The sequence below is a fragment of the Archocentrus centrarchus genome, chromosome 24 (genome assembly GCF_007364275.1).
Source record: "Archocentrus centrarchus isolate MPI-CPG fArcCen1 chromosome 24, fArcCen1, whole genome shotgun sequence".
Lineage (NCBI taxonomy): Eukaryota > Metazoa > Chordata > Actinopteri > Cichliformes > Cichlidae > Archocentrus > Archocentrus centrarchus.
In genome coordinates, this window is record NC_044369.1 from 10,903,466 (window position 1) to 10,965,600 (window position 62,135).

At 38.8% G+C, this 62,135-nt stretch overlaps 1 protein-coding gene across 1 annotated transcript; it reads left to right on the top strand.

Moving 5' to 3' along the window:
- The first annotated feature begins 22,043 nt into the window (after window positions 1–22,043).
- Window positions 22,044–56,468, top strand: slc24a4b (solute carrier family 24 member 4b). The gene is given in 18 exon segments (XM_030721473.1): window positions 22,044–22,838; window positions 29,435–29,542; window positions 39,138–39,214; window positions 40,545–40,619; window positions 40,708–40,792; window positions 40,885–40,988; window positions 41,318–41,392; window positions 41,486–41,511; window positions 42,266–42,319; window positions 43,571–43,607; window positions 43,610–43,661; window positions 46,876–47,045; window positions 47,275–47,416; window positions 48,227–48,393; window positions 52,094–52,208; window positions 55,163–55,275; window positions 55,387–55,452; window positions 56,319–56,468. Coding segments are annotated over 18 exon segments (1,779 nt in total). The 5' UTR covers window positions 22,044–22,675.
- The last annotated feature ends 5,667 nt before the right edge of the window (window positions 56,469–62,135 follow it).

Here is a 62,135-nt window from a genome sequence, read left to right on the forward strand (position 1 = left end):
GCTCAGATCCTCTTTTTGGGCTCAGGCTGCAAAAACAGAAAATCTTACAGTTCCCACAATTAAACCGTATCCTTTATTAAAGCCCACCCAAATCCTGAGTCTCTCCATACCCAAGTTTGTAAGTCAAGCATTTTCTTACAAATATGACAGAATAAACTACAAATGTTTGCAAGCTGACAAAAATAGGATGAAGTCCGAAAGCTATGGAGTGCTCCTTTAAATGTGCTTTTTTCATCAAAAAGCATATTCTGCTTCTCGTGCCTGCTTATGAATAATAAAACTTTGACATTAACAACTCCTACACATTGTCCTCCTACACGGTGCCTATAACTTTTTTGTCCAATATGGAGGTGTGGAAGGTGATGAAATTACACAGCAGGGAAATCTACTGGCTCATTGACTTTATTGCACGCGTCCTCCACCCCCAGCTCCAAGTGAATGAAGTAAATGAACTCACCCTCACTTGTCCTCTGTTTCAGGAATGCTTCCTGCATTAATATAGGTGTTTTACTCTGTGTCTGCAACTCTGATGCTATCTCCCCAGAATGAATGAGCTGCTTGCTTCAGCTGGCATAACCTCTGTGGTCAGCGTGAATGGTAATCTCCACTCTTCTTGGCAAGGGGAAAAGGTTGCTCTTTGCGTGCCTACCCACAGACAGAAAAGAATAATGTTATTTATGTGCAGCTCATTATAAAAGGTTAAGTCTCTCTCCGATATAGCCAACCTTTTCCTTCTAGCCACTGTCTGCAGAACTGTAGTGCCTTGATCCAATTTCATGCAGCCCTGCTCCTTAAAAGAATCAAACTTTTCCAAAAAGTTGAGGAGAGGATGAAGAGATGAGGCTGTTTTGAGGTAAACTGTAGATTGCATAAAGTAAAGACTGTATAAACTAAAAGGAGCATAAAAGCCATGAGTGACACATTGACCTAATGTGTAATAATATAGTTATAAGAGAAGGGCCACTGCCGTTAGTGGTCGAACAACCTGAACATCTTGCAGTAAAAGTATCCTAGTGCAACAGCTCAAGTTTCAGCATCAACCCTTTGACAGCGCGCGATCGCCGCCGATACAACTGTTACCTGCCCTTACTTGCTGTGAACAGCTGGTTAATGCCGAGCGTATCTCCGCTGAAACGTCTGATCAAACACACTCTTAATTACCGTAATTACGCGACCGTTGTTCCTACCGGAAAAATTTGAACGGTTTCTGAAAGCTGAGAAATTGCGCTTCACAACCAACATAGGCTTATTCAGGGGCGTAGGAATGAGTTTCATATTGATAGATCCATAAATACTCTAAGCAAAGCATAAAAAAAATGCTATATGATCTTTTACTTTCTTCTTTTTCAAACGTTTCTTGGAAAAATAGTGTTGTGTACACCTATATTATTGCATGTATAATTTACATATGTATATGTTTTATAATCATAGGACGTGGGCAAACTGGCTTGAGCACAGATAAATGTTACCAATGCATAGATAATTGTTACCAGTGCATAGCTACCAATGCACAGATAAATGTTACCAATGCACAGATAAATGTTACCAGTTCACAGATAAATGTTACCAATTCACAGATAAATGTTACCAGTTCACAGATAAATGTTACTAATGCACAGATAAATGTTACCAGTGCACAGATAAATGTTACCAATTCACAGATAAATGTTACCAGTGCACAGATAAATGTTACCAATTCACAGATAAATGTTACCAGTGCACAGATAAATGTTACCAATTCACAGATAAATGTTACCAGTGCACAGATAAATGTTACCAGTGGACAGATAAATGTTACTAATGCACAGATAAATGTTACCAGTTCACAGATAAATGTTACTAATGCACAGATAAATGTTACCAGTGCATAGACAAATGTTACCAATTCACAGATAAATGTTACCAGTGCACAGATAAATGTTACCAGTGGACAGATAAATGTTACCAGTGCACAGATAAATGTTACCAGTGCACAGATAAATGTTACCAGTGCACAGATAAATGTTACCAGTGCACGGATAAATGTTACCAGTGCACAGATAAATGTTACCAGTTCACAGATAAATGTTACTAATGCACAGATAAATGTTACCAGTGCATAGACAAATGTTACCAATTCACAGATAAATGTTACCAGTGCACAGATAAATGTTACCAGTGCACAGATAAATGTTACCAGTTCACAGATAAATGTTACTAATGCACAGATAAATGTTACCAGTGCACAGATAAATGTTACCAGTTCACAGATAAATGTTACTAATGCACAGATAAATGATACCAGTGCACAGATAAATGTTACTAATGCACAGATAAATGTTACCAGTGCACAGATAAATGTTACCAATTCACAGATAAATGTTACCAGTGCACAGATAAATGTTACCAGTGCACAGATAATTGTTACTAATGCACAGATAAATGTTACCAGTGCACGGATAAATGTTACCAGTGCACAGATAAATGTTACCAGTTCACAGATAAATGTTACCAATGCACAGATAAATGTTACCAGTGCATAGACAAATGTTACCAATTCACAGATAAATGTTACCAGTGCACAGATAAATGTTACCAGTGCACAGATAAATGTTACTAATGCACAGATAAATGTTACCAGTGCACAGATAAATGTTACCAGTTCACAGATAAATGTTATTAATGCACAGATAAATGATACCAATTCACAGATAAATGTTACCAGTGCACAGATAAATGTTACCAATTCACAGATAAATGTTACCAGTGCACAGATAAATGTTACCAGTGGACAGATAAATGTTACTAATGCACAGATAAATGTTACCAGTTCACAGATAAATGTTACTAATGTAGAGATAAATGTTACCAGTGCATAGACAAATGTTACCAATTCACAGATAAATGTTACCAGTGCACAGATAAATGTTACCAGTGGACAGATAAATGTTACCAGTGCACAGATACATGTTACCAGTGCACAGATAAATGTTACTAATGCACAGATAAATGTTACCAGTGCACGGATAAATGTTACCAGTGCACAGATAAATGTTACCAGTTCACAGATAAATGTTACTAATGCACAGATAAATGTTACCAGTGCATAGACAAATGTTACCAATTCACAGATAAATGTTACCAGTGCACAGATAAATGTTACCAGTGCACAGATAAATGTTACCAGTTCACAGATAAATGTTACTAATGCACAGATAAATGTTACCAGTGCACAGATAAATGTTACCAGTTCACAGATAAATGTTACTAATGCACAGATAAATGATACCAGTGCATAGACAAATGTTACCAGTTCACAGATAAATGTTACTAATGCACAGATAAATGTTACCAGTGCACAGATAAATGTTACCAGTTCACAGATAAATGTTATTAATGCACAGATAAATGATACCAATTCACAGATAAATGTTACCAGTGCACAGATAAATGTTACCAGTTCACAGATAAATGTTACCAGTGCACAGATAAATGTTACCAGTGGACAGATAAATGTTACTAATGCACAGATAAATGTTACCAGTTCACAGATAAATGTTACTAATGTACAGATAAATGTTACCAGTGCATAGACAAATGTTACCAATTCACAGATAAATGTTACCAGTGCACAGATAAATGTTACCAGTGGACAGATAAATGTTACCAGTGCACAGATACATGTTACCAGTGCACAGATAAATGTTACTAATGCACAGATAAATGTTACCAGTGCACGGATAAATGTTACCAGTGCACAGATAAATGTTACCAGTTCACAGATAAATGTTACAAATGCACAGATAAATGTTACCAGTGCATAGACAAATGTTACCAATTCACAGATAAATGTTACCAGTGCACAGATAAATGTTACCAGTGCACAGATAAATGTTACCAGTTCACAGATAAATGTTACTAATGCACAGATAAATGTTACCAATGCACAGATAAATGTTACCAGTTCACAGATAAATGTTACTAATGCACAGATAAATGATACCAGTGCATAGACAAATGTTACCAGTTCACAGATAAATGTTACTAATGCACAGATAAATGTTACCAGTGCACAGATAAATGTTACCAGTTCACAGATAAATGTTACTACTGCACAGATAAATGTTACCAGTGCACAGATAAATGTTACCAGTTCACAGATAAATGTTACTAATGCACAGATAAATGATACCAGTGCACAGATAAATGTTACTAATGCACAGATAAATGTTACCAGTGCACAGATAAATGTTACCAGTGCATAGACAAATGTTACCAATTCACAGATAAATGTTACCAGTGCACAGATAAATGTTACCAGTGCACAGATAAATGTTACTAATGCACAGATAAATGTTACCAGTGCACAGATAAATGTTACCAATTCACAGATAAATGTTACCAGTGCACAGATAAATGTTACCAGTGCACAGATAATTGTTACTAATGCACAGATAAATGTTACCAGTGCACAGATAAATGTTACCAGTGCACAGATAAATGTTACTAATGCACAGATAAATGTTACCAGTGCACAGATAAATGTTACTAATGCACAGATAAATGTTACCAGTGCACAGATAAATGTTACCAGTGCGCAGATAATTGTTACTAATGCACAGATAAATGTTACCAGTGCACAGATAAATGTTACCAGTGCACAGATAAATGTTACCAGTTCACAGATAAATGTTACCAATGCACAGATAAATGTTACCAGTGCACAGATAAATGTTACCAGTTCACAGATAAATGTTACTAATGCACAGATAAATGTTACCAGTGCACAGATAAATGTTACCAGTTCACAGATAAATGTTACTAATGCAAAGATAAATGATACCAGTGCACAGATAAATGTTACTATTGCACAGATAAATGTTACCAGTGCACAGATAAATGTTACCAGTGCATAGACAAATGTTACCAATTCACAGATAAATGTTACCAGTGCACAGATAAATGTTACCAGTGCACAGATAAATGTTACTAATGCACAGATAAATGTTACCAGTGCACAGATAAATGTTACCAATTCACAGATAAATGTTACCAGTGCACAGATAAATGTTACCAGTGCACAGATAATTGTTACTAATGCACAGATAAATGTTACCAGTGTACAGATAAATGTTACCAATTCACAGATAAATGTTACCAGTGCACAGATAAATGTTACCAGTGCACAGATAAATGTTACTAATGCACAGATAAATGTTACCAGTGCACAGATAAATGTTACCAATTCACAGATAAATGTTACCAGTGCACAGATAAATGTTACTAATGCACAGATAAATGTTACCAGTGTACAGATAAATGTTACCAGTGCACAGATAAATGTTACCAGTGCACAGATAATTGTTACTAATGCACAGATAAATGTTACCAGTGTACAGATAAATGTTACCAATTCACAGATAAATGTTACCAGTGCACAGATAAATGTTACTAATGCACAGATAAATGTTACCAGTGCACAGATAAATGTTACCAATTCACAGATAAATGTTACCAATTCACACATAAATGTTACCAGTGCACAGTTAAATGTTACCAATTCACAGATAAATGTTACCAGTGCACAGATAAATGTTACCAATTCACAGATAAATGTTACCAGTGCACAGATAAATGTTACCAGTGGACAGATAAATGTTACCAATTCACAGATAAATGTTACCAGTTCACAGATAAATGTTACTAATGCACAGATAAATGTTACCAGTTCACAGATAAATGTTACTAATGCACAGATAAATGTTACCAGTGCATAGACAAATGTTACCAATTCACAGATAAATGTTACCAGTGCACAGATAAATGTTACCAGTGCACAGATAAATGTTACTAATGCACAGATAAATGTTACCAGTGCACGGATAAATGTTACCAGTGCACAGATAAATGTTACCAGTTCACAGATAAATGTTACTAATGCACAGATAAATGTTACCAGTGCATAGACAAATGTTACCAATTCACAGATAAATGTTACCAGTGCACAGATAAATGTTACCAGTGCACAGATAAATGTTACCAGTTCACAGATAAATGTTACTAATGCACAGATAAATGTTACCAGTGCACAGATAAATGTTACCAGTTCACAGATAAATGTTACTAATGCACAGATAAATGATACCAGTGCATAGACAAATGTTACCAGTTCACAGATAAATGTTACTAATGCACAGATAAATGTTACCAGTGCATAGACAAATGTTACCAATTCACAGATAAATGTTACCAGTGCACAGATAAATGTTACCAGTGCACAGATAATTGTTACTAATGCACAGATAAATGTTACCAGTGCACAGATAAATGTTACCAGTTCACAGATAAATGTTACCAGTTCACAGATAAATGTTACTAATGCACAGATAAATGTTACCAGTGCAAAGAAAAATGTTACAAGTTCACAGATAAATGTTACCAGTGCACAGATAAATGTTACCAGTGCACAGATAAATGTTACAAGTTCACAGATAAATGTTACAAATGCACAGATAAATGTTACCAGTGCACAGATAAATGTTACCAGTTCACAGATAAATGTTACTAATGCACAGATAAATGATACCAGTGCATAGACAAATGTTACCAGTTCACAGATAAATGTTACTAATGCACAGATAAATGTTACCAGTGCACAGATAAATGTTACCAGTTCACAGATAAATGTTACTAATGAACAGATAAATGTTACCAGTGCACAGATAAATGTTACCAGTTCACAGATAAATGTTACTAATGCACAGATAAATGATACCAGTGCACAGATAAATGTTACTAATGCACAGATAAATGTTACCAGTGCACAGATAAATGTTACCAGTGCATAGACAAATGTTACCAATTCACAGATAAATGTTACCAGTGCACAGATAAATGTTACCAGTGCACAGATAAATGTTACTAATGCACAGATAAATGTTACCAGTGCACAGATAAATGTTACCAATTCACAGATAAATGTTACCAGTGCACAGATAATTGTTACTAATGCACAGATAAATGTTACCAGTGCACAGATAAATGTTACCAGTGCACAGATAAATGTTACTAATGCACAGATAAATGTTACCAGTGCACAGATAAATGTTACCAATTCACAGATAAATGTTACCAGTGCACAGATAAATGTTACCAGTGCACAGATAAATGTTACTAATGCACAGATAAATGTTACCAGTGCACAGATAAATGTTACCAGTGCTCAGATAATTGTTACTAATGCACAGATAAATGTTACCAGTGCACGGATAAATGTTACCAGTGCACAGATAAATGTTACCAGTTCACAGATAAATGTTACCAATGCACAGATAAATGTTACCAGTGCACAGATAAATGTTACCAGTTCACAGATAAATGTTACTAATGCACAGATAAATGTTACCAGTGCACAGATAAATGTTACCAGTTCACAGATAAATGTTACTAATGCACAGATAAATGATACCAGTGCACAGATAAATGTTACTAATGCACAGATAAATGTTACCAGTGCACAGATAAATGTTACCAGTGCATAGACAAATGTTACCAATTCACAGATAAATGTTACCAGTGCACAGATAAATGTTACCAGTGGACAGATAAATGTTACTAATGCACAGATAAATGTTACCAGTGCACAGATAAATGTTACCATTGCACAGATAAATGTTACCAGTGCACAGATAAATGTTACCAGTGCACAGATAATTGTTACTAATGCACAGATAAATCTTACCAGTGTACAGATAAATGTTACCAGTTCACAGATAAATGTTACCAGTGCACAGATAAATGTTACCAGTGCACAGATAAATGTTACTAATGCACAGATAAATGTTACCAGTGCACAGATAAATGTTACCAATTCACAGATAAATGTTACCAGTGCACAGATAAATGTTACTAATGCACAGATAAATGTTACCAGTGTACAGATAAATGTTACCAGTGCACAGATAAATGTTACCAGTGCACAGATAAATGTTACAAATGCACAGATAAATGTTACCAGTGTACAGATAAATGTTACCAATTCACAGATAAATGTTACCAGTGCACAGATAAATGTTACTAATGCACAGATAAATGTTACCAGTGCACAGATAAATGTTACCAATTCACAGATAAATGTTACCAATTCACACATAAATGTTACCAGTGCACAGTTAAATGTTACCAATTCACAGATAAATGTTACCAGTGCACAGATAAATGTTACCAATTCACAGATAAATGTTACCAGTGCACAGATAAATGTTACCAGTGGACAGATAAATGTTACCAATTCACAGATAAATGTTACCAGTTCACAGATAAATGTTACTAATGCACAGATAAATGTTACCAGTGCATAGACAAATGTTGCCAATTTACAGATAAATGTTACCAGTGCACAGATAAATGTTACCAGTGCACAGATACATGTTACCAGTGCACAGATAAATGTTACTAATGCACAGATAAATGTTACCAGTTCACAGATAAATGTTACTAATGCACAGATAAATGATACCAGTGCATAGACAAATGTTACCAGTTCACAGATAAATGTTACAAATGCACAGATAAATGTTACCAGTGCATAGACAAATGTTACCAATTCACAGATAAATGTTACCAGTGCACAGATAAATGTTACCAGTGCACAGATAATTGTTACTAATGCACAGATAAATGTTACCAGTGCACGGATAAATGTTACCAGTGCACAGATAAATGTTACCAGTTCACAGATAAATGTTACTATTTCACAGATAAATGTTACCAGTGCATAGACAAATGTTACCAATTCACAGATAAATGTTACCAGTGCACAGATAAATGTTACCAGTGCACAGATAAATGTTACCAGTTCACAGATAAATGTTACTAATGCACAGATAAATGTTACCAGTGCACAGATAAATGTTACCAGTTCACAGATAAATGTTACTAATGCACAGATAAATGATACCAGTGCATAGACAAATGTTACCATTTCACAGATAAATGTTACTAATGCACAGATAAATGTTACCAGTGCATAGACAAATGTTACCAATGCACAGATAAATGTTACCAGTGCACAGATAAATGTTACCAGTTCACAGATAAATGTTACAAATGCACAGATAAATGATACCAGTGCATAGACAAATGTTACCAGTTCACAGATAAATGTTACTAATGCACAGATAAATGTTACCAGTGCATAGACAAATGTTACCAATTCACAGATAAATGTTACCAGTGCACAGATAAATGTTACCAGTGCACAGATAATTGTTACTAATGCACAGATAAATGTTACCAGTGCACGGATAAATGTTACCATTGCACAGATAAATGTTACCAGTTCACAGATAAATGTTACTAATGCACAGATAAATGTTACCAGTGCATAGACAAATGTTACCAATTCACAGATAAATGTTACCAGTGCACAGATAAATGTTACCAGTGCACAGATAAATGTTACCAGTTCACAGATAAATGTTACTAATGCACAGATAAATGTTACCAGTGCACAGATAAATGTTACCAGTTCACAGATAAATGTTACTAATGCACAGATAAATGTTACCAGTGCACGGATAAATGTTACCAGTGCACAGATAAATGTTACCAGTTCACAGATAAATGTTACTAATGCACAGATAAATGTTACCAGTGCATAGACAAATGTTACCAGTTCACAGATAAATGTTACCAGTGCACAGATAAATGTTACCAGTGCACAGATAAATGTTACCAGTTCACAGATAAATGTTACTAATGCACAGATAAATGTTACCAGTGCACAGATAAATGTTACCAGTTCACAGATAAATGTTACTAATGCACAGATAAATGATACCAGTGCATAGACAAATGTTACCAGTTCACAGATAAATGTTACTAATGCACAGATAAATGTTACCAGTGCATAGACAAATGTTACCAATGCACAGATAAATGTTACCAGTGCACAGATAAATGTTACCAGTTCACAGATAAATGTTACTAATGCACAGATAAATGATACCAGTGCATAGACAAATGTTACCAGTTCACAGATAAATGTTACTAATGCACAGATAAATGTTACCAGTGCATAGATAAATGTTACCAATTCACAGATAAATGTTACCAGTGCACAGATAAATGTTACCAGTGCACAGATAATTGTTACTAATGCACAGATAAATGTTACCAGTGCACGGATAAATGTTACCAGTGCACAGATAAATGTTACCAGTTCACAGATAAATGTTACTAATGCACAGATAAATGTTACCAGTGCATAGACAAATGTTACCAATTCACAGATAAATGTTACCAGTGCACAGATAAATGTTACCAGTGCACAGATAAATGTTACCAGTTCACAGATAAATGTTACTAATGCACAGATAAATGTTACCAGTGCACAGATAAATGTTACCAGTTCACAGATAAATGTTACTAATGCACAGATAAATGATACCAGTGCATAGACAAATGTTACCAGTTCACAGATAAATGTTACTAATGCACAGATAAATGTTACCAGTGCATAGACAAATGTTACCAATTCACAGATAAATGTTACCAGTGCACAGATAAATGTTACCAGTGCACAGATAAATGTTACTAATGCACAGATAAATGTTACCAGTGCACAGATAAATGTTACCAATTCACAGATAAATGTTACCAGTTCACAGATAAATGTTACCAGTGCACAGATAATTGTTACTAATGCACAGATAAATGTTACCAGTGTACAGATAAATGTTACCAATTCACAGATAAATGTTACCAGTGCACAGATAAATGTTACCAGTGCACAGATAAATGTTACTAATGCACAGATAAATGTTACCAGTGCACAGATAAATGTTACCAATTCACAGATAAATGTTACCAATTCACAGATAAATGTTACCAGTGCACAGATAAATGTTACTAATGCACAGATAAATGTTACCAGTGTACAGATAAATGTTACCAGTGCACAGATAAATGTTACCAGTGCACAGATAAATGTTACAAATGCACAGATAAATGTTACCAGTGAACAGATAAATGTTACCAATTCACAGATAATGTTACCAGTGCACAGATAAATGTTACTAATGCACAGATAAATGTTACCAGTGCACAGATAAATGTTACCAATTCACAGATAAATGTTACCAGTGCACAGATAAATGTTACTAATGCACAGATAAATGTTACCAGTGTACAGATAAATGTTACCAATTCACAGATAAATGTTACCAGTGCACAGATAAATGTTACTAATGCACAGATAAATGTTACCAGTGCACAGATAAATGTTACCAGTGCACAGATAAATGTTACCAGTGCACAGATAATTGTTACTAATGCACAGATAAATGTTACCAGTGTACAGATAAATGTTACCAGTGCACAGATAAATGTTACCAGTGCACAGATAAATGTTACCAGTGCACAGATAAATGTTACCAGTCTACAGATAAATGTTACCAATTCACAGATAAATGTTACCAGTGCACAGATAAATGTTACCAGTGCACAGATAAATGTTACCAGTGCACAGATAAATGTTACCAGTGCACAGATAATTGTTACCAGTGCATAGACAAATGTTACCAGTGTACTAGCATATTAAAAAAAAAGTTTCATTACAAATGTATGTGAGTTTGAGCCACATATGTTGCCTATACCTCGGTCCAGCTCTGTTCATGGCAACGATCCCAACAGACCGTTTTACCTCATTCAAGAGTTTCTGACTCCTGTCGCTGTTTCCTGCCTCCCAATCACTCAGAGCCATTCAGAGGGAGGCGGGGGAGCGCATGTTGCGCCTTCAAAATAAAAGCACGCGAGTTAAAGATTTCAAAATCAAATATTTTTCTCCTCCACTGTGTAATTTTTGGGTGGGACAAATGCGCCTGTCTCCAATATTGGGGGGGAGGGAGGGGGAGGGACACGTCCCCTCCGTCCCCTCCGTCCCCCCCGGTTCCTACGCCTATGGGCTTATTACGGTAATTATTGCCGGAAGTCCGCAAAAATTTGTAGTTAAATAAAGGGTTAAACATTTACACTTGATCCTTGACTTGAGTTTTAACTGAAAGGCATCGTATAAGCTGTTCTGCTCGTGAGCAACCACATATTATGAGCCTCATATTATGTATCTGTTCATTCGCCACTGTATTATGTATTGTACAGTACAAGTTACCATGAGATTTTGTTCACCATGTCTACCTGAAATAAAATAGCAAATGTTTAAAAAAGTAGCAAGATTTTGTACAGTAGTATACCATTCTTTGCAAATGCAGCATGGTGAATCAGTGATTAGCGTTGTTGCCTCACTGTAAGAGGGTCGTGGGTTCAAACCTGGGGATGAGCCTGCTGTGTGGAGTTTACATGTTCTGTCAACTCTTGTGTGGGCTTTCTCCAGGAGCTTTGATTTTTTTTTTCCACAATTGAAACACATGCTAAGTTTGTCATGGTCCATTGTTCTTCCTGGGCTGATCCACTTTTTCTTTCTTGTTTCTTCTCTCAGCTCTCCCTCTCTTTCCTGTCTATCATGTGTGTTTTTGTTTCTTAAACTCACCTTGTGTTTCAGGGGCAGGACGAACCTGTGTCCCACCTCCCTGTTTACTCACCTGGTGGCCGTCAGATATTATGGAAACACTATTTATATGAGGAAGAGACCTTTAGTCGATGCCAGGTCGTTGCACCTGCAACAGTTAGTGGACTGCTCTTCTGTAACTTTTACCTGCTCCTGTGTTAGCTTTCCCTCATCAATTGTTCTCTTCTGTGCAGGAAAACCTGAGAGAGCTGTGGAGAGTGCAGAGAAGAAGTGCTTTTCGTTTATGGAGTGGAATTTATTCAGAGCGTGGCACTACCAGCACTTGAGCCTCTACTGGCGGAGCTGGACTTATTTTTGACATTTGCTACCCTTGGTGTAAATAAACTTTTGAACTTTTTCCTTAGTCTGCGCCTGAGTCTCCACCACACCACTAGCTATGACAAGGTTAATGCTGCCTATGCCAGCCCAGGACACTCTTGTAAAGGAGATCCTTAATCTCAAGAGTTTCACTTCCTGGTTATGTTAAATAATAATGTTAAAACGAATGCAGTTGAACACTAAAATATTAACAGCAACCTACTCATTCGGTATAATACAGTATTTTTTCTCTTTAATACTAATAATAATAAATAATAAATTTTATTTATAGGCACCTTTCAAGGCACTCGAGGACACTTTACATGCACTTATGTACCAAAATCACAAAATGTTTAAAATGACATTTAGAAAACACCATAGAATTAAAAGTCAATACATCATAGAATTAAAAAGTCAACTAAAATAAAACCAAATAGAATAAGTAAGGTTAAAAAGATGTGTTGTAAGGCTGGCTTTAAAGATCAATAGTGCAAATGTGGTGTGGGAGAGAGTTCCAAAGATGAGGGGCCACTCGACCGAAAGCTCTAAAGCCCATGCTAGTCAGGTGACCAGGCGGTATAATGAGATTATTGGAGAGGATAGAGGAGGATCTCAGAGTATGGGTAGGACGATATGCAGAAAATTAGAGAGATATGGAGGAGCGAGTTTATGGAGAGGCTTGAAAGTAAGAAGCAGAATCTCAAAATTAATGTGGTATTTTACAGGAAACCAGTGAAGCTGTTGGAGGACACGAGTAATATGATCTATGGAAGGGATTCTGGTACCAGGTGAAGTTTATGGAGAAGTTTGCGTAGTAAACTAGAGAGGATAGAATTGCAATAATCAATAAGAGATGTAACCAGAGAATGTATGAGAATAGCAATATTGTTAGCTTTGAGGGATGCAACTATTATCACATAAATGGAGATATGCGGACCAAGTGATGTTATTGATATGTGTTTCAAGATTTAAGGTGCTGTCAAAAACAACACCTAAATTCTTAACCTGGGAGGAAGGTGAGATTAGAGAATCATCAATATAAAGAGAGAGTTTACAGCATTTATCCAAAACAGTGTTAGTTCCTACAAAAAGAACCTCTGTTTGTCACTGTTTAATTTGAGGAAATTGGCAAACAACCACAATTTAATTACAAGTAAGCAAACAGTGAGAGAAGAACATGGAAGAATAGAAATAGGCTTAGTGGACAGATGGAGTTGGGTGTCATCAACATAAGAATGAAAATGTATGCCAAATTTCCTTAAAATATGACCCAGAGGTAGAAGATAAATAATAAATAGAAGGGGGCCCAAGGTAGAGCCCTGGGGAACACCCCTGACAACTGGGCAGACATGAGTTAAGTCAGACTCAAGTCTCACTATGTTTCAACTCATCTGCATGAAATCCTGTTGCATGAATTTTAACTACCTAAATTAGCAATGTGAAGAAATGACAGTGGCTTGGATTGCATACAGTTCTGTACTAGTGTGCACCAAATCTCATGGGAATGTAAATGTTTACATTTAAATGCTTAATTTAGGAATGCTGTAACTGTTATTTTTTGTTCAGATTCTGATTGTTGTGAATGTATGTTGTGGTTTCCAGTATTTATGTGGCAAATAAGAATGTTATAGCTATCAACAGGCCTCGAGATTAATGACCTGTAACCAGTGATCATCTTCAGGGTGGTTGAATGTTGAATACAGTAACATTATATTTACAGTGAAGTGTGAGGATAAGTAAATAGGGGCATGGTGCAATAAAAGATAAATGGTACTAGAACTTGCAGAACCTTTTCAGCAGGAGGAAATGGGAAATTTTTTAAATAAATATATTGTTTACAATACATTACATCCATAATTTTACAATGTGCTGATTGTAGAGATTACAATAGGAACATTAAAACAACTATATAATGACAACCAAACAGCTAATAGCACTATACTTTAAAGCTCATGTTCTGTAATTTTTTTTTTTTTTACAGTAAGAAACTCTTGTTCTAATGTGGGAAACTGTAAAGTAACAGTTAAAAGCTGGCAAATCTAGCTTCCAGCAATTTACTGCTATTTAACAGGACAAATTGTTACTGTGCAGGTTTCTCCTCTCAAGTCAGAAGCCACCTACTGTAAACCACTTTGACGCCTATTATGTGTTATGTAATAGTTTTCAAGAGAAAACGAAATGAATTTCTCTTGCCAGGCATGAAACACACACAAGTGATCATTTTGCTGTTTTCTAGGTCCTACTGTCCCCCTGTTGCATGTATTTAAATACAGTGTATGAATCGTAATGTTTGTCACCGAAGCTGTCAGTCTGGGGTCGACTGAGCTGACTCATGTTGTCGAAAGCTCTATGGGTGATTTTTCATGTCCTCGAAGGTGAAGAGAGTACAGAAGATGACTGCTGGCTCCAGAAAACACAGATTAGACTCTCTGTTGCTCGTCTCTGGCCTGTCTACTCATCACACCTGAACAGGTATACAAATAAACCCACGCACCGCAGCAACAGAATGCTCAACACTCATGATGAATATTTAATTTTTCCTGCAGCTGGATGAGAAGCTTTTGCATGCAGTAGAACCAGCAGGTCTCCAGAGATATTTCATAACTGTGTGCGTGCACAAACACCAAGCTACTGATAGTACCAGCCGGTGGCTAAAGTGGGCTCGGCAATAATTCAGGTTGAGAGGGAAAAAAGCATTCAGAGCTGGGGATATTTCTCCCTCCATCTGTCTACTGGCTTCAGTTAATTAGTAAAATATTAGTTACAATGCCAACAGTGCATTAATGGAAGTTGTCCAACTTCTTTCTTTGGCTCAGTGTCACCTGGTTATCACGATCCATCACACAGGCACAAATTCACTTCAGTAGAATCAGCTACCAGTTCATAGTGTGCAAACACAGTATTTACACTATACACTATATTCCAACTGCCATTATCTTCCTTGTATATGTGATCAAAGGTGTAATTTGAGATTTATCAGACTTTTCAAAATGTGATTTTATTTAGCCTATGTTAGGAAAACTTATCTGAACAACTTTCTGTTCCTGATAAATTAAAAAAAAAAAAGATGAAATGAAACAAACTAACAAAAAAAAAAAAAAAAAAAGGACAAACTTACTTTTCCTTGTAAGAAGCATTTGCATCTATGGATGCATACACACACAGGACTCTGTGCAGTCTTATGAAAAACACGCTTACTGTTTCCATAATAATTAAGAAGGCAAGTAGCAGCCAGGTGCTGATAATCAAATAACATCGATCAACTGGTTATTAGCAAGTGTGACCACTTCTTTAAAAGCAGACGTTTTGGCAGTTTGTTGGTCTGGAGCATTCAGGTGTGTGTGTTAACACAAGGTGACAATTTTCCCAGCAAATTCACCCCAAGGTCAGACTGTACAGTACTTGGAGAAATTACAAAAAAACCCATGAACTACATCTCAGACTCTACAGGTGTTCTGGACAGTCCTGGGTTTTGTCTTTTCTTATTCCCTCTCTGGCTCTTTCTAAAAGTCTATCTGTAGTCTCAGGTGGAGTTGTGGGCTGCTGTTTCCTCGCTGGCCCACCTGTGGGCAGAGTCTCTCTCACTCAGGCTGCCCTTCCTACACTTGCTCTGAGTTCTCTCTTCAAGCTTCTGATATTTAACAGCTGGATGGTGCTGTAGTTCTCTGCTAGATCATTAATACCACCATAATGTTGCTCATTTAAAGTCCAACCTGCAAACCTGTCTACCACCTCTCTACTTCCCTGAGGAGTTTTGCAAACGCTGCCAATCACTTGAACCTGAGCATCTCTGTCAGTTCCTGTGCTTAGCAGTTATTCACCTGCCTGACTACTCTCCATCGTTTCTCATCCAGCTGCTTTAGATTTCCACCTGTCTGCTGGTTACCCCATCAGAGCTCCTTTTTTAGGGCAATGAAACTTTTCACAATAGTTACAAGACACAATAATTACTAATATTGTCTTTCCTCTCCAACACTTCATACCAACTGTCAAGCATGGTGGTGGAAGGGTGATGATATGGGCATGTTTTCCAGTCACGGGACCTGGGCACCTTGCAGTTATTGAGTTGACTATGAACTCTTCTGCATACCAAAGTATTCTAAAGTGAAGCATGAGGCCATCTGTCCAATGCTTAAAGCTTGGTCAAAATTGGATCATGCAACAGGACAGTGCACAGCACAGCACAAAAGCAAATCTACAACAGAATGGCTGAAAAAGAACAGAATCAAGGTGTTGCAATGGCCCAGTCAAAGACCGCAAGCTGATTGAAATGGTGTGGTGGGACCTTCAGACTGTTGTGCATAAATGAATGCCTGGAAACCTCAATGAACTAAAGCAACGTTGCCTTCTAATATGCGGAATGAGTGTGAGATTTAATAGTTACAGTAATAGTAATAGTTTTCTGAAACCTAACCAGATAGTTTTGTTCACTAAACCTAACCAAACAGTAGCTGAAAATGAAAAGAGTAGGAAAAGGATAACAACAAAAGTCTAAACTTAGCTGTTCTACAGGGATGCAAACTTGAAAGGCCTGATTTATTTATGCTAAAACTTCTGGAATGTTGAATAACAGTGACAAAATGAGAGAAAACTCAGAGAGACAATAAAACTAACTCTATCATGCCAGTCATGCAGCACTAGGTCTGCTAAGTTTGATGGCAATACCTAACATTACCAGGTAAAAGATATTGTTCTTACCTGACTAAGATTGCAGCAGCGCTGCCTGAAAGTGTATTGTAATTGTCCAAAATGTACTTCGTTATTATATTATACAGTATTGCATTATTTCATCTGTCGTATGTTACTTTTGCCTTTGAAGTGCTAAGAAAAAAAAAATAACAAAATAAAAGAATGCTTAATTATAGGATGAGTGGGAAAATTCCTAACTCATGAGGATCACTGTGATCTGATACAGAAAAGCTAAAGATCGTGTGGTGAATTCAACTTTGAGCCTGAAAACCGCTTTTATTTCAAAGATTAACTAGTTCCCACATGCTTGCCTAATTGACCTAATGGGACTAGGATAGTTTAAATTCAGTTCACCTATTACATTTTATTCAGTCCCTTTTGATTTATAAAGCTCCAGTTCACAACAGTCACTTTTTATTGTGAAGTAAAAATCCTACAATGTTAGAGAACAAGAAGCCCAGGAATCCAGTGTTGCAGTTGGGGACTATGGGGAGAAAAACTCTCTTTTTATAGGAAAAAAAATCTCCTTTTTGTCTTTAAATTTTATGCTAAACTTTGTGCCCCCCCCCCTCGCTAATAGTAGAAATTGATAAGCATTCTGACAGCTTTATGAAAAGACTTGCAGTGCACCGGTTAACTGGCACATGTTGATAGTGCTTGATTGAAAGGCCTACACATTAATTAAATATCTTCATATGATGTAAAGTGATTCAGCTGTATTGCCCTTAAAGAGTGAATCTTAATCACTGCATCAAGCCAGTGAATAAACCACATGAATAATCGCAGCAGAAACGGAGTTGGAAGCCTAAATGAGCAACGCTGAGTCAAACTGCAATTGTTGTGCAACACTGTTAACAGACTTGACATCAAGTCATTAGTGATCTGCAGAGCAAGGACATCGCACAAGCCTGGCATTAATATCAAACAACACATTTACATTACTGTGAGTGCTCCTTTTGACATCTGCCCACGTCATACAACAAAGCCAATTTTTCACCATCTCTGTGCAGCTTAAAATGCAGTTCACGCACATTATTATCTCTGCTGCAGATCATGGGGCATTCACCGGGTCCTGCAGAAGGCAAAGGAAGCCATATGTATGTTTCACCAAGGCAGGGAGTGTACAGCAGTGGCTAAATCTCTGTAAGCAGGCCCTGGCGCTGCTCCCCGATTGCCTGCCTGCTGTGTGGGCAGGGGCCTGAAGGGGACTAATCCCTTGGCATGGGCATGAGTTGCACATGTTGATGTGTATGGGTGCACGCAGAAGACCCAAGCTGCAGGATAAAGACAAGACCTGGCAACAGATTCAGAAAGCCCCAACTAATAACCTGCAATGCCTTCCATGCTTAACTAGCACCCTTCACACATCTTGGATGCTTCTTGGAGATGACGGGAAATTGTTCTTGGAGGACGGCCTTGCACTGTACGGACAGGACAGTCCTAGTCTTACATAACCCTGGTCTGCTGGAGATTGTGCCTGACTGTGAGGCCTTTGACCCTTACATGCGGCTCAGTTTTTGCTTAAGTGGGCAGCTGCGGTGATGGTAAAAAGTTGACATGCTGTTTCAGCCCTCTCAACCTGTGCATTTTGATGGCTTTGAGAGTGCAGAAGCTTTCCTGTCTGTTATCTTGGCAGCTAAGGTGACCTGCAGCAGGCCTGGAGGCAGCAGAAGGAGCAGGCTGTGCTTTATAGCCTCACAAGTATTCCAACAAGGGTGTGCTGTTTATAATTGGAGGGCAGGGTTGCACTTGAGTGTTAATGAAACAGTGCTTATTATCTTTCTAGCAAAAAAAGACTGTTAAAAAAAGACTCTTATGCTTGTACAGCAAGTAAAAAGCTCTTGCCACCACAGGTTTAGCTAAGCTTATAGTGTACATATCCTTTTACAATGACTGCATTTAATTAAAGAAATAACCTTTTATTTACTATGTACTGAACTTAGGTTGCCGTGTCCCACTGCTTTCAGGCTTTACGTTAAGCTAAGCTCATCATCCCGACAAATGTTATCAGTTAACTATGTGCCAAAGTGTGCGGCAGTCTATTTAAATGCACATGTACATGAAAACATCATGAGCAAAGTAAATTAAACATTTAGCTGTGGGAAGCAACTCAATTATTCTAGGAGTAGTCTATAAATACAAGTGAAAGGATCTTCATTAGTGCAAACAGCAGGGTGGCTCACTAACACTACCTCAAAGTTGAATATATTAATGAAACTTTTAAGCCAATAACTTTGAATTTTGCCTTCTTTGAATTGTGGGAGATAACAGCAGATGGGCATAAAAAATGATCTGGTGCATTCTCCTAACCACAACACTGAATCCCATATTAAACTTTCCATAGGCCTACTCTGTATGGATTTAGAGTCACTGCCTCCAATTATTTTCTATAACACAAAGTGACAGGTTCAGGTGAGCCTTGAGGCTACTGTTGTTCGTGCTACATAAATAAAATTGAATTGAATTGAACAATATTACAGCAAATAGTGGTGTGACCACTGACCTTCACCTGTCACATGCCATGGAGCCCACAGGACTCTGTGGAGCCCTCAGATGCCCTGGGAACTATCAAAACACTAATTAAGAACAAGAATCTTCAGTGATTGCTTTACACTCCTTGTGTTCATTGCAAGCTGAATTTTTCACTACCAAATGTGTAAATTAGTTTTATTTTTTGTTCTATTTTGTACTGTTTGCATGCCAAATCCTGAGACTACAGCGCCATGAACCTGAGTGAGCAAAGAGTTCTGCTGATTTTATTCTTACAATGATAACTGTTAGCTTTTAAATGATGTTTCACTGAACTACATTTTACCCACACAATTTGCAGTTGACACACAGTCTCCATTACAACTGTAATGCAAATGTACATTTTGCCTGTGTACAGTACTGTGCAAAAGTCTTTAGCCACCCCTCATTTCTTTATATTTTGCTTCCAAGCAGACAGAATTTCTTGTCCTTTTTAAAGTGGTCTTGAGCAATATTTCTCCAGGCTTTCTGAAGGTCCTTCAAAGTTCTTCTTTGGACATTGGCTCTTTTTCTGACTCATTTTGAATCAGGTCCTTGTACCTGACCATTTTCAGAGGAATGTTTTGTTTGATGAGTCACTTAACACTGACCTATGAATCACTTAAGCATAAAAAAGGCACCTAACTCAAGGGATGAACCGATGTTGTCTACACATACATATCACACATCTTTAGGCACTTTATGTTTTTACAACAGGCTACAAGTAACAATCTGTTCTCATTTTTTCAGCTGAATAGATAAAAAACGCCAAAGATAATGCCATTTTACAGGCATAAAAATAGTATTTTTGCACCAAAAAGGTGATTCCCAAAGAGCTACGAGCAGAAAGCTTGGAATATTTCAGCATAGTGTGCAGCGCATCCTTAAAAAACAGAAACTTTGATGAAACCAGACAAATAGAGGACAAACGAAGAAGTACCAGGCCAAAAAACCATTACAGCAGATGAACAGTATCTGGAAGTCATGTGCTTAAGAAATAGTAAATAAAGTCCAGCAAAGATCTGGCCATCCAGTTGATCCGACCACTGTTCATTGAAGCTTCACTAGAAATGGTCCTCCATAAGACCAAGGCTCTCATGGAGTGATGAATCCAAATTTGAAATTTTTGGTTCAAATCATAATCAACATCTACTGTATGGAGAAGGTCAGGACGTTGATTGGCAACATCTTCCTTTTTCTTTTTAGCACAACAATGATCCCAAACACACTGCCAATGCACTCAAATCATACCTGGAGAGAAAAAACACACAATGGAACACAATCAGCCATGGATTGGTCTCCCCAGAGCCCAGACCTCGATATTATTGAAGCAGTGTGGGATCATCTTGACAGAACAAATGGCAGACCACATCCAAAGAAGAGCTTTGGATGTCATCCAGGCTTCAAGAAGCCTGGAAAACTATTCATGAAGACTACTTAAAGAAATTACAAGAAAGCTTGGCAAAGAGAGTTCAAGTTGTGTTGAAGAATAAAGGTGGCCATACCAAATATTGACTTCAAGCTTGTTAGAACTGTAAAAACTCTGGTTTTGACTTATATACTTCTATGCCATTGAGACAGAAGATCCATCACCTCACTTATTCAGCATGAAAATGAGGATAGCAGGTGACTTGAAGGGCAGTTATTAAGTGCCTGGAGACCCAGAAACATTAGATTTGGTTTCATAACTCAGCAGTGCTGGGATAGGGGTGTTTTGGGTTACCTCTCTTTTAACCAGCATGACTGAACTTGCCTAGTCGACGGTCAAATCATATAAGAGATCGCATGACTTTGGAGTCCCGTGTGATCGATGACCAGCTCCCAGTTGTTTCTAAGGTGGACAGTGGAGCGATAGAAGAAGGAAGATCCCCTTACCCCCACCCCCTCTGGCTGTTTGCACATGCAGTACTCGGGAAAGTTAAAGGAGCCCGGTCTCATTGGAGAGGATGAAGGGCACAGAGTAGGAGGGCAGCTGGAAGCACGGGGAGCTGATGGTCCTCTCTCATCATCAGAACGGCTTTCCTGCACTGAGGAGGACTTCATGCGGAGGGGGAGGCGCCCAAGCGAGGCGAGCGGCACGACGGCTTCCTGAATTTAACAATTAACCTTGATGAGCACGGATTGGTTTCACTTAACAGGCGCAGGTGCGTGTGGTTTGCGAAACGGCGCAGCTGAGCGATTCCACGTTTGTGACTGAACACTGGCGCATTTTATGCAAAACACAGAAACTATAGGCTGCCACGGATAGATAATAGCTATTGCTTTCCCCCCCCTTTTTTTTTACGGGACAGGATGCGGGTTGCAATAGGAGCCCATTCGACATACGTTCTGTTGCAGAATCCGAATTCAGGAGCACCACTAAACTGATTTGGAGACATATCGGAATTTGACCGCCTTGTCATTGCTCAGTCACCAGTCCCGGGCAGCTGAAAGACATCTTCTCAGCAGCGGAGACAAGAAGGGGAAAAACTGTCCGCTTCACTACTCTCCATCTGCACACTGGACGACTTGAAATGAGGGTCACATCCCGGTTGTGTTCCGTGTGAAGAGGCAAGCGTGGTGGCAGTTTCTTCGGCTCAAGGACGCAAAAAGTGGCCGCCGGCCGAGCTGCAAAGCATGGAGCAGCACGACACCGACAACGTGAGCCCCTCCAAAAAGACAATAATTGCGAAGATTTTTAAAGTTCGCAAGAGGAGGGAGATGTTATTCGTGCAGGTCTGCTTTATCTGCAGTGTCCTGTTCGTAGCGTGGACCATGTCGGCGCTACTGACCAAGACAGGTGAGTGTGGAGGGCTCCACCGGGGTAGAGAGAACAGAGGACGGAGCAGAGCGGCTCACAAATCTGCAGTGTAATCATGTACCCCGTTATATCTGTCACAGGAACAAACCATCAGGCTTCGGTGGCAAGGGCTTAAGATCAAAAATATTTTTCAAGCACCAAATGGTCCGTTTCCTTCCCAAAATGCGTATTTGGTGCCTTTGTCATTCATATCCATATAGTTTGCATTAAAACAGAATTTTGCACCTGGTGTTTCTGGCCCATCACACTCCCTAGAAAGTCAGCTGTGCATATTATTGTCATGCATTTAAAAAAAATAATACATGTTCTAGCGTATACATGCGTCTGTTTGACAGTATATGCCGCAGTGTGCGCGCCGTGGCAGCGGCACGTTTTTTTTTTTTTTTTTTTTTTAAATTGAAAGCCAGGCTCATCACGGCACACGCGCACCTCATGCTTAACGTGCACACTTCAGACAACCTTCCGACCCCTCGCTATTTGCCTTTTAGTTGTTTTGCGCTTTTGTTCTCACAAGATCTACCTTTTGGTGCCAGATGTATTTTCGATCACACTACATTAGCGTTCGGGATCGCAGTTAATGCTGGCATTATCACATCTGCCCCTGGGCTACACACACACCATTGCTCACTCTGGATCACGAGCATCATTACGCTCACGGGTTCCGCATGGCGATCGAGGGATGCCGATTTTTACGCAGAGGCCACTGATGATGATTTAGAGGGGAGGGGTGGAGGGTAAACAGTGGGGATGTTTTATCGTTTCGGATGTTGCAATATTCAGAGCTGAAGTCCGAGGTGTGGGCTAAAACAAACGATTTAATGCTTTCTTTCTTTTTTTTTTTTTTTTTTTTTTTTTTTTTTGTTGCGATGCAAACACTCTAAGCAACATACCCCCCTATTCACACATCTCAAAACTCCGTGCAAACACTGACACGCAGAGCATCCCACACAGCCTCACACACAGTTATGTAATCTAACCGCCAACCTTGACATTTTGCTAGGGAAGAGTATCCGACACACCACTGGGATCATGGGTTAACTAGACAGAACACACCTCCAGGACAGTACTGTTCATACAGAAGGAACTTCGAAACCGCGTTCAGTGCCAAGACAGATTTTGTTAGCGTTTTTAGCGCAAAGGAAACTTGGTACTGCATTCAGGACTTTTCACATGAAAGAAGTGGGATTGGTGTGCTTTATCCCGTAAGCCTCAGCACCAGATTCCGTCGTGAGATTTGTCCATCTGAAACCACTTAGTAAGCTCCAGGGCTGAAAGCAGGTGTCAAGTCACCACTGGTCCTGCCTGACTGTAGATCCCTAAAGACATGTCAGGGAGTTTTATTAATTACGTTAAAAACAAGAAGAGGCTTAAAAGATTATTCTGGAGGATATCATAGAGGCTGGTGCAAATCTCTTATCTCAAAAGACAGGCTCTGAGAGCCAAAGAAAGCCCCCTTTGGTCACCAATGGCTTCCCTTTTTCATTAAATCAAGTTTGCTTGACCCACACAGTAACTGCTCATGTGAAGGCACTTGACAGCAGGCTTCCTCTTCAGTTTTAGCCTCTTTGACCAGCAGCTGCAGTCTTGGTGGTGGTGTATGGTGGGATTTCAAGGTGACATGTGGGGAGGGGAAAAAAAAAAGAAATTAATTTCCTTTTTAAACCATGAGACCCAAAGCTCGGCATAATTAAATCTGTCTAATTCAATAGCTGTGCCCTATGTCATTTTTCAAACATCACAACAGGGACCTGCATGTCTCATGTCACTGGAAAATCTGTGCCCTGTGCTTGCCATCCTTTTGATTGATGGCAATATAGGGTGGTGATGATATGCTGAATGGTCCAGATGGATGGGATTTGATGTACTACTCCTGAGTTACATCTTCATGAAGAGGGGTGGGGCGCAACATGTTGTCATGCATGCTGATAGGGCTGTATGTGTATGTGTGAAGACGCCTCACGTGGGCAAGTAGAGCAGGTGTTTTGCGAAGCGGGGCAGGGCTGAGCTCTGATAGGTAGCTGCAGAGGGGCTGACTGTGCTGGCAATGGGTGGGTGGTGGTGGGGGATGGGGAGGTCTAAATGACCTGGAGATGTTTCTGACTAAAAGAATGTGAATAATCATAAGCAGAGGGAGATTGAGGGATGGCTGTCCTTGGTCGATCTGCCTGGATGGAGGATGATTACTGCTGTGCTATTATGGTCTGTATGGTTGGCTAGAAGTGTAGTTGCGATCTTTTTTTTGTTTTTTTGTTTAAAATACCTGGATTTTGTCCCTATTATTAGTCTTCTTATTTTTTAATCAATTCTAGTTCAGTTTACACTATTGGTCACTGGTCATAAATATGTATTGACGATACACATGATTTTCAAAGATGAAATATCAACTCCTCAGTGGTGCAAAAACAGCAATTGTTCTTTGTATGCTTTTGTATATTTAACAGACTCTAGTAACCTCCACTTGCATTATAAGTTTAATTGCATTAGGACAACACCCAAGTTATGGATGAATTTGAATGATAGCCTTAGTACTATTTCTCAAATTTTCTGAAGATACTGCAATATTCTTTTTTTTTGTTGTTGTTGTTGTTCGTGATACTTCTGAACTGAGAATCTAATATTGTGATGGCCTTAATTTGCATGTTACATGTGCCAAATAATAGTAACATGCACAGAATGACAGATGTACTTGTCCCATCAATCTCATTTGTCTTGATAGTTGATGGAAGAGAGTTAGGAGCAGAAGATATACCCCACATGATCTGATAAATTAATTTTAATGAAAATAAATGAACAATTTTAAAACATGACAGTGATTTGAAGGATTTGTTTGGGGACAAAGGAACACAGTAGGGAAAGATCATAGCTGGAGTAAAAATAAGTTTGTTCTTTTAAGGTTAGGGTGTGTTTGCTGATATGGGAGCCATGTCATTAAGAGAATTAATGTGGACCATTTCTTTAAACAAACTGCAAATTTTTGTGTTAAAATCAGTCCATCCACCCTAAGCATTCTGTATCAACTTTATGGTTTTATATGACCTAAATTCCTTCTTTATGCCCCTCATTCTTACTGCAGCCACTGATGGGTTATGTCACTTAAATGTTGCTTTGGGTCATTTGACATTATCAGATTAATTGCACACATGTTGGTGATCCAGTGGTTAAAAAACTGCAATGTAGTAATTAGATCAGGGGCCCCTGTGGCCATATCTACACCCACCAGTCATCTAATCAGACCTTTGTAAAGTCCAAGGAAAATCACTGACATTGAGAAAAATTGAATACAATATGGCCACTTACTGACTGGATTCTTAAACAAAATGCTCAGTGCTGGAATGTTTGCTGGGTAATGGCTAACTTTCTGTTCATTAACTAGTTGATTAATGGACATCTAGAAGCTCTAATGTTAAACCTTTTTAGCCACTCAAGATTTGCTGACTTCTTGACCCTGTAAATGAGAGGAAAAAAGAGACTCGAATCAAATATTAATTTAGTGTAAGGCCCAAATCTAATATAAGAAAACACTATAATGAATTGCAAATGTGTTCCTAGATCCCAAGGTTACCCTCAGTGGTCAATTTTAAAACTTTTGAAAATGAATAGGTGGCATTTTATTTAAAACAAAATGCAGAAAGCTAATTCTTAGTAGTTTGAGCTGTTTAAAAATGCCTCCTTATTGATCTCAGTTCCACAAAGATAAATGAAGTCATTACTGACTCATTTCCCTGTCAACCAAATTCCAATCAGCCTCTTAAATTCACGACATTTCCTGCTGACAAACTAACAAGGATTAATCAGGGGTATTAGCAACCTTAAAGATCTTCACAATGCCAGAACATGAAGATTTAAATGCAGAGAATAATGCAGCTAATCAAAACGGGTCAACTGGGAGAAGAAAGCGGCTGTAGCATAAGCCAGCAATGTTGTGCAAAACAAAAGACTATAAATACTGACAGAATCATGTCTTCATTGTTTTTCCTTTCAGATGCTTGGCACTGAGAAAGCAGTGAACTGTGAGCAGTGTTTGCACACGCATGCAATTATCTTGTTTAGGCTTCTGAGAAACATCGGTCGTAAGGCTTCAAGGTTGTGGTCAAGTGATTCCATGCAACTGTCAGTACAAATTGCATTTAAGTTCTTACTGTATGCACAGTTTTCTAAAGGGGGGGAGGTCCTTCAGGTCTACAGTTTATTAATGTGTTAATGTGAAAGTTCAGCCTATTAACACAATATCGAAAAGCATCTCTTGGCACTTAGTGTTTAGTATCTGCACATTAGTCTTCATGTTCTTACCCTGACATCATATTGGACAGTATTTTAATGTGAGCATTGCTTAAAAAGAAATCAAGCAACAATGGGGAGAGGCAGAACGGGAGTGTAACCAAGCTGGTTAGTGAGAAGGAACAGGTTGGAGCGATGACTGGAGGGTTTTGGTCTTTTGGATTGGAGAACTGTAGGAAGCAGCTGCAGTCGCCTTGTGTACAGTCTGTTTGTCAAGTGCCTGCTGATCTTCAGGCTGTCTAACTCTACTGGATTGAAAGTGCGCAAGTACTTCATTGTCACCACACTAAATACAATTTAGCCCAGGTAGAGGCCTTTTAAAAAAAAAAAAAACAAAAACAAAAAAAAAAAAACAAAACCAAAAATAAAGTGGAAGTTGGTTGGGGTAGGAAAATGTGAAATTCAATGCTAAATTGCACTTATTTAATTAAAACATTTTTATTGTTCAGACCGGAAAATTATACAGGATTATCTTTATTGATGCAGTTTTTAATGGTTTAACAGCACTTCAGCTCTTTATTTTTTATTGTACGCCCTGCAGCTTCACATACACGCAGGTGTCTCTTGGCAAAAAAAGTTCAGGTAAACTGATTGTCATGTGCAGACCAGCACCTAAAGATGGAGAAAAGTGGTAACAAAAAATTATTTTTAGTCCAAAAAATTTTAGCTGAATGGACAGAGTAGACTAGGGCGGTCATGGATTTCAAACTTAGTACCAATACCCTGGAAAATATTCGATACCATGGGAAGAAAATGGACAAAATTCTCCCACATTATTTTATAAGCCGCTAACTGCTGCCTTTAGGATAATAGACTGCTAATGTGGCTACCAGGACATAGCTAGTTAACAGTCAAATGGTTAAATGTGTGTGCCCTCAGGTTAACATTCATAATTTAATATGTAAATGCTGTTGAAATGGGAGATTTACTGACCTCTACCTCAAAATGTTCAATGTTATGAACAAGCTACTAGAGCTGCTAGTAGTTAGCATTGTCACCACACAGCTAAACCATCCTGGGTTACAGCCTAGTGTTTGACTAGGTTTCTTGTGTATATGGTTAATTTGTGATTGTGAATTGCCTGTGGGTGTTGAGTGTGAATGGTTGTCTGTCTGAACTTCTAGTCATATGGTAGATTGGTGACCTCTCCAGGGTGTACCCTGCCTGTCACCCTGTGGCAGTTGCAATGGGTTACAGTCCCCACCTAACCCTTAATTGGATTTAAAAAAAAAAAAAAATTGATTGGATGAATGGATTTGATTGAGCTGTCCTGAGCAGTGCGGTGTGTAGTCTTTAATTTGCTTTAATCTAAAAATTATTAATCTGTAGCTATTTAAATCTGTTAATCTGTCCCTTTTTTTTTTTTTTTTTTTTTTTTTTTTTTTAAAAAGACAAAAAAGGCAATTTCATGTCATTGTGGACTTTTTGGTGAAGGAAGAGGGAACCAAGCACTGATATAATTTGTACAACTTGTTTTAAGCATGTTCTGTCCTTTGTCTTGAACAGTACTTGTTCAGCATCATAAAGCCGAGAGTGATTAAACAGACTTTCACATGGTCAGGGAGCCGACCTGTAAGTCTACTGCGCCATTCAAGTCTTTCTTTGTGTGTTCTGTTACATTTGGAGCTTTTAGAGGTCTGCTGACAAGCAGCTGATGTGAGTGAATGCAGACATTACTCCTCATGGTATTTTTAGTAATGTAACATTAGAACTACTTAATCATGTCAAAATTTACTGCTTCCTCATTTCAACAACGCCTTTGCACCATTTTATGTAAACTGCAATTTGAAAGCACTGCTAAGCTGGTTGTTCTGATTTTACATAATAGATTTGTGACTGCTGTTTTTCCTGTTCTCATTAGAGGCTTAAAAACAGTTTAATGAAAAATTACCTCCCCCCCCCAAAAAATCCAAAAAACAAAACAGCATAATGGCACAGCTGTGTTTTGATATGTTATTGCTGCTGCTGGATGAGCATGTCATTTCTACATGAATTGAAACTTTTAAGGGATTAAAGGAAAGCAACCTTGTTTTGGATGATTGTGCGTGATTTTTAGATCATGGGTGTTTTGGGTCATGGATCATACTTTTGTGTAACAGAAGCCATGTTGGTTTTTATTGCATGTCTGAAACGTATATGGAGTTTTAAGACTTTCCTTGAGCAAAATAAAAGGGTTTTAGGATTTTTCTGGGAGTGTTTCCTTCCATTATGTAACATCTGCTGTACATTTGACTAGAAGTGAGATCCTGTATTCATGTTAACATGTGATAACCAAAGCTGTTTATATTCTGTTTCAGGCCATGGGATGATTTTGGAGGGACATCCGGACTATGAACACTGGGGGAGACGGCTAATGGCTTCAGTACCAGAAAACGAAACGGAGCAGAAGAACTGTTCGGCACCAGGTACACTACTCTGAAATAAATATTTCTCCTTAACAAGTATTTTTTTTTTTTTTTTTTTTTTTTTTATATTGGCAGTGACTCATTGTTCTCATAATTATCTTCAGGCAAAGAAAGCACTTCTTTCCAACAAAAAGTCCTTTATAAGCAAAGTTTGCAACTACTTGGTGACAATTGAACATTTAACAGATAAGAAACCATGTTATTTCCCCAGGGGCATAAATGCAACTGTATCTGGATCCTAATGCTACTCCAACTCTGCCAGATGTGTAAATGGTGACTGTTGGATAGCATGTTATGAACAGTGAATTTATTACCTAATAACCCCCCGCCTCCAGTTGTTAAGATCTGTGTTCATAAGTGAAGACAAACAAGTCTTTATTCAAGAAATATAGCTGCAAATTAATTTTTTTTTAACATCCCAGAGGCTCATAATTGTACTGCAGCTCACGAGATGATTTAAATGGGCTATATAGCACCTGATGCATCAATAAATTAGTGTGAAGACATCAGGGAGTTGTGGTATTTCTCAGTTGAGTTTCTGCTTTTATTCACATCTCTCCTGGGTTTGTATTCAGACTTGGTTTAGATCACTTGTGCAGTAATAAGCAACAAAAGGGCTATTTAAAGGGTCAGTTATTGATTGGGTTACAGCATCCTTGGTATACTTAAAGGAAGTAGCACTCCATTTAGTTACACTGGAGTGTATGCTGACATCTCTGCTGACATCTGCATCAGGCTGTGGAAAAACACTGTTTGTTGTTAAAAGTAGTCCTTTTTTTTTTTTTTTTTTTTTTTTTTTTTTTAAATTGTGTACAAACTGTGGTAGCGACGTCACAGAATGGTACATTTATTTCCATGTCATTTGAATTGCCTCAGTCCTAGCTAGTTTGGTTTTCCCAAACACTGACTCACATGAGCTTTCTGTGATTCTGCAAGACTCACTAGGAAGAGAGGCACTGAAGCCTGTCAGGGTTAAAAGGTTTGGTCTCTTTTGGCCATTTGGTGCATATTTATATAGTTTTGGGGGCTGTACTGTAATTAACTGGCTGGACAGAATTTAGGGACTAGCTGCTCTTTCTGTTACAAAACTCTCAAAATCTAAAGTCTGGAAATGCAATTGTTGGATTTTTAAAGCCATACAAGTAATTGTTTTGCTATGTACTGGTATTTGATGCACAAAGGTTATGGCACAATTTGGAAGTAATTTCAAGTGTGATATACACTCTTTACTCCACTGCATCACTAGTGATCCAGTCGGAGCTAACAGGCTATTACTTCATTACAGGTCGCACCATCAGTGCTGCAGACTGCAATTTTAGGTGTAAACAAACCTTTTTACACCACAGCCACAATACTGAACAGTTCACTGTGGTTAAAAATGCCAAATGTGTTGGAGTCTTTTTTTTTTTTTTGTTTTTTTTGTTTTCTCTCTTTTTTCCATTGAAATGTTTTCCACACCAGAGGCACCAGACTGGACTTCACAGTCCACATATTTCTCATCGGCTGGAGCCTTCCCTATTATCCCACCAGTGTTCTGCCTCGTTAGTGTAAGCTGATCATATGACTCTTTGTTCTTGAGTCTTTGTCTCGTGAATAATCCTGTCATAGCTGTTAGACTTCAGGCCACACTAGCTGACGGGTTGCTCTGATGTTGTAGGCAGTGTGGTCCTAACTGTAGCACTGGCAGACTTTACACAAAGCTGAGGATGTAGTGCACTTTGACATCAAATTTCAGAGGGATCTGAGGCTGCAAGTTCTTCCAGTTCACCCTTGTTTCACGTGAACCTGGTGTGCTGCTCCGTGCTGCCCAGTCATGCAACCTCGCAGCATGACTTTCATCTGGATGACTGCAGGCCCAGAAATAGTGACTAACTCCAATCATTTCTTCCTACTGAAACTCTCCATTTATAGGCAGTTTTCATGTGTACTGATAAACGAGTATCAAAACTCTTGAGATTACTTTGTAACCCATTCCAGCTTGATGTAAATTATCTTTTCCTGAGATCAGAGCATAAGCTTTTTGTAAGCAAGCTCAAATGGTTTTTATAAGTCAGTGGTGCTCTAACCCACACTCTTGTTTCACTGATCACACTCCAGCTTTCCTACCTCATGACTCCAACTGGCTTTTGATTAGGGTATCACATTCTTTATCCAACCTACACAGTAAATTGACTTCAATTTAAGGTATATTTTCAATTTAACACAAGTGTGTAAAAACTAATGACAGTAGGGAACTGAAATTTTGCATAACTCCTTTTTGAATTATCTCTCCTGTGGAATTTTGTTTTCAGGGTAATCTGATGGTCAAGTAGTTTTTATAATTTGATTAGCTGAGATTGAATGACCCTTGAATATGTTGCATGTGTCAGACAAGTCTGGATGTAAAGAGGCTAAATGGTAAATGACTTTCTAGCAGGACAAGCTTTTACAACAGACATTTTCCTAGTGAAATGCCTTCTTGGTGAGGAATCTTTTAAATGATGGCCTTGTACTAGTCTCACAATGAGGGAAAGGTGTTGGTGTTATAGATCATTGCATTTGTCCCGATCCCCTGCAGATGAGTTTTCTAGGGCTGATGATCCAGTGGTGGTGTTGGTCTGCAGCCAAAAGCACCAATCCTGGATGAAGCCAGGCTGCACTGAATAAGAATTATTACTACTGGAGGCTTCTACTTCATGCTTATTGTGCGGAATAGTTGAAGCTCTGTTTTAATTAGAGATGTGTTTGTGGGCTGCATAGATTATGCTCGGCCATCTTTGGTGTCTGCCTTTTCCTCATTAATTCTTTGATCAGCGAGGGAGCCCCTTTTCTGTATTCACAGGGAACTAACGCTGTTTTGCTTGTCTCCTGACTTGTGCTGCTAAGACACAAGACTGCTAAGGCAGCACAAGTGCTTGTTTTATTGGGCATTTAGTAATAACTCCAGGCAAATGCAAAGTGCTGTCCATACTGCTTTCTGGGCCCATACTTGATTAGAATGCATCCTTCCAAGCTACAAAGGACTAAATTACACTCCAAGTGACTGATGCATGTGATTACCTTCAATCAGTCATCACATGCAGATCTTGAGTATTTCCCTGTAGCTATCCTATGACAAATGGAACAAATGCACTCCAGTTTCTCACCTACATATGGAACAAATGACTGTTTTATTACAGGATTCAAATGTTTTATGAGCTCTTCTAGGCTGTTATGAGAAACATGATCAGTGATGTGTTGCCTGAAAAATGGCTTGAGGTTTACTTTGGGTGGGAGAAAAAGAATATTAGGTTATACACTCATCTGTATCCTGTTTCTGAGTGGGGTGCACTGATGCTAACTTTAGAGCACACAAAATGGGGGATGAAGCAGAAAACCATGGCTAATATTCTCTAGGAGTAATAATTTGGCTTTTAATAAACATGCTGCTAATGCCCTCCGAGAACTCCCCCTTGAGTGGCGTGATTGTCCTGGTAGAAGCAGATGGCAGCACAAAAAGAAGTGAACAACAAAGAAAGGGTTTTAGAATGGGCTGGATTATAGTTTTTAGATATGGTACTAATCTGCTCACGGACACTGGGTGCACATGTTTCAGGAGGAATTGTTACGAAATCTATAGTCCTAATAAGAAGTGGCATCCTCATATAAAAGCTGCAGTGTTGGTGTTTAGTGTAAATTTTTGCTAGTGAGAAGAATCCGAGTTCTCCTGCTGGCAAAACAATTTGGAGGCCGGAAATTTGGCGGGAACACGACTGGTAAAGCTGCCAGTGAGTAGAGGCCCGTCCACGTTGGATCGCTGGTTTGTCAACTCCTGGGAAACACCAGAAGGAGGCTTTTTAAAAGGGAATTACACAAGCTGGGATTATGCGATTGTGCATAATGGAAACTGACCTCACTTTGCTTCTCGCTTGCCAGCAATGAAACAAAGCAGCAGCGAGGACGGCCACGAGCACCTGCACAGAGCGCTCTTTAGTTCAGTGCAATTCAAACATACCTGACCTCTTTATTCATTCACTTTCTATTCAGCTTCAGATTTGCTACTTTTTTTTTTTTTTTTTTTTCCCCCCCTCAAATTTATGTTGCATTGTGGACTGCTTTTGGTCCCCTTGTAGTACTACTTTTATAATAAAATTCACCAGTTTTTATAGCAGGAAGGTAGTTCTGTTCTTGCAAAGCTATACCTCACCCTGAGGGACACCTCAGAAACCTTACCTGTTTCTCCTATACACAGCTCAATGCATGTGTTTAACATCAGCATCCCCTTTAAGCTGTTAAAGCAGGAATCTGTAAATCTGCTCCACCAACAGTTTGACTACTTGCACAGTCATATAAAGGCTGAGGGTAATTCATGCTTAAAGCAGAAGCACAATAGGTATGCGAGTGTACTCGTGGGTGAAGATTGCATGTGTTAAGCTCTTACACAAACAAGAGCACTTTAAACATGTGATGTTTCAGCCTGATAAATTACTGACCTAACAAGGATAATTGTGTGTGCATGCATTCTGGGCAAACAAGCGGCTTCATTCTTGATAACTTATTGTTGCTGTATGACCTAGAGACTTCTCCCATAGGTCGACACGTGATGCTGTCATCGTGTTTACAAGAATGAGTTGTCAGTCGAGTCATGTGTGCTGGAACAAGCTAATTATCTAATGGGTTAATAATGGCCCAAAGGAATCGCTCTCCTCTGAAGAGTCTCGACTTCTGTGCTTGTGTGTGTCAGCTGTAGTCAGCTTAATGACCTGGCTGGTCCGTTGGTTGGTACATGAGCAGTGACAGAAGGTATCACAAGGCACTCTGCCAAAACATCTTGCGCACATCATATTTTAATTCAGTTGTACCATGTTCAGCATTGTATTTTTCGCATGTAGGTTATTGATAGGATTATTTAAAAAAAATATAAAACAAAAGGAAACAGACCTTTGCAGGGCTTCTTCTCAGTTTGCATCTATATTAAGGTGTTTTTGTGTACAGGAGTGTTGAGTGCCTGGTCTCTGCACTGTCCTGTCATCATCTCTCTGGGACAACAGAAGGCATCCAATACTGAGCTCCATTATGTAACAGCAACATGATATCTGGAATATTACCAGATTATGGAATAATAATTGCAGATATGCAAGAAGTTTCTAGCACATTCTGGCTTTAATGCATTAAAAAAAAACTTTTTTTTTTTTTTTTTTTTTTATGTATTGCAAGACTTGAAACTGTCCTGTGTGTGAACTATTTTTTAAATTTATTTGGTTCGAAATGCAAAGCAGGAATGTATTTTGAGCCGGGTAAAGCAGAGAGATGAACACTATGTTGCACCAGTATTCTCATGTGCAAGTACTCTACCAGTTTAAGGCAATGTAATGTTAACCTCATTAGTTGAGCATTGAGTGAGCAGTTTGGTAATGCATGTTAGGCTAAGCAGTTATGACAAATGTGATGCAGCCAGCCAACTATGCTCTGTGCAATAGTGGGAAAATGTCTCCTTAAACCAGCATCAGCTCTGCAGTTCAAACTGGAGAAGTGAGACAGAATGCACAGAGATGATCCATTCTGTAAAAATGACAGATGCCTTACCAAGGAAATTGGTCTTGAGGACCAGCAGTTCTCAGAGTACTGGAACCCAAGTATGAATTTCCTTGCTGTCAACCACATCAGACCCCATACCACCACAGCAGCATGGATTTATAAGAAGGCATATCAGCAGCTTGCTGAAGCACATTTCAGTCTTCAATGGATATTTAGACTAGCAGTGTCAGGCCAGTGTCTCATGCGGGGCCACATGCAGAGCTGTGTCGAAGTTTGCACACTAGTCAAGCTGTATCAGGTCTGTCTGACAGATTCAGATGTGGGGCATTTCGAGAACATCTGTTCATGCTGTGCTGCAGGACAGTGCTTAAAAAAACATGATTAAGACAATTGGTGATGCTAGGTTCAGTTATCTGCTGCGGATTGCTGACGTCCTCCATCTGCTTAACAAGCGTTTTCTCAAACGATGTGGAGGCTTTTGGATGTATGTTAGTTGTACGTTATAAACATGTAATTTTTGTTATAGTCAGGAACAGCTGTAAGTATTTAAAGCAAGGTATTCACTAATTATATTTCTACCCTCTCAACTTGAGAAAAGGTCCTGCAGTCTTTCATCAAATTGAGTTATGAAAACACAAACCAACCATACAGTTCTCATGGAACAACAATTATATAGCTGCAGTTCTTAAAAAAAAAAAAAAAAAAAAAAAAAAAAAAAAAAAAAAGCCAAATTTCTAGAAAAAAAAAAAGCTTGTGAAAAATTCTTTTTAAAATGATGTGCTCAGCTGTCAGTTACCTTGAGCTAAAACACCACAATGAATTTGAAATGGGTATCTTCATATATGACTTACAGTGAGCATAAAAAATAAGTGACTGCCACTAAAAAATGTTCAATCACATATCTCCGCTGAATCTTTAGTTTCTCAAATAATGGACATATTGGGCCCATTTTGTATAACCGAGTATGCAGGGCCAACAAACAGAGTAACTGTGCCATGCATACTGGAGTGTTTTTATTCTTCAGTTTTGTAAGAATTAACATGGGACGTGGGAGAAATGCATCCAAAAATCCTTGTTAATCCTTGCGTGGACTTATAACTGCTTAATTTATGAAATGAGACAAATGAACAAAAGATGACAATTTCTTGCATAAGCATTAAAGTCAGATGTCCAAACAAGTTTTTTTTTTTTTTTTTTTTTTTTTTTTCTTTAAGAGCTGGAAGTCTCATGCAATAACAAACTTTCCCAGCTGATTAGGTGTTGTTTCCAAAAGCAGCCTCTTTGGCACAGCTCATCCTCAGCATATTCACTTAAAGATTTAGAAGTCCTGTCCTAATTTAAAACATGCCAGTATAAGTAATTTGGTTGAAAATGGCAAATATTTATTTTTGAACAAGCTTGCCTTGGTGCTGTATTCCATGAAGAATTAACATGGCAACTGCTCAGTGCTTTTAAGTTAAACATAAGTGAATATAAGTCTAAGGAAATAACAGAAAGCAAAGGTGATGATATTAAATGTTTAAAAAGCAAAGAAAGCAGAAGCTCAGCAACTTTGATCTTGGCTTATGTGGGTTTGGATTCTTGGATGTACAAAACAAGCAATTCAAGATGGTAATTCGGGAACTGAAAAATTTTTTTTTTTTTTAATTTTATGGATCAAGTGATAAATCAAGAATAATATAATTAAAAAATGTTTAGCTGGCAGACCTAAACGGTGACTCTGTGAGCTGCAAATGTTAAATGTTTCTGCAGTACACTTCTGTAATCCATCACAACAGTGCAATCTTCAAGCAATTTCCCCAGTTTTTTTTTTTTGTTTTTTTTTTAATAAATAGTCTGTGTTGTCCTACGCCTGTGTACATCATGTCCTGTCCTCATGTGGGAACTGGCTGTGGAAGCACGTTCATGTCCTGTTTGACCTCCACTGTGAGGAGACGCAGACGCTGTCTGCTCAAATGTTTACAGGCACTGAGAGGTGACCCCTGCCTACCTGTGCTGGCATTCTTTCAAACAGCACTTTTTTAAACACATTCTGTGCCAGAGCTGATTTCATTCCTAGGACACAATGTCACTAAAGAATCTGTGGTATCTATTGATTGTTTCGACAGAACTCGGAAAGGCTTGGATGGCAGCAAATTCACACCTTTCCATGTTTTTTTTTGAGAAGCTTAATGGGTAACCTTCTGCAGCGAGGTTTCAGGAGATGTTTTGGCATAACTTTGTTTTCAATCACTTTTTGAGGGCACTGCTGACAAATCCTGTAACTGATTGCACCTTTACTCGAGGCAGTCGGCTTTCCGGTGCATTTCATGTGGCATATAAACCTGTCGGAAATTAAATGAGCTAAAGCTTTCTGCCACAGTCGATGCCACTGTAAGATTTCAATGCCTGTCTTCAGTTTCTCATTATACATTAAGGTTATAGTCTATATTACTCACATAGGTTAATCAACTTTTTATTACCTAATCTAATCAGGTGCATTTACTGTCAGGAAGTGCAGTCAGCGTTTAGACACATGAAAAATCTACAAATCAAGGTTTGATTCATTTGCCAGTAATTTCTTTGAGCCATGGCTCTTTTTATTTTGCTACTACGGGGAGGCATTGTATGACACTGCATAATGAATTACCATTCATATGATGTAATTCAATGAAAGGAAGGAAGCATGCATTTGATTAAGAGGTCTTAGTCTACGTCCTGCAGAGTATCTGATTTTTCCTGATGCAGGGTTTCAGATGCTAACTCGGTCACATGTGCACACAATAAAATATCATTAAAAAAAGACGTCTGTGAGGTTGGGACAGATGCAGTGACAAGTCTCAGGTGAGCAGTGTTCCGCTTCATGACTCCATATGTGACAGGAGCCCAAATCTTGTCCTTATAATCTGCTCTAAACAATATTGTTCTGCAGGTTTGGATTTGTAACATTATGTTCTAATGAGAACTTCATGTGAATTCAAGGATATTCATTCAAGGCTGCAGCAATAAATGCTGTAGTGCAGTGACCCAGTCAGGTGTTTTCCAAATTCTGGGCTGTAGGGGTGGTCAGTCAGTCCACCCACCACTTGAATGCAGAGTGAAATTTCTTGCTGCGAAAGTCAGTCCAAGGATCCAAATAGTGATCTCATACTTTCCTCTAGTTTCACTAGCACCCCATAATGTTCACTTCCACAGTGAAATATATCAACAGGTACAAAATTGCACTTACTTCCACTACCAAATTTTTATTCTTGGACTCTAGTAGAGTAGCTTTACTTGATTCACAGTTCAAGATTACTCTTCTTACCCTTCCCCTTTTAGCCAACCTTCTTCTGATTGGCTGCCCCTCCCAAAGAAAACATTTGAATAGCACATGGGTGGGGCTTCTGTGCTCATAGCACTGACATCATACAGAACCAAGAGTAGAAAAAAAAAAACTTTCTGAAACACTGTTTTAGTAGTCTGAAATCTGAACTTGTAGCTCAGAGGGAAAATATGTAACTATTTCCCTTGCTCAGCATCAACATGTTACCATCTACTGTAAGCACCACTCCAACTCAGTCCAGCCTCCTGCCTGCAGCATACATCAGAGTTCAGGGAATGCTCTAGTTTGTAAGTAATACACTAGTAATGCTGAAGGCCTGTTGCAAAGGGAGACGAGCTGTGGGCCTGCAACTCAGGTCCAGCAGGGACGGGTCGGACAGAGGCTGCTCCCCCACAGATGCCGTTCTTGTCAGGGAGACTGCTAGCTTCTGTCTCCAGCCAGGTGCACTGTGGAGTGGCAGTGCTCCCGTATTTGAGCCTTATGCTCGTGCCGTGATCACACTGCGTTCCAGCTGGAGCTCTGGATAATGAATGATGAGTCCTCAGCATGGGAGTCTTTTTCTGCCTGCTTGCTTTAATTCTGTATGACTTCAGCCTCTTATTATAGCCCAAGCTTTTCACGTTCTCACATTATGTGATGGTTGACTGCCCCCCCCCCCCCCCCCCCCCCCCCCCCCCGTAGATATAAAGTCGTGACAATGCAGGTTGAAAGATATATTTCTTAAAAATCAAAACTCTTGATTTAGTTTTTTTTTTTTTTTTTTAATTTGTTTTTAAAAATGTATTCTCTCCTCAGCAATACACGAGTTCCCCGATGACCTTTTCACCAACAATGAACGGAAGAGTGGAGCCATTCTGCTGCACATTGTGGCGGTAAGGCTACTTTTTAAGAATCTGCACCTGCATAACAAATCGCTTCAGTCTTGAGTTGATGGCTGCAGGCGGATCCAGAGGGGTTTTTACATCACTGACAACTGTTCATCTTTTTAAAGCTTGAAAGTTGAGAGGGAGGAGGTTATGCTAGCAGTTTGGATTTGCCATATTGTAAAATTGTTGCAGGACATATGAAGTTATTTCATTTTCAACATAAAGCAACATTTTCACTATGGATGGAAAAACTGTTAATAAATAGGGACTTGTGCTTGGAGTCAAGTTAAAACACTGAAAGGCCTGAAAAATCTTTGTAGATGGACAATCATAGTCATAGGATTTGCAAAAGCGCAGAAGTTATGAAGTACTCTTAAAATGTCTCCAAGTTTAATAGGGTTTATAATTTAGTAAACAAAGGCTTAACAGGAAATGATAAAAATGCAATTTATATTAATAGATCAACCTTTTGTCTTTTGAATGCACACAGTAACATCTGAAGAAGTCATTTCATTTTATGGTTCTGTCATAAAACTGTCTCTGCTCAGGAGTGTGCATGGAAAGTGTCATAAATATGGCAGTACAGTATTTTTAGTCCCAGCTTAAATGTTGGCATCATTCATAAGAATGAAGGTACATTTTTTTTTTTTTTTTAATAAATGGGTTTTAGCTATTTCTCCATATTAAAAAGTTTTGTCTGCAGAGAGTCATGTTGTGCTCCGCTGACTTTGCATAAAGAGAATTCACCTGTGGGCTTCAAAGAGTTATTCGAGAGTTGTTCATCATTATGCACTTGTGAATGAATGCTTAACTTTTTAATTTGCACATTATTTTACTTTGAAATACGACTAATATTGTCTGTCCTGACTTCACTGCTGAGAGGAGGATAACGTGTGAGGGGTCTGCTCATACTGTAGTCCTGCACTGCCCCCTGTGGATAGCATAGAGCAGAGCAGGGCTGTCAGAGCTGCCAGGCCCTGATGATGTCACACCTGATCTATAATTTATAGATCTTTCCTCGGCTATTGAAATTATGTGCCTCCCACCGTCCCCTTTCATGGTGGTGGGAGTATTCAGATCCTGTACATTTTTCAAATTGTAAGGGAAAGTGCCTTCATCACTCATCTGGCATTTGAATTGAAAGCCGGTTTACTTGTAACTGGGTGCTGAGATTCCCTTTCAGCCTTTCTTTAGCAGCCAAGTCTTTATTAACTTAGCTAATATCTGCAAATTTAAGGATGTATATATTAAGCCTGTGCATACTTATTTTGTATTATCATCTTGCTCTGGTCACAAATGCACTACCCAAATGATTTATTTTTTTTTTTGTCTCTAGGCTCTTTACATGTTTTTGGCCCTCGCTATAACATGTGATGAATACTTTGTGACATCGCTGGAGAAGATCTGTGAGGTACTTGGTGGTTGTCATCCTTCATCCTTCGAAGTTACACTCTCACAGCTTTGTGGAAAAACCAACAGTCTTTGCTTAATTTCTGCAGAAACTAGATCTAAGTGAAGATGTCGCAGGAGCCACCTTCATGGCAGCTGGCAGTTCTGCACCAGAGCTTTTTGCATCTGTCATCGGTACAAACACACATAAGAACGTGCATCCACTCAGACATTCCCAGATGGTTGGTGTCACCACTAATTCTGACTGGCTGCCTCCTTGCGTGCAGGTGTCTTCATCACCCACGGTGATGTGGGGGTGGGGACCATCGTTGGCTCAGCAGTCTTCAACATCCTGTGCATCATTGGTGTCTGTGGGATCTTTGCTGGACAGGTGTGTGTGTGTGTGTGTGTGTGTGGGTGGCATGACTTACGGCTGCATCACTGTTTATTTATAGACTGCACAGCATCACGTGTGGCAGAAGTTTTTTTTTTTTTTAAGTTTTTTTTTAATTTTGCTGAGGGGAAACAATGCCATCTGCTTCAGTTAGTTTTCTTAGAACTGGTTTTAGTGAAAGTGGAGAACTAAACTGCAGGTGTAAACAGACTTGTCATTCTGCTGTAATCGTACTTTAAATAAGTACTTGTGTCACAGTACACATTACACAAACGCTCTACAAATATGTTAGTGTATCTCAAATTATATTTTCTGTGAATTCTTAGGTGGTGATGCTGACGTGGTGGGCTGTTTTCAGGGATTCCTTCTATTACATCCTGTCTGTTGTGGCTTTGATTGCAGTAAGTTGCTGCATGCATTTATTAATGAACACCTGTCATGGCTTTTCTTCTTTTTTTTTTTATTAATCTAAATAAGGTTTCCCTCTTTTTCAGTTCATCTATGATGACAGGATAGTTTGGTAAGCTACTCATCTCCAAGCTGTGGGTTTGTCCATATTTACAGTGAGACTGTTTACCTAAAAGGGTTTGATTTCCAACACCAACTTTTTCTTTTGTTTTCTCCTTCAATTAAGTCACCTCTGCTTTATTCACAGTTCAGAACAATCCTTATTTAATACACATTTGGCCTTTTTGATTGGCTGCCCCTCGTAGGGCGGGTTTGAACTGCAGGTGCGCTTACAGTCAGAGCTGTATAGTTGAAGAGGGCATACATGGGATATCTTCTGACAGCATAAAGCACCAAGAGTAGAATAAAAGTGTCTGAAGCCTGAACTTTTGGCTCATAGGGATTACTTGCCCACACACTTCATTATTTGAAACTTTATTCATATTTAACATGAGCATCCACCATTGTAATGGGATATAAAGGACAGGAAAAAAGAAGCAGCATTGCTCCACTTTTATGTGTCAAATGATTTGGGGGGGGGGGGATTATGAACCGATAGTGTTTAAATTTAAATTACTACTTCGCCTGGTAGGACCACGTTTAATTTTATCAGGCTTTAATTTGATATTGCTGTAGCTCATACAGCCACAGGGAAAACATGCACACTCCACACAGGATCCCAGCCAGATGGTGGATTCGCTTTTTAAATTCCTACGTCATCAAACTACATTTCTAACTGGCTTTTTTTTTTTTTCTTTTTTTCTTTTTTTTCTTTCATATAAAAGCTGAACTGATTTTTAAATTTTCTCTTCTTATATCTTTGTCAGGTGGGAGAGTTTGGTGCTGGTGGTCATGTACGCAGGATACATCCTGGTCATGAAGTGAGTCCTGCATTTTCTTACAACTGCTTTTGTTGAACGAGGCTGGTAGCATGATAATATATTCTGCTTTACATACTTATGCACTAACACCTGTTAACAGCGTATTCAACACAGGAGCTTTTTGGAGGAAAGCTTGCTCAAATCCTGATTAACAGTGTTCATATCTGGCATTTTTTGGCTTGATTACATCTGAAATACAGACTTTGAAGTGTTTTATACAGTATAGCTACATTTTAACTATTTACAGGGGGAAAAAGTGGGTGTTTTCTTCAGTCATTCTGCCTTGAGACCTTCTTTTTCATCATAGGCCTTTCAAATTTTGGACTCCATTAGGTAATTGTTGTCTTTCCAGTCCAAACTGAATAATACCAACCAGGTTGTCCTTTGCTGCTGTCTGTCCAGCTGGCAATCTGTGTTACACTCAGCAGCAGCCTGCACTTTCACAGCCATAAGAGTTTAATCTTTCCCCCTCTGCAGTGGCTAAGAGCACAGGCTTAACCAGATCACTCCTTTCCTTTCTCATTTGGAGGAAAGAAGTGCTTACTGTAGGATATGCTGTCATATGCCCCCCACCCCCCCCCAACAAAAAACAGAAATCCGCTGCCCATTTTAGGTTATTGCAGTTGAGATGGAATAAAGTGGGTTTTATATAGCACGGCCTGTACACTGAGGTGACCTTGCAGTGCTCGGCTGTGATTTTTCACAAGCAAGTAGGACACATGCTGCCAAATAACAGCATTGAAAAGTGAGGTGCACTACAGTATGTAGTACACACGAATTATGTGCATCAAGTGATAATTGCATACACAAGCTTCATTTTAATTTAAAAAAAAAATTTTTATTTCTTCTTCCCTGAAGATGTTGTATTTAACTAGGAGTGCTTTTAATTGATATAATCAGGTAGGCTTGTTGTTGCATTTGGGAAATACATTTTCTCTCTCTCTCTTACTCAGTGCAGAACAGCTCATTATGTATAATGTAATGCAGTAATATATATTAGAAAGTGAGCCTCCTGAGTTGTAAATTGTATAGAAGATATAAAAGGATCATTTTGGCTAATTAATACATACTGTATTTCAAAAAAATTGGAGCCTTTCATCTAAAGCAGGTAAACCCTATTTGCAGATGTAAATCTTGACACTAAATGTCTGATTTAGTTTTTCCCTTTTTTTTTTTTTTTTTTTTTTTTTTTTTTTTTTGGACTCTTAACATGACTTCTAATTTAGGGATTATATTTCATCTTTTTACTAGATTCAACTCCAGCATGCAGAAGTTTTTCATGGGAAAGTCAAAAAAAATGTGGCGAATGGCAACGCTGCGGCCAGCAGCGAGATGGAGGACGGTAATACTAGTTATGGCTATGTTTGGGATGACGATCCGTCATCGCCTTTGCTTCCAGGTAAGGTTAACCAGACAGGCTGTGTACCAATGATTAGTCTCTGCCGAGTAAGAGACTGTATGTTGAAAAGGTGTCCTGAGCAGCAACGTGGCTAATTCTCTGGAAGAATGTGGGTATTTCCCCTGCTAAAGGGTCTGTGGCTTTAATCTTTGCTTCTTTTTGCTTAACTAATCTGAAATGCTTCTACTTTATTCTGCTGAAAATAGTTAATATAGTTAAACATTTTGGGAAAATGTACTCATTTGCTTCCTTGTGGTTAGATGAGTAGATTAATGCCACTCTCATAGGAGTATGTAGCTATGGCCAGAAACTGCAAAATACAGATTGTGAACTAAAACTGCTAAACCAAAGGCTAGCAGCTTTAGCTTGTGGCCATGTGCAACCTGTTCAGCTGCTAGTTAACAAATATCTTAATCAGCCAATCACATGGCAACAACACAGGCATGTAGACATGGTCAAGGTGACCTGCTGAAGTTCAAATTGAGCATCAGAATGGAAATGAGAGGTGATTTAAGTGACTGGTTACACTGTTATGAATAACCATGTTATTCATGACAGATGGGCAGATGGTTTGAGTATTTCAGACACTGCTGATCTAATGGGATTTTCCCACATAACCATCTAAAGTTTGCAGAGAATGGTTCAAAAAAAGAGAATATCCAGTGAGTGACAGTTCTCTGGCCGTTCTCCTGATCTCTGGGTGAAAATGCCTTGTTGCTGCCAGACTGATTTTAAGCTAGTAGTAACAGTAACTCAACCATTGTATGCTGAAGAGCTTCTTTGAATACACAACGCGGTGAACCTTGATGGGCTGAAGCAACAGCAGAAGACTACATTGGGTTCTAGTCTTGTCAGCTAAGAGCAGGAAATTGAGTCTACAATTCAAACGGGCTCACCAGAATTGGACAGCAGAAGACTGGGGAAAAAATATTGCCTTTGAGGCCCTTAGTACCAACTGAGCATGATTTTTAAATATCACAGCCTACCTAAGTATTGCTGCTGACCATGTTCATCCCTTTATGACCAGTGTGTCCATATTCTTATGCCTGCTTCCAGCAGGATAACGAGCTCAAATCATCTCAAACTGGTTTCTTGACCATGAAATGGCTTCGCTGCTCAAATGCCCTCCATAGTCAGCAGATCTCAGTCCAACAGAGCACCTTTGGGTTGTGGTGGAGTGGGAGATTCACATCATGGATGTGCAGCTGACAAATGTGCAGCAACTGTGTGACCTGTCGGGTCAGTGTGGAGTAAAATCTGAGGAATGCTTCAAACACCAAACACAAGAATTAAGGCAGTTCTGATTGCAAAAGGAAGTTGAACCCCATAATTAGCAAAGTGTACCTAATAGTGTCTTTATCATATAGGCATGAGGGTGGAAAGAAAACACATTTCAGAAAATGTCAGCAATTCCAATAATTTAGCAGACGCTCAAAGATCACGCAAACGTCAGTCCTTTTTATCTCTATGAAGTGCACTGGCAGAATAGACGGTCTGTCATTTTTCTATTTATTATGGTTATTTTAAAAGTAATTTCCTCAGTCCTCCTTTGGTGATAGGCAAGTGAAGCTTATCGCAGGACATGAAATGAAAGGTTAAAAAGGGAACAATGTTTTTTTTTTTTTTTTTTTTTTTTTTTTAATGTCACAGGACATTGTCTTGAATCTCAGTTATTCTGTAATACTACCTTTAGTGCCACGTTTGGGTTAGATTACCTCATAGCCACAGTTCTCCACTTCTTCCTTCCTTTTTATTAACTCAAAAGCTTCTAATTCGCAACATGTAACCCTTTGAGAGACTTAACCTTTCCTGCTTTGGCTGCATTAGTGTTAACATGCCTGTCTGTTTAGCCTTACTAACTTTTTCTTGCTTATTGTCAACAGTGTTGTGCTGCTGTGTGCCAGTTCTTTCTGCTTGCATACTACTTTTCTTCTGCTGGTCTCTGGGGCGTAGACCCACTCACTCCTGAAGTGGTAATGAATTTCACAAGAGGAAATGTTTATGCCGGCTCTGTTTACACATTTAATTTATGTGCATTCTTGCATGCATAATGAGTCAAATTACGGCTGAGTAAAACTAATAAGTGGACCGTAGAACTTTTAATTCCCCACACACTGAATCTTATTACTAATTGTGTGCAAAGACCAAATGCGGATTTACTATATCTGAAGTGGACTCAGCCAAGTTGCAGCTTGAGTTGAGTTAAAGGTGCCAGCAGTTACATATTCAGAGAGGCACACTTTGAAATCAGTCTTGGTCAGTAAAGCATCAAACACTTGGGAGACAAAGGGTTTTTAAACAGCTCCTTTCCTCCAGAACTATTCTTCCTCTACAGAGTAACTGATCATAAAGAAAGGAGCATTTGAAATTGCTTACCATTTGGAAAAACTAGATGGCCGTCGAAGTGGCCTAAATGCACCTTCTAGAGTTTATGGAGCGCTAGCAGCATTTATGGAGAAATGTTTTGAATGGGCCCTTGCTTTATTTACGTGTTTACACCATTACACATTCTTACTGATAGTTTTACATTTTTCCAGGGAGCTGAAGGTGGTGGTAATGCTCTGTGAAATATAGTACTGTGCAAACAAAGGTAGGAAAGAGGGCTGCTAACAAGTAAAGGTGGATTAATGTTTGCAAGAATCAGAATCAAAAAATGAAAGCAATCAAAGGAAATGCCTTAAGGCCAAGTCACACAGGCCTATTGACCCCCCCCTCCCTCCCTTGCACTCTCACAAAGTTCAGTATTCAGTCTTTCAGCTCTCTAAATCTACTTAATTATAAGAGCTATAATTGAGTTGAATTCTTGGGGAGAAAATGCCAAAATTGATATTTCTTAGTCTACCAACTTGAAGCAAATTGAACCGGACTGAACACTATCGACATCCTGGAATTACAATGCTCCAAACGAACAGATGATGATGCCTTACAGACAGACTCCAGGAATCACTTACCTGCTGTCTCAGAGACCAGATAACATAAAGGCACCAACATCAATTTTTGGTTCATGTAGGAAAAGCTGGAGTGAAAGGAGTCAACATTAACTCTATAAAGTTATGGAGCAGATGTTTAATGCCCTTCGATTTTTTTGTAATGTTTTGGCTCATTCTTGTGTTTTGTCTTGTACTTATTGTTGTAATGTGTGCTTCTGCCCCTTTAGTCAAGCCTACCAAAGCTTACAGCCGTGGCTCTGTGGTGATGGTGGATGAGATCATAAATGCCAGCCCTTCAAAGTTCAGGTTTCCAGAGGCTGGCCTCCGTGTCATGGTCACCAGCCATTTTGGACCAAAGACCCGCCTGCGCATGGCCAGTCGCCTCATCATAACAGAGGTACAGCTGGTCGTTGGTGCTCCAGTAATTAGCTTTAGCTGCCTTTTACTGGTTAAAGGTGGGAACTATTTTCAGCTTTGTGTTTCGAAGAAGCCCTGAAGGGTTTCCTTATCTTACTCGGACAGTTACTTATGTTCACCGTACAACTGGAGAAGCCATATCCACGAAAAACAGAAGTAACAGCATGTCTGCTCATGTTCTCTTTGACTTAGTTTCTTTCTTTTGAAAGCGCCAGAAGTTGGTGCAAGCCGCCAATGGTGTGGAGACACAAGTGATCGACGGGAAGGTTGAAATCGAGAATGGAAACGTGCCAGAGGACAAACCCAGTGAGGTGGAGGACAATGACACCATCTCACCGTTTCATATTCCAAGTACGTACTTCATCTGTTTACTTGATGAATGTGTGTAATTAAGTGTACATGGATTTATGCATTAGGTGGGTAAAAAGATCTAATCTTTACATGCCAGTCATATTTTAAAACCTGTTATACATCCTCCTGTAGGTACTGATTTTTTTTTTTTTTTTTTTTTTTTTTTTTTTTAAGAACTAGAGGCACTCGAAAGAGTTTTTAGTTGGACAGCTCTGCTCAGTCTGCTTAAGAATTTCTTTCCGCTTCAGCAGTTATTGATGTCCTTGCTTAAATTAGGCAGCAGGTTCTTGTATACCAACTAATGATTATGCTCTTTGACATCTGAGCAGGGCTGCCCTTTTATCAGTCAGTGCCCGCTCATGTGAAAAGACAGAATCTCATTATCCTGATTTATCATGAAACAGACAAATTCCTCTAAGTGGGTGGAATTGGTGTTGTATCTTATTAGGTTATAAATGACATGGAAAAGTTTTGGTGTTTTGAGGAGCAATCATGTCTCATGCCACGCAGAGTTCTGTCGGTATGAATGCTTCATTTAAAGAAGGGGAAAAAAAGCTTTCCGTGTTTGTGGTAAATGACAGATGGGGCAACATGTTTATCCCTTGGACAAAAACCAAACAAGAAATAAATGCAAATGGAGCCAGACTTTGGACAGTTATTTTCAGTGTGCCCTTAAACTAAATAATTTTTGAACATTGTGCTCATGTGTCCCACTTCAGTGTAAAGAGCGCAGTAAACAATTTTATTTTTGGGGGGTGGGGATTGTCTCAAAAATGTGACCATCGTGATTTCTTTGTTGTTACACTGCAGGGGGGATTGGCAGTAAGGTAAAGTGGCTCCTCTCATGGCCTCTGCTCCTGCTGCTGTACTTTACGGTCCCAAACTGTGCCAAGCCTCGCTGGGAGAAATACTTCATGCTCTCTTTCATCCTGTCCACTGTCTGGATTGCCGTCTTCTCCTACTTCATGGTCTGGATGGTGGGTGTCATATTTGTATGTCTGAGATTGTGTTTTACAAATTCTGGATTTTAATTGAGTAATGCTACTCTGCAAACTGAAAGATTTAATTTTGCTTGGTAATGGTGCTGAAGTGATTATTTGATTTGAGAATTATTTATTTTTATGCTGCTTTTTTTTTTGTGTGTGTGTAATTAAAAGTGGAATATCTTTTGCTGTGGAACTGTTGGTTGAAAACAATACAATCATTCAGGCCTTCAAATAACTCAGTGGAATTTTATTTTATTTTTTTTGGCAATTTATCATGATTGTGTACTATGTAAATGTCTTCTCTCCCCTCATGATGAATCATTTATACAAATAAGACAGAAAAATCCAAAACAAACAATAAAAGTTTAACCAAAGGTTTTTATAAAACATTCAAGGTAACTTATTTGGCAGTCTTTCAGAATCAAAACTGCCTTTGTCATCTTAAGTGCATACCATGAATATAAATGCTATCGTGTCTGCGCTCTATGGTGCAGACATAACACAAGACATTGACTAAACATGAGGCAATAGACTGCAGAATAAAGTATAAGCTTTATGTATCAACAGTGAAACCTTAACATTCAGTATTCATGCACACTAAGAAATAGAGGACGAGAATGGACCTAAAAAGGTACGAAGGCTTTGTCGCTCCAGCTGTACCCCTAGTGGAGTACAATATTGTACCTCTAAATCTAGGAACAATTTTGTACCTTATTGTCTGTACCTTTAGAAGAACATTTCTGTACCTCTGGTGACAAATAAGTGCCTTTATGTACAGGTACAATACTGTACCCATTACAAAGGTACAAATTATGTACCCAATGAGGTACAGCTGGAGCGACATGGCTAATGGTACCTTGAGAGACAAAACAAACCCTTAGATTCACAAAATATTCTTTATTATCAAATGTATAATTTAACATCAGTTTCATTCAGTTTAAAACAAGAACTGAACAGAAGACAGAAGAATGTAATGTTGAAAACAAAATATATACTGAAGGCTGTTATAAAGGCTTCACTTAGGCCCGTGCAGTGACATAACATCTACTCTACTTTCACCAGACTGGGCCCGGCACTGGTCATCACCGTCTTCCACTTATTATCCACCAGTTGAATGGTTGGATAGGGTGTAGCAGCATCTTTCTATATAAATTAAGAAAAAATAAAAAATAAATAAATAACCAAGCAGCAAAAGACATTTTTTCCAATTAATTTATGTAAAATAATTTAAAAACCTTAGTGTTAAGTTACAAGTTTAAAATATTAAGTAATACAACTTTTAAATATGTTAAATGGTGATCAATATAGTAAAAATAATTCCTTACTCGAGTCATTTTTCTTTCCTCTTCACTTATTTGAAGAAGATCTTACTACAGTTCAGATGCCTACCTTTCCCAAAGTGATGTAGTGTTCAATCTTTTCTCTGAAGATGGATGGCAGGAGGATGAGTCCAGCCCTTAAGTCGATTCCTCAAATGCAAAAAAAGAAAAAAAAATCATACAGAGCGTAACTACAGCAGATCTACTTTCACATTTATTAGCAAGATGATTGTGACTACCTGGTAGATCTTCAGCCAGGGCATCTTTTCTTGCGTCATAGTGCTGTTTTGCCAGCACAGACTTTCCCTGTGCAAGCTTAAGTACATTTAACAAGACACCAGCAAAGCCGTCTTGACAGATGGCAGATGTTGAAGGGTGAATTCTGTCAACCTCATCAATACACTGTAGAATACACAAACACGTTGTCAATTATTATTGTTAAAGGCAGCTAGTAATTCAAATCTAACCAAAATAACAAAAGCTAGAAATGCAGCTTCTAGTTCAAGTAAATTTCGCTGAGTTTTTTTTTTTAGGATAGATGGTGTAGCTGAGCTGAAGGGAGCTTTAAAGGAGACCCCACAGCTAATACTGTACAAGCCCCAAACAAAGTAGTTAAACAAAAAAAGATGGAATTACTTAGCTCTTGTGATAGTACTTCACTAAAATACTAATATTCTGAAATTGCAGAGAAGTTGGGTAACGCCCTGTGCACACAACATGCTAGGTACTGTTAGTCTGAAATTTTAAATGAATGGAGACTGAGTTAGACCATGAACATGAATAGGTCAGATTACTTACCACTGAATCTTCTTGCCTCGTCTTCATTCATTTTTATTCCAGCTTTAGATATTTTTTGAATAAGTTCTTCGGTGGACAGGCTGCATAAAACCGGAGAGTCCGCCATTTTACATCTCTGGCGCCTTTTTTGTCGCCTGGGAGGAAACACCCCACCCAACACTGACTTCTACTGGTACACTTTTGTACCATTTGCTCTGACCAGTGATTTTGTACCTCTGATGGTCCACAGTAAATCACCCCAAGGGTCCATCTCTGTACTTAGAGGGAACTTTCCTGATAAAAGTACCTTTTGGGTACAAAATTTACCTTTATTTTTTTGTGTGTGTAGTGCTCAACTGTTTTTGAGAAGGCTCACTTCCACTTGTATTTGAGGTTTTCTTTGGAAGAGAGAAACTAAGTCATGAAAGCACTCCGAGGCACGCTTCTCAAATAACATTTAAAATGTCTTGGCATGGTTAGGTACAACCTTTTTAAAAAAAAACACACCAAAAAAACCCCAAATGTTTTGGCCCGCAAGCCTTCATCAGGAAGTGAAACCGAGTTCATGAGAACAATGGATCTTTTCTAGTGGTGTTCCGCCAATACGGACCTTCCACTTATGGTATTCCAGCAATGGCAAGCTTCCACCAAGGGTGAGAGTGGAATATCCACCAGTGAAGCTCTGCTAGTAGGAGGAATCCTCAAAACCTGTACAGATACAGGAGCCCAAAAGGATATCACCAAGTCCAAAATGTTCTCAAAATTCAATCCAGATCAAAGATGAACACACAGCAGCATCGCACACAGATGTGATGCATCTCCAAAGGCAAATCAGATTTATAAAAAGTAAAATCCTAGTTTAAGCCAGGTTATTTTGTGACCTGAAATTTATAAATCCATAAAGCTTCCCTTTGGTTAAGACTCCTTCTTCACCTCTGTAATACAATGTAACCATTCTACATTTGCCTAAAGTGAAAGATCCCTGGTTTAATCCTGGGTGGACATACAGATTCCTTTGGGGTTGCATCAGGGTGGCCATCTGATGTTAAAAACTGCCAAATCAAACGTGGAGTTACCCGCTGTGGCAACCCCTTGTGAATAAAGAAGCAGCTGAAAGTAGCTTTAATGTAGTAGTAGTAGTAGTAATAGAAATGCACAAGTTGGCCTATAAAGTTCTTGGAATGTAGTATTGGTGATGGTGGCCTTAAATGGCAGTATGGTAGCTAGTATGGTAACTAGCATGGTTAGCAGCAAGCTAATAGGAGCAAAAGAATAGCTGTAACCCAAGTAGCCTATAGCAATGTCTAATTGCAGTTAAGCTGATCATTTTTTTTTTTTATTTATTTATTTATTTTTTAATTGTTTACAGAACTTAAAAAATAGTTGATGTAGCCTGAAGTGTGCTAGCAGTGGCTCCAAATATTGTAGCATATTAGCAACAGCATAGTCAACTGAAACCATCCATTACATACTGAAATGGACTCTAAAGGTTCCCACTATGGTTCAACATGTTTTTCATAAAGGAACATTTAAAGTTTTGTGTGTCTTGCTTTATATTGCCATTTTTGAGCACTGACATGCTTGTATACTTTCAGGTGACAATAATCGGCTATACTCTGGGAATTCCGGATGTCATCATGGGCATCACTTTCCTGGCAGCTGGGACCAGTGTCCCAGATTGCATAGCCAGTCTCATTGTGGCTCGGCAAGGTATATTTATTTTTTTATTTCCCCCACTTTTCCATCTGTGGTTTTATGATTCTGCAATGAATGTTGTGATTATTCACTGTAATATTCAGTTGGACTACCTTTTAGCTTTGACAGCATGCATTCACCAGGGCATCATTTTTATAAGCTTATGTCCCAACTTTTTGCATTAATATTTTGCCAATATCTTGTATTGATGGGAGAACTGGACTGCTGTATAAAGTTTTTTCCAGTACATCCCAAAGATGCCCAGTGGTCTGCAGTGGCCAACCCATGTGTGAAGATGTCTCATTCTCCCTGAACCACTCTTTCACAGCCCAGTCAATTTGTAAAGGCTTATGTGTCCATTTCCAAGCAATTTGAGGCTGATCATTCTACAGTGAGAAATTATCCACAAGTGGATAACACTCAAAACTGTTACCAATCTTCACAGGAGTAGACATCCCAGCAAATTCACGCTAAGGTCAGATGGAGCAGTGTTCAGAAATGTGGGTAGGGGGACCCAAACATTACATCTCAGACCCTACAGATCTCAGGTAACACTAAATGTTAAAGTTCCTGATGGTATAATTAGAAGAAGACTGAACAAGTATGGCCACAGCTTAGTTTTGCAACGTTGCATCTGAACAAAACAGAAGACCTGTCCTTTGGATAGTCAAGACCACAGTGGAGATGTTTGGCCAAAATACACAGCGCCATGTTTGGTGAAAACCAAATGCAGCATATCGACACAAACAACTTGTATCAACTGTCAAATACAGTGTTGGAGGGCTGAGATTTTGGGCTTGTTTTGCAGCCACAGGACCAGAAGCAGGATTCAGTCTTAACCAGGTAACTTCAGGGTTAACCCTGGGTTTTCTGTACTACAAAGGTGGGTGACTTACCAGGATATACCGCCATGGTAACTTATACTGGGAACCTAACCTTCCCTGGGGCAGATTGGAGATCAATTGCCTACTGACCAATCAATTCTCGGAAATGGTGTCACCATTCCTGGAAGATCACTTGGACCTCTGTGTAAAAATGACTGGAGGGTCTAAAGTGTTGCGTGTATTTTAAATCTTTACACTCAGTCCATTAAACACCAAGAGAATTAAAAACTAAAACTGTCCTTTAAACATTAATTTAATGAAATGCTTAATTGTAAAAGATTCTCCTGTTTTAATGATATAGTTGTGATAATAAGTCTGTTAACTTGTACAGTCAGCATTTCTGCCGTCTTTCTTTTCTGGCTTCAAATAGGCTAGACTTTATTAATACAGCAGCTCTTTTTCAGTTCTACTGACCAAAGCACTTAAAGCACACACTTTTAATACTCTATTACTCATAGCACTCATATTACTGCTTTATCTGCAGCAGCTGTTTAACCTATTCATATTTTTTCCATAGTATAGTTTCATCTTCCTTTTGTAAAGTCAGCCGCTCTGCTTCCAGTAAAATATCCATAATTTGTGATTGGTCAGATGGTGGCAGTGCCATCTCTTTCGTGTGAACGTGCAGGGGAAACCCTGGGTTAACTTAGCTGTTTGGGGTAAGTGAATCCAGGTAATGGAAATATACCCTGAGTATGTTGAACTTGTTTCGTAGTACAGCGTTCTGGGCACCTTGCAGTCACTGAGTTGACCATGAACTCCTGTCTACCAAAGTATTCTAGAGTCAAATGTGAGGCCATCTGAAAGTTAAAGCATTAATTGGGTCATGCAGCAGGACAGTGATCCCAAGCACAGCAGTCCAGACCTCAACCTGGCTGAACTGCTGTAGCAGGACCTTAAGAGAGCTGTGCATAAATGAATGACTAAACTTTAATGAACTGAAGCAACGATGTAAAGGAAAGCAGGCCAAAATTCATCAACACCAATGTGAGAGACTGATAACAACCTATAGAAAACTGTTTGGATACCTTTTAGGAGCAATAACAATCATGGGGTGTACTTAGTTTTCCTCACACTGCTGCTTCATTTCTTAGCATTTGTTAAAAAAATGACTGTGCATTCTGTTCTGTTGTTCACCTGAGGTTCTATTTACCTGATTTTTAAGAATTGGCAAGGACCAGAACTTCATTATGTTGTGATAGAAAAGGGTTGTGGTGGCCTTTTTACTATGACTATCATCTCCCAGAGAAGGTACCAGGGTTTCTGGACTGCTTCCTCCCCACTCCCAGTTGCATTGTACAGTTTTAATTTGGACTTAATTAAATCCCTGAATTCTTTTCAATTTTTTTGTTGTGAAATAATGTTGTTGTTGTTAAACTGAAGTATTTGCCCTTGCATTCTGTCACAATCACGAATCCATCCCCAGCTTCACTTAAGAATGGCCCAGTCCTGCTTCTAATTTATTTGTGGTATGTTCTGATGTGCTTTTTTTCTTTCTTTAAAAAAAAAAGTGAACAACTTTTCCAGTATTATTGACCTTCTCTCAACTTTTTAAAAACATGTTGCTCAGATATAAAATTTAAATTCCAAATTCATCTTTACATTTGTTTAGTTTGCGTCGCATGTTGTCCTAACTTTCTTGGAGATGGCAGTTATTTACATACATAATTGCATAAAACCTACAGATGGAAAATGTGTTTTGCAGGTGTGAATTTAGAAATGCAAAGCTGTAAAATTATTTTTTTTTAAAGAAACTAGCTTAGCATATGCTCAAAGCTGTCAGTTGTCTTTTATGTGCAAAGTTTTTTTGTTTTTTTTTCTTTTTGCGCTCCTCTTCAAGTAGGGATGTACAAAGTACTCAAGATCACAGGAACAAGAGAAAATAGTGCAGAGCTGTTTATAGATGTTACGTGCAGGCATGCGTCATTGCTTTCCCAGCTGAATAAGGTTAGGGCCCTCGTGAATACCAGAAGGTACAGAACAGAAGAATAGCTGCAAGTGAAGTGTTTTTTATTTGACCTAAAAGTCTAGAAGAAAAACTTTCAAGTTTTTAAATAACTCTGTTTGGTCTTTGTTTTCTTGCAGGTTTGGGAGACATGGCAGTGTCCAATACCATTGGCAGTAATGTGTTTGATATTCTCGTGGGACTCGGGGTTCCCTGGGCGATGCAAACCATGTGCGTTAGCTATGGATCAGTGGTGAGGGGCTAATTTACTCTACAAGAATTTGTACTCGTTTCTGTATGGAAGTGTATATGAAACCACCAAAAACTAGATGAAAGGTGCAGATGAGTCATTTTTGTGTTTCAGGTGATGATTAACAGTCGGGGGCTCGTGTACTCGGTGGTGCTTCTGCTGGGCTCTGTGGCCCTCACGGTGAGCATAAAATGTTTACATGTTGCGGTCAGATTCCAACTTCTTCCAGAAACGTGACATGGCTTACTGCTCAAGTATACATTTAAAGTCAACCTTTAAGGTATTTTTACATAGATAAATAAGATCACTATTTGATTAGTACTGTCCTGTTTATATAATGTAATTGGCATTAAAAATTCAGAATTCTGAAATATTGAAACTTTAACCTTTCTGCTGCATTCGGCAATAAACTGAAATGTGATATCCTTCTAGTCAGACAGATACATTCATAAATTTCACAGTGTGACATCAGATATACATGAATCCCCATATAGTCAGTGGTCAACAAATATTGCTTCTACAAACGGTAGTTAGATTTTGTGCAGCAGTATCAGTCACGAATTTGCGCTGCTGAGTCCCAGGCATTGTCCATGTCATTTTCCACTTGAGCGCATTTTATTATTTGTGATTGTCAGCATGCAGATGTAAATAAATGCATAATTATGAGTGGAAATTGTTGCAGTGAGTAAAAAAAAGAAAGTGCGCCAACTGGAGGAGCTCAAATGTGCTTAATGGTGAACTTGAAACACTGATCAAAGATGGAGGTGGTGTAACTTGTCTCATTACTGTGTAGTCAGCACAGAGTTCATAAAACTTAATTGCACATTAATAAGCTGTTTTGTGAAAGTTTAAATTGGATGGTATTTTGCTTCATCAGTTTTGTCTTAACAGACTTTACCACTACATAAATAATAGATTTCTCTATTTTTTTTTTTTTTATTTATATTTTGTGTGTGGAGAAATGAGTTTTTAATAAGAAAAGTGACCTTTTTTGTTTTTGCTCAAAGTCCAGATTCATGCTCAGGATTTGATTTGTGTGTTCACAGGTGCTGGGGATCCACCTGAACAAGTGGCGACTGGATTTGAAGCTGGGCGTGTACGTCCTCCTCCTGTACGCTGTTTTCCTCTGCTTCTCTATCATGATAGAATACAACGTCTTCACTTTTGTCAACCTTCCCATGTGTATGGAGGAGTAGAGCACAGCAGCATGCCTCGAATATGGAAACCTCAAGGCTCCCATAGCAACCCCCAGTTTTCTTTTCTACAATAACACGGACCTATCAGCAGACTGTTCTTCTCCTTTGCACTCTCTCTTCTTTGTAATCCTTTTGTCCCAAATATGAATCTAATTTCCTTACTAGGCAGTAAGCTGTAAGAATGGATGCCATTCTACGTCTCTGATTTGTCTCCTTGTCACACAGTGCCGGTCCTCAGTGCCCATTGTTTGGGGCATTGCCTGTTACTGCAGTATTTAGTTCCTCTGTGCACCTGCTATCTTTCTACCCATCTAGCATGCCTTTAGATGTTGGGGACCTCCAGAATCATAAGTGCCCCTGTTATTTGTTGGTGTGTTTTCAATGTTAACGTTGTAGAGATTCACACACCATTTCCAAAGCTTTTCCACAAACCAAAAGAGTCTGTTGAGGAAAGAAAAAAGGAAAAAAAAAAATAAAAACAAACCCCAAACCTTGATCCCAGTCAAAGCCCTCACACAGAACTTTCCTTGAAGTTATTCCTAAAAGATTTACCAAGAACCCAAAGACGCACTCCCTCTTGAACCTTCTGGAGGAGGGTCTTGTTCTTGGCAGCTCCCCTCCTCCAACTTGGACCTGACTCTCCTGGCATGGCCTTTGGCATCAGGGAGCAGTTACTGTTAGCGCTTCACTCACTCACCCTGTGCAGCTCCTAACCCTCATCTGCTTGATCAGATTTACTTTTTCTTAAAAAAAAAAAGACCTTTTTTTTTTTTTTTTTTTTTTTTTTTTTTGTCTGGACACTTTGTGTCAAATTGTACCGCAGTCCAGATCCGATGACTGTGAGAGGTGTTATGCATATGCAGCACTGCACAATGTAAATTTGTAAACACTTTTTTTGTATTTTATTCAGAACAAGGTTTTGTCTAGTATGAAATATGGAGGAGAGCCTGTTGCAAGTATTGGACATTGCCTGTTTTTCACTGAAACAAATTGCACATGGAAATTTTTTTGATTTCTGCTGTAAGGAGATTTGACCACTCAGATACTGGCTGGTGGTGGTGACTCCACTCCAGCATTATTTTCATTCAGTGACGCGTCATTCCACCTTTCCCAATGCACAAGTTTGGAAAAAAAGCAAAACAAAAATGACTTGCATCTGTGGGATGAATCCAGTCTTTCTCATCAGGTGGCTTTCTCATTTTGAGATGGCATCAGCATGAAGTTAGTTAAAAAAAAAAAAAAATGCAAAGAAACCAGATGGTTTTCAACACTGTCTGCTATAATACCTTCTGGCCTGCAGGGGGCTACTGCAGCTCCTCTACCCAGGACAGAGGGGGCAACCACAGCCGTCAGTTATCAGGGAAACACAGGTGGAGATGGTGAGGGTCTCTTGATATTTTTTTTTTTTTGGTTACATGTAGATACTGCACTTTAACAGCCGTCCTCTCATTCTGAATCAACTAGTGCTTCCTTCCGTGCGTGTGTATTTTCAGTGTATAAGTGTCCGTGTGACTGTGCGTACGTGTGTGCCAGAGAACATTGTGTGCATGTGTGCGGGCCCATGCTATGTTTCCTCACACCGGGCTCTGGACTCTGAAACGGACTGGAACCTCGTTAACAACATGAGCACACTTTCCTGTCTGCAGTGCATGCTGGGACATCAAAAGCAACTCCTCCACAGCACAGCAAAAGGCTGAGGGCTTCCGGGCGTCTCCATGGATGCCGCCCTGCCCACTCTTACAAAAATCGGCAGCTATGAGCCACACTGCAATCCAGACATTTTGACATCATGCAAAAATGCCTGTGAGGAGTCCACAAGCGATGTGCAGAGACTTAAAAACTCCAAAAATGTGTGGAGTGTGTTGTTGAAAATATCCCTCTGCTCCACTGTGGGCAGCAGGCACTTGTATATGCAATCTCAATGTAAAGAATTTCTGTGACAGAGGGGGCCCCCCTGCAAGAATGCCATATAAGGATGGGGGGGAACCCTTGAAGATGTGATGTCAATTTGTCTACTAGTACTCGATGTGTGAGCTCACAAGTGTGTTTGTGACAGCTGAGGAACTGAGTGCAAAGGATGGAAGTGTCTGGAGCAGTGGCTTTGTTGGGTAGTCTGGTTTCTCCTACACACAATCCTTTTTCATCTTTCTCTTGCACAAGGGCATTAACTCTCCACCAGCCCTGGCTGAAGTAGGTCAGGGGCAGCAGTGAACACAGGATAGTTGGATGGATGGCTTTCCTCAGTTGCCCTGGAGACTGACTTTTTTTTTTTTTTTTGTGTGAGCGCAGGCTTTAAAGATGTTTTTTCCTTCTCAAAAAAAGTCAGACAGCCTCCCCCCAAACTGCTACTCTGTCAGGGTTAAATGACTGTGGATTCACCTGCTGACACCCTTGTACAACAGTCCTTTGACCCTCTCACCTTTTTTAGTGGCACTTCTGTATATACATGGCCTATTTGTTTTTGATGCTTTCATCGAAGAAGGCATGTTTGTACTGTACTTGAGTTGATTCAGAATGTGCAGTGTTTTAGGTTTTGGGTTTTTTTTTTTTTTTTTTTTTTTTGCTCTGTGTGGTCTTTTGACATGCCAGGTTTAAGTGGTAATGCCACAGCAGGGTTAAACACTGCTCCTCTTTTTGTTGTAGTCTTGAGACACAGCGTACAGCCTCTGGTTTTTCTGATCTCTTACTAATCCAATTTTTTTAATGGAAGAAGAGGGGAGGGGGGAAAATAGACTTGAGATGCCATATTTGTTGTAGTGCTGCGAAAATCCAGATTGTGCACTTAATTTCGCACAAACTCTAGGGCACACATTTGAAATGGACAGAGGGGACTGGTATGTATTTGACTGAATGCGACCTGATGCACTGTGAGCTCAATGTGACGTGGGAGTTGTTTGTCAAGAGTAATAAATGATTAAAAATATATTTCATGTAAAGTTAGTTACTACAAAACATTACTGAGGACATCCGTATAACTTATATGAATGTATTGTCTTGCTATACTGGACATATCCAACCAATGCATTTTACTGTAAAGCAATAATGTGAAGAAAAAAATAAAATGGCAAAATAATTCCTGTACATTTGTCTCATAAGTTCCTGTTTGTGAAATGCGTAAATTAAATGAAGCCATTTGTACATGTACCTGATGCTTGTCCTGTTTCTCGCAGCATGAACTCGGTTTTGAAATTATTAAAATAGGCCTTTTGTCTATTTGTACCCACTCTTCAATAAATTAAGTGGTGCTTCTGTGAGCCCTTTTCTTATGTGACCACTCATAAGAACACAGAGTGCAGTTAGGACACTTTATTTTGAACCAAAGGGGGAAAAATATGTTGCCAATAAAAAAGCTACAGCTGTTTACTTGGTATATTATTTTGGGTTGTTACAAATCTCAAGACTTTTTCTGCAGAATGAGCATTTGCATACACTCCTGATAGTGTCCCAGTTTTGGTCAGGTGCCAAGAGGCCATACAGAGCCTGCACACTGTAAAGTGATAAATCACTTAATCTGGAAGAATGGGCTAAACACTGACAAATGGCTGAACAAAAGTAGTTCTGCCTGTGAAAGGATAAACTTTCACAAAGATGACCATACCAGCTGTAATGTGCTCATATCAAGTATTTCCATTTAAAATTTTGTATTTCATAATATAAAGATTAATTCTGAGATACAGATTCACCAAGATTTCCAGATAGACCAACACTGGCCACTTTGTTAGGTAAACTTTACTGGTCCTGGATTGGACCCTCTTTTGCCTTCAGAACTGCCTTAATGCTTCATGGAATAGATTCAACAAGGTGCTGGAAACATTCCTCAGGTCAGCTTTTGGGCCATGTTGAGATGATAGCATCATACAGTTGCTGAAGATTTGTCATCTGCCCATCCATGATGAGAATCTTCCGTTCCATCACATCTGAAAGCTGCTTTGTTGGTTTTGAGTACAGTGAACTCGTGTTCAAGATACTGGTTTGAGATTTATTTTCGCTTTGTGACAAGTGCATTATCCTGCTGGAAGCAGCCTCTAGAAGATCCCATGTCCATCGGACATGGCCAGCAACGATACTCAGGTTTGCTGTGAGGTTTAAACAATGCTCACTTGATACTAAGGGGACTGAAGTGTCACTAGAAAATATCCCTGACATTACACCACCACCTGCAGCCTGAACCATTGATACAAGGCAGGATGGATCCATGCTTTCATGTTGTGCAAACCAAATTCTGACTCTACAATCTGAATGTTGCAGCAGAAACTCATAAGACCAGGCAATATCATTGTGGCCAAATAGGTCTTTGTCTCATCTGACCATAAAACTTTTCCTTCCATCACTTTTCTGTCCCATTCAGCAATAACGATTTGCATGATAAAAGTGTCAGATAGTGTCAGCTTGGAAGTGGTGCTGCAAGGTGTTTCCCTATGCATACATTTTTCTAACTCTTTTCAACCTAAGTTGAATTTTGATTGCGTGTCTTTTATTTTGAATTATTGATATTTTTCTGTAAATTATCTTATTTCTAGTTATTTGAATTGGTGCTAAAGTTGAAACTGATTAATTGAAATGCAATATGGCTTTTCTGGAGTCATCTTCCTGTAATTCATTCTAATTTCTCAGTGTAAGATTTAATTAACTGGAAGTGACAGCACTTGAGGACAATTTCAGACTTGCTGACTCAATCAAGTTTTTTTCCTTTAAACCAAGAGCCAAATGTATAAGTGCAGCTTCCAAAGTTAAGCAGTTTAACACATGTAATGAATCTTAATTATTCAAATAACCCTTTAGATAAAGATTTTTAAGAATTTAAGAACAGTTCTCATGGCTACTGTTGCACCAGCAGCGATTAAAGCTCTTTTAATGAAAAGCAGTTATCTAGGAAAAACAAAAACAAAACTCTTTATTATTCCAGCTCCATCACTGTGCCTTGATTGCATCCTCAATTATTACATCTTACTTACTGATGTTCCCCACTACAGAATTCACAGTTTTTTAATTAAGTTCCAGCATTTTCTGGTCACATCACTAGTGTATAAATTCACATTCAATCAACCTTCAAAGTAATAACATGCAACAATACTTTTCATTTTCAGATATGTGTTCCAACAGAAAGCAAATAAATCATCTGCTACTTGGTTGAAGCATCCCTGCAAAGACTATCTAAATGAATGAGTCCCACTTCTGATATAGACGTGGCTGCTGCAGCGTGTATTTCTCCTTCACTGAATGATGAGTAATGATTTATTGGCCCTCACTTGAAACTTGTCTTGTGTGATAATCAAGCTGAAGAGGGTTGTACTTATTTAGACAGAGTGATTGCAAACAATATGTTATTTACAATGACAGCTGGCAACACGTGAAGAGTCCATTGAGGGGCGAGTGATGGGGAAAAAAACATGTTTTGATTGTATCTCTCCTCCATCAAGCTGGAGTTCCAGTCAGTGGCACCAGTAGGGGGCAATGTTGCAACAGGATTCATGTTTCAGTGCCGCCAACAAACTTTGTTAAGCAGAAGCTCAGGATAAACTGAAAATGGAGCTCTTTCTCCCCCCCAGTGAATTAGACTTTGGCACTCTATGATATAAAATTTCAGTTATCAAGTTGTGACAAAGTCATACCATGACTGGAATCAGTGCTTTCTATACTATTTCATGCACAAAAAATATACTGCAT